This window comes from Gossypium hirsutum, chromosome D03 (assembly GCF_007990345.1).
Source record: "Gossypium hirsutum isolate 1008001.06 chromosome D03, Gossypium_hirsutum_v2.1, whole genome shotgun sequence".
In the NCBI taxonomy this organism is placed as follows: domain Eukaryota; kingdom Viridiplantae; phylum Streptophyta; class Magnoliopsida; order Malvales; family Malvaceae; genus Gossypium; species Gossypium hirsutum.
The window spans coordinates 47036084-47108172 of NC_053439.1; the positions used below are offsets into that span (position 1 = coordinate 47036084).

A 72089-nucleotide genomic window follows, 5' to 3' on the forward strand; every position below is an offset into this window, starting at 1 on the left:
CCCTGTTTCTAGACTTTGGATCATTATAACAAGGCTTAATTCCTTCAAATGCCATCAAACTATTACCTAAATACTAAATTAAACATTCTAATTCAACCCTCTTAATATCAATATTGTATCAATAAGATCTTTTTATCGTCCTAGCTGGCAATTTAAACGTTAAATGTTAGTTCAAATATAACTTTAAGCATATTTAAAACATGTTAATCATATTATAAACACATGTGTACTTACTACATAGATAATTTGAATCTGACATGTTAAAAATATATAGTGTCAATAAAATTTAGCTCGTTATTTATTTTTATTGACATGTTAAATAGATTTCAAATCCAAACTAAAGATTCGATTGATATGATAATATTTTGAGGATTCAATTTAAAAATAGTTTAAGTTTGGGATTAATTCAAAATTGGAGTTAAAATTCGAGGAGGGTTGATGGAATTAATCCTAAAACAAAACCTATCAGATTTGTCACACTAAAAAGTGTCCAAAAGCTCCGAACTTTCCATGCAAGTGAAGCTGTCTAGTCAATTCCTTGTACTAATAAGGAGGTTTTTCTTGGAATTAACCTATGCCATTGATAAACAAAAGAGTACCCTTTCTTACCCCATTGATAATTGGCTGCTCCCCCTCCAATGAGGGCCCATGTGGCGGTTTCGAAGCTAAAAGCTCCCACTTGAATAAAAGGAAGGGTCTTGGCTTGCCAATTGTCCCTCTATTCTCCAATTGCTACAATTATCCATTAAAAAAACCATTTTTTCTTTTAATTCAGATAGAAAATTTCACTTTTTAACGGTTTATTTATGTCATAGTTGAAACTTGAAAGCTACATACAAGGACGAAGCCAGCTGTTGAAGCTCAGCCACCATCATTTATAGAAAAGATCCAACGGCTCAGGAAAGATGGCGATGGAGTGCAAGGGCTAACCTTCTCTGACTTGACTAAACTGAGAGAGAGAGAGAGAGAGAGAGAGACAGACAGACAGACAGAGTTGTAGCACGGTACGCTTAAAAGGCGGGACCAGCCCGACATTTGTGCAATTCATCCCACCTTCCTTTAAAAATCTCTCTCTTTTTCTTAAATTTATAACCATCATCGCCGTTGGCTAACTATTTGCAGGTTGGCACTAGGTACTGCACAAGAAAAATTAAAGCTTTTGCTATAATAAACTGGTAAACTTCTCTTTTTTGATGCTCTTTTTTGTTGGCCGTTCCCTGCTTGGTTTACAAAGAAAAAGATGACCTTTTTATCTTCTTCTGTTTTTTTATGAAAAATGATGGCTTTGGGAAGCTTTTTCTTTTCTTTTCTTTTTTTTTTTAAATAAAACTTAGATCTGCTTCATTTCATTGTTTAATTCTGGTTTGTTATATAAACCAAAGATTCATTTTTTTCTTTGTTTTAGGATCTACGAAAGAAGAGTTGAAGATGGTGGCTTGTATTTTTCAGGTATTTGATGCAATTGGAAATTGCTTGAGTGCCGGTATTAAAGCTGAGAGCCACAGCAACACAGGTATTTCAATTATCTCACATTATGCTATAATATATCTGTTAATTGCTATGTACTTTGAAAATTTGGGGTTTTCAAGTATAATTCTTTTTCTTACTAGTTCTGGTTTATTGAGAGCTTTACCTTCATTAGTAACTTAACAAACATACATCCTAACAATTTGTGGGAGATGACCTTATTGTACTTCCAAAAATGGGTTAATTTCAATCAATGAATGCATGAGGGGTTATACATGTTTGAGACAGGGCTCAGTTCAAAGTATGATAGTGGTGATGGGAAAGATGTTAGCAGTGAAAGCAGCAACAGCAAAGTTTCATCATTTTCAGCACCTTTGACACCTCGGAGTGAGGGTGAGATTTTGCAGTCCCCCAATTTGAAAAGTTTCAGCTTTGCTGATCTCAAAATGGCCACAAGGAATTTTCGTCCCGATAGCGTGCTTGGAGAAGGCGGTTTCGGCTCCGTGTTTAAGGGGTGGGTCGATGAAAATTCCTTTACTGCTACCAAGCCTGGATCTGGCATTGTTATTGCTGTCAAAAGGCTTAACCAGGATGGGTTCCAAGGTCACAAGGAATGGTTGGTAAGTCCATTTATTAGGTGGAAAGGATTTTAATGTGTTGAGTTTGCTTGCTTAAGATGTTTATCTATGAAGCTTATCACTTTCTGTTGTTTTGAGATTGAAGTGCTTAGATTTACTTGTGTTTGATCTTGATCTTGTAGGCAGAAGTGAATTATCTGGGACAGCTTTATCATCCTAATCTTGTGAAACTGATTGGATATTGCTTGGAGGACGAGCACCGCTTGCTGGTGTACGAATTCATGCCTCGTGGCAGCTTGGAGAATCATCTATTCAGGAGTAAGTTCTTTCAGCCTGTATGTCGGTTTGGTCGAGCAAAACTTTGTTTTAGATGCCATTTTGTTTATTTTTAACACTTGAATTATATGTACCAGGAGGTTCTTATTTCCAGCCTCTTTCTTGGAGCCTACGGTTGAAAGTTGCCCTCGATGCTGCGAAGGGACTCGCCTTCCTTCACAGTGCGGAAACAAGAGTTATATATCGAGACTTCAAGACTTCCAACATCTTGCTCGATACGGTATGTGATTTGTTAAGCCAAAGCATTCTTTCCAATTCCTTTACACGGTTCTCTATGAACCTTTTTGTTCTATTGTAATTGCAGAACTACAATGCAAAGCTCTCTGATTTTGGGTTGGCCAAAGATGGGCCAACAGGTGATAAGAGCCATGTTTCTACCCGAGTTATGGGGACTTACGGATATGCTGCTCCGGAGTATCTTGCCACAGGTACTTAGCAACCTGTTTCAGTTAACCGAGTATATGTAATTTTCCACTCTTGTAAACGATGAATGATTCCGTTTTTTTCCCTCCAACTGTAGGTCATTTGTCTGCAAGGAGTGATGTGTATAGTTTTGGAGTTGTGCTGCTGGAGATGTTATCTGGCCGGAGAGTAGTTGACAAGAATCGACCATCTGGAGAACATAAACTGGTGGAATGGGCCAAACCTTACCTTGCCAACAAACGCAAAATATTTCGTGTCCTAGATAATCGCCTTGAAGGCCAGTATACAATCGAAGGAGCCTTTAAGGCTGCTACCCTTGCTTTGCGATGCCTGTCGATCGCTGCCAAGTTCAGACCAAGCATGAATGAGGTTGTAACTGCATTGGAGCAGCTCCAGGATTCTAACGACTCCAGAATTAATCACAACAATACTAACAGCGTACCTCGGAGACGTAGGCAAAGTGCAGATGATGCTACCGGTGGAAGGAGTACGACTGCGTACCCTCAGCCATCTGCTTCGCCTCTTTATTCCTGATAACAGAATCAAGGCCCTGAACCAAAGTTGCTTACCTACCAAGTATAGTGGGTGAATCGTCTCCAGAACTTGGGCATTGTGCCTTGTGGCTGTACAGTTATTATATGAAGCTAATGTACTCTAAAGTTGGAATGAATGTGCAATGCCGTATTTTGATTTTGAGATTACAAAGCGTTTGTTACACTTTGAGAGCCAACTTGGAAAAAGGGTGTAATTGCTTTCCTATGACCACAATCACTAAGGATCTTCACATTTCCAGTCGAATTGTAATCATATTATTATTTCATTTATGATTACTTTCTTTGTTGTCCTTTGAGATTGAAATCAACTTTACCGACTGAGGTTGCTTGTTCAAGACCTGACATACTTTGATGTCTTTTGTATAGCATCCTAATACTTTCAACGTACTAAAAAGCAAATAAATTGGTTCACGAGTCCATTTGATCATCTTCATCACCTATCTCTTCAATCTTCATCTCCTTCACTGCTTGTGCAGCATCACTTCTTGTTCCGTTCAGGATTCAGATCAATTCGTCTGCTTTTTGCCCAGTCTCTGCATTGACTAACCCTTCATTCTTCTCAATCTGATACACTAACTCACTTCCATTTGGAGCATCCATGTAAACTGTCGAGTTCACATCAATTTCTTCCATCACAAGCATCCTTGATAGCTTGGTCACAACTTTCTTCTCAAGCAATCTCCTAATAGGTCTTGCACCATAAACCTATATCAAAAGTTAAAAAAAAGAGACATTGTTACTATTCAACCATACCCTCAATGATATCTGAATTATGTATAAGATATAAATGTTAATACTTACTGGATCATAACTCTCAGCAAGGATATAGTCCAATGTTGAAGCTTCTACAGTCAATGCAATACCCCTTTCAGCAAGGCGGCTTGCAACATCCTTCATTCGCAATCTAGCAACTTTCCTCAATTGGTTATGTGATAGAGGGTCGAAAATGACGATCTCATTGAGCCCGTTGAGCAACTCTGATTTAAAGTGTCGCCTTACCTGTCAAACAATCAAAATCATAATGTTAATACTACTGCTTCAAAACATTATATGAGAAAGGATGTTATTTGAATATAGATTATTAGAATGAAAAAGAGCACCATATACCTTTGTCAAAGAGCACCATATCGGTGAAAAGCTATATTTTCAAAGAATGAATATAGATTCAAATTTTGAAGATGATATTATTAGAATCTAGATTCAAATTTTTGAAAATATAACTTATTCTAATAATATCATCTTCAAAATTTGAATCTATATTCATTCTTTAAAAATATAATGTGCCTTTCCATTATACTCCAAATATGAATACTCGGTGAGCAATTTTTGCTTAGCTAGATCAAACTTTAATCATTTGAACATTTTTGCTTAGTTAGAAATATTAGTATTGCATTACAATTTTTTGCATACTTTAAACTCGTAAAAGCAAATCATGCAGGAAAAAGGGTTCATACATTTGTATACTTTCATCCTTATCCTTCCCTACATAATGGAAGTGTCACAATGCAATTGCAATGCTTGAAAACAAATTTATGAAGAGATTACAATATTTGGGGGGTTGGGCAGTTTTGGAGCTCATTCATCCTGTTAGAGTTGTGTGACCCAAATTCTAAGAGATCGCTTGCAAGTCAAGTTAAACAAAAATATATTTTCTTTCTAGAAGATTTAGTATTTATTAGTATAATATATTTAGCATTTATTAGTATAGTTTATTTAACTTACTAATTTAGCCTATAAATAAGCTCTTTTACAATATTAGAAAAACACACCCATTTGATTAGAACTCATAACACATTTAGAGAATTTTGTGTTTACGTTTTGAGGGTTCCTTGTTTTTCGAGTTTTCGAGGTTTAGTTTTTATCTCCATCTTTTGTACTCTTCGTTCTTTTGTCATTATAGTAAAATTATCTTTGCCCGTGATTTTTTATCCTCTTTGGAGGGGTTTTTCCACGTTAAATTTGTGTGTTTAACTTTTCAATTTCTTCTACTATTTTTACTTGTTAACTTTTCAATTTCTTCTACTATTTTTACTTGTTCGTTGCTTAATTTGGACGATTCTAACAAGTGGTATCAAAGTTAGTTCAATTTTCATAGATCAGCCCGTTCAGAGATGCCAGCAACAAGGTTTGAAATTGAGAAGTTCGATGGTGAGACAAATTTCAATTTGTGGCAAGTTCAGATGATGGCAATTCTAGTTCAAAACGGCTTGAAAAAGGTTGTTACAGGAAAAAAGCCTGAGAATTTAAATCAAACAGAATGAGAAGAGCTTGATGAAAAGGTCTTGTCTGCAATCCAGTTGTGCCTCGCGAATACAATATTGCAGGAGGTATTGATGAAAAGTCTCTAGCTAACCGTTTAGTGTTGAAACAACATCTATTTACGTTTTGCATGAACGAAGGTGGGCGTCTTAGATATCACATTAGTCAATTCATTACTCTTTTAAATGATTTAAAGAGCGTTGCGGTTCATATTGACGATGAAGATCAAGTTATACTATTATTGTGCTCTTTACCATCTCCATACAAGTTTTTCAGGGAGACCCTGATTTATGGCAGAGACAAACTCTTGTTCGAAGATGTGAAAAGTCATTTGTTGAGTAGAGACAAATTCGATAATGAGTTTAGTTTGAATAGCAAAGCAGATAGGCAAACTTCCGTTTTGGTAGCATCAAAGAATTGAGACAAAAGGTGTCGCTATTGTAAAAAGTTAGGTCACATCAAAACAGATTGTTATAAACTGCGAAATAAAAGAGCTGTTGAGAGTAACGAGAAAGATGTAGCTGGTGCTAATTTGGTCGATGAAGGCGATGATGATTTCTTGTTAGTGTCAACGAGCGATAACTCCAAGCTTACGTCTGAGTAGATCCTAGATTCAGGATGTTCTTTCCACATGTGTCCCAATAGAGAATGATTCTCCACATACAGTTCAGTTGAAGGTGGAGTTGTGCACATGAGAAACGATTCATCTAGTAAGATAATCGGTATTGGTACTGTTAAAATTAGGATACACGATGGGACGATTAGGACACTCTCAGATGTCAGGTATGTACCTGATTTACAAAAAAATCTGATTTATAAAAGAATCTCATCCCCTTAAGTATTTTAGACTTGAAAGGATGCAGAATCAATATCGAGTCGAGCGACATTAAAGTATCTCGTAGAGCTCTCGTTTTGTTAAAAGGTAAAACAACTGGCAGTCTTTATATTCTGGAAGGTTCTATAATGACGGTGAAATCGAACGTCTCTCGTCCATTACGGAATCAAAGTCAACTTGTTTGGAGTAGAGGCAACTTGGTCATAGGAGGGAAAAAGGTATGATCGTTTCGTTGAAGAGAGGTTCTCCTTTGGATGCAGGTTTTGAAAAGTTAGGGCACTGTGTTCGTAAAAATCAGACCCGAGTTAGTTTTGATTTAGCAGTGCACAAGTCGAAGGCTAAAAGTCTTCCAGCTTCTAAGCATAGATTCGACTCAGTTAATTCACTGCAAGATAGGCCCGTGGCGAGTTTTGGGAAAGATGGCGTTGAAAGAATTCGTGTCAAGGTAGAGATTGTTAAAGTTGTGTGACCCAAATTCTAAGAAATCACTTGCAAGTCAAGTTAAACAAAAATATATTTTCTTTCTAGAAAATTTAGTATTTATTAGTATAATATATTTAGCATTTATTAGTATAGTTTATTTAACTTACTAATTTAACCTATAAATAAGCTCTTTTACAATCTTCGAAAAACACACCCATTTGATTAGAACTCATAACACATTTAGAGAATTTTGTGTTTACGTTTTGAGGGTTCTTTATTTTTCGGGTTTTCGAGGTTTAGTTTTTATCTCCATCTTTTGTACTCTTCATTCTTTTGTCATTATAGTAAAATCATATTTGCCCGTAGTTTTTATCCTCTTTGGAGAGGTTTTTCCACGTTAAATTTTTATGTTCAACTTCTCAATTTCTTCTACTATTTTTACTTGTTCGTTGCTTAATCGGAACGATCCTAACAGATCCAACCAAAACACTCAACTCCAAGAACGTAAAATACAACAGACTCAACAATCTGTTTTCATTCCTTCTTCCTAGAATCTTTGAGTTGCCCCCTCTTTCGAATGCCAAGACAAAAGCGCAAACGCCATGCATCAACCACACTCTCTGGCAGTGAATAAGCCAAGCCCCAAAGGATGGAATGGGGCCAATAGGGCGTGCAACGAGGTTCATAGCCTATCCACTGCATTGCTGCACGAGCATATCCGTCTGTTGATGGAACAAAGAAAGACGATCTTTTGATTGATGCCATTTTTGTTGCCACATATAATGGAACCTGCATTAAGAAACCCATTGATTGATCAGACAATGTTAATGAATAGAGTCTAGCTGCTCTCAATATTAAGTTACCCAGATCATTGGCCATTAAGGTACAACCTTCTGTAAGCTATAGCTTTTGTCAACCAACCTAAATACATCAAATTCATAGAGGTTCAACTTTTATCATGTGATTATACGAATGGATTGACTTCCTACCCCATTAAACAATAATCCTCCCTCCTTATTTTTGTCAATATAACACGATGTAACCTTAGTTGCCGATACTGAGGGTAAATACATCAAAGTTTCCCAAAGCTAAGTCGTAAGAATCATCGGAAATGCATACAGTTCTGGTGGCATGTTCCACTCTTGCAACTCATCTAAAAGTATAATCAGTAGAGATTAGGGCAAAACAAGAGGTAGGAAATCAGGGAAATTTGAGTGAACAAAAAAATAAAAGCGACTTGAGAACCACTCATATCGAAAGTACTATTCAAAAAAAATCCTAAGCTATAGAAAACAATATGATTCGGGGGCATGAAATGTCTTAAAACTAATGTGCAAATTGATGACCTGTAGATACAATGTTTTTATGTGATTCAGTAGCATGAGCTAAGTGTCATTCCTGGAATTAAACTAATGTCATTAAAAAGAGAAGAGAGAAAGAGAATAAAACGTTGTTGAATCAGCTTTCTTGTTCACCATCTTATACAGCAGCAAACTTGCTTAATATACTCGTAATAACATGTTATACTAAGAGAGTGAAAGTGACTGAAAGAGTTACAGGGCCCAAAACAGTAACTGTTTCTTTTCCCCCAAAAGAAATTAGCTAATATAAACAATTTAATATCCCAGGGTTCTTAAATAGCATAATTTATTGACCATAGTAAGTTCAATAAGCATATCAAAATTGTCAACATTTCAGGTGAAGTAGATAAAACAAGACGCCTTTTGAAACAAGAAAACAAGATAATTATATGTAGCTAGTTTCTGACAACTTAGCAGGACAAATGGACTACTTAAACGGCCTATACAGATTCCTTGTAGAAAACTTTGTTCCAGAATCACTATGTTAGCAAATCAGGTTGTTTGTAGGTAGAATATTGAACTGTAATTTACATATAACGGTATTTCTATAGAGTCATCGTTCAATTATTGGTTACTCAGTTTAACAAATAAGGTGGTGGAACACTTCCAGTAATCAGATTTCGAAATAGTAAAAAAAGAAGAAGCATAACCAAGCTATTTAGACAAATCCAGCAATGGCATAAGGATAAAAGATGTTCAAGTTCCATGAAAAAAAGCCTTACTCTAGCATTTAGAACTCCTGGAATTAAAGCAGTAAATCATAGGCATATATTAGGAAACATTACCTGACACTGAACATCAATCCCAATGTTCTTGTATTCAACATAAAGGCACCTAGAGAATTGATCAATATACCTGAAACAATCCGAGAGAAAGATGAACCTTAGATGCTAAAAGCTAGAAATTAAACCCCAATTAACTTTGCAAGTGTCAAAAACACTTACGCCTTAGTAGCAGCATAAACAGCATAGAGTGGATCAGAAGGGATGACAATGGCAGCACCAGACCCAATGTTCACAATTGCGCCTTTCTTTCTCTTCACCATCCCAGGCAAAACAGCTTGAGTTACCTTTGTGGTACCTTCAACATTCACCTTAATCAAATTCATCAACAGCTCCTCATCAACCTCGTGGAAGTACCTGGCATAAGGATATGAAATCCCAACATTGTTAATCAAAACCCCCACATCCAGTCCTTCAATAGTTTCTTTTATCTTCTTCACGCCTTCATCAAGATCGCCAGTGAAGTCCACAACAACTGTCTTGATCTGAATCTTGGCATACTTGGCCAAGATTGAATCGGAAACGTCTTTGAGTTTATCAGGATTACGGCCCACCAAGACAAGATTTAGCCCTTTCCTAGCCAGCTGAAAGGCAAATCCTTTGCCGATACCATCAGTTGGTCCAGTAACAAGACCCCAGGAGCCATATTTTTTGAGATTCTTACCAGGTCTAAGAAAATTGATCCAGACCCATTTCAGAAAAACAAATGAGAACTTCAAGAGTGATAAAGAACCCAAAGTGAAAAGGACAATAACCCAGAAAGGTTGAGCCTTGAGAGTGTCGAAGAAGCAGGCTTCCATGGATTACGTAGAGGAGAAACTTGAAACTTGAAACTTGTGTGAATACCAAAGAAAGAGATGTAAGGGGATATAAATAGAGCGCTCGATAACGAAAAGGGGAATCTTTTTAGCAGTTCGGTTAGGCGGAAACAGATGGGAATCAAAAAGAGAAAAAGGGAAGGATTGATTATCTATAAATGAAAAAAATAAAGTAGTGGGTGAAGTAGATGAGCTGAAAACCACCTTCATTAACTACTTAGGAGTTTGACTGTTGAGGGGCATTGGTATTTACAGGAGAATAAAATCACAGTGGAGGAGAAGAAACGTGCGAACTAGCTGATTTCATAGAAATAAGAAACCTCGAAGCTGAAAAAGCTCACAGTAATTTAAGAGGGGTTGAAATTAAACTGTGGGGTTATCGCCCATGTGTGCGAATCTGTGCGAAGAGTGGATGGAGAGCACTTTTCCCCGTAATTACTAAAATGCCATTTTATTCATTTTTTGTTTGTATAAAGACCAAAAAGTCCCCTTTGCTTTGACAAAATTGTCAATGTGCACCTGCATTTTCAATTTATCCAATGTGTTACCTGAACTTTTATTCCGTCTATCAATTTGGTATCTGACCCTAATGGTGTTAAATACCGATGCGTGGCCCAATCATGGGCTGCCATGTGGCACTGTGTCAGAGAAAAAAAAGCTAGAGACTTCCATAAAAATTGTCGGATCAAAAATATTTTAGAAAATAAATAAACTTTTCTTTATCCTAAAGTAACATAAAATTGCATAAATTAAAGACCTGAAATTAAAAAATATAAAAAAAATCATGAATTTTAAATAAAAATCTTCAAACCCTTTCTTCATCACTGTCTTCTTCATCTCCCAACACAAATCTTCAACTACTTGCTTAGAGATGTATAGTGCCAAATTATAATTCAGAAGTTCAATCCAGAACTCGTAGCCATTGAGCTATCATTTTTGGTCTCATTTTATTCAAAGCATCCTGCATTTCCTTTTCCTTCAAAATATATCATATCCAGGAGTTTCTATTATCTTCCTTCACACAATGAAAGCTCAGTTTTATCAATTTAAGCCATCAGGCATCCACATTTAACTTAATTGTGTGCTAGAAACCTTCAACTATGTATTGTTTTTTATTTCAGAGATTAGATTATATATGGAGACTGTAGGTTTAAAACCTGATTCAACCATCTCAGTCACTAAAGCCTCAGCCTCTTGCCATTTCCCATCCTTGCAAAGAACTCCAATAGTAGAGTTGTAGCTAGCTACATTAGGAACCAGCCTTTTCTCTTTCATTTCTTGAAGCAGCCTCAGGGCTCTATAGGAGCTACCTTGTTTGCAATACCCGTGAACCATCGTGTTGTATATCACATCATTAGGCTTCAACTGCATTTCATCCATTGATGTAAATAGTTTCCATGCATCCTTCATGTTTCCCTTTATGCACAACCCGTGGATCAAGACACCGTACGTTTTAAACATCCGGACCCAAACCGGCCTTCTGCATGAACAAATATAACTCAAATGCTTTCTCTGTGTTTTCTGATCTAATGAATGCATCAATTACAATTGTATACGTTACTTTAGAAGGTCTTATCCCTCTCTCCTCCATTTCCTTGACCAACTTAGCGATTGTTGTCGAGTCTTTCGCTCTAGAGAACGCCGAAATAAGAATGTTGTAAGTCACCAAAGATGGAGATTGACCCTTGGTTTTCAATTGACCAAATAAATACCTAGCCTTCTCCAACTTTCCAACATTACAAAAACCATCTATGAGCGAATTATATGTAATCAAATTCGGACTTAAACCAGTCCTCTTCATTTGATCCACTAATTTTTCAGCCTCCCTTAACCTTTTCTCTCTACACAACCCACCAATCAATATATTGTACGTAACAACATTACATGCTACTCCTCTTTCACGCATTTCATCGAACATTTCGAAAGCTTTACCTACTTTTCCTTCACTGCAGTACACTTTCATCACTGAATTGTAAGTATATAAACTAGGAATTACCCCTTTACGCTGCATCTTCTCATATAGCTCTAACCCATCATTTTCAAGTCCCCTTTTAAACAACCCATTGATTAAAACCGTATATGTATATTCATTAGGAACCAAACCAAGTTCCTCCATTTTGGCAAACAACAGCTTTGCCTGCTCCAAGTCACCATTTTTACAGCACCCATCAATCAAAGTAGTATATATAACAACATTTGGAGCCAAACCCAACTCTTCAATCTGATCTAAAAGCTCAAAACTTTTGCCTAAATCCCCTGCCTCGCAACACCCTTTGATCAGTATCCCAAAACTATAAACATCCAACTTAACCCTCCCCTTGGATTCTTGAAATAGGGTCCAAGCTTTCTCAAAACAATAAAATTTTATAAGGAAATCCATTATGCCATTGAAAGTATTGGGTCCAACCACAAAGTTTTTGTCTACCATTTGATTGAAATAATAAATGGCTTGATCAGGTAACTGGGATTGAACATGGGCGTTGATAATGGATTCATACAGACGGATTTGATTCATCGAGTTGGGACTAAAACAGTGTTGAGTTAAATAGTGGAATAGAGACGAAGGAGTGAAGAAAGGGGAGGAGATTCTACCAGAGATGATTTGGAGGAGAAGGGACTGAGAATGAAAGCGCAAGTTGGAAGAAAGAAGAATGTATAGAGTGAAGGATATGGATTCAGGGGTGTGTTGAAGACCTTGGAGGATTGAAGAGTTGAAGAGGGAGAGAGCTTTGAGAGGTGGGTTCTTCGCCAATTTGGGAATGAGAGTCAGAGATTGAAGCATCGTGGTTTAGCTTTTGGATTGTTTGGGATAAACAGGGAAATATATAATAAGGTTGTTATGTGCAAAATACTTGTTAGTTGGTACGAGGAATGGCTATTCTCGCGTCTTTTGCTGATGTTTTTCCCTTCTTTTCTGGTAATCTAAGCTCAACTTGCAGCGAGTTTTGATTTTCACCCATAGATAAATCTGAACTCAAATTTGATCCTACTTATGTTATCATAATAAGTTAGCAATCTAAATTCATTTAATTTATATTAACTTGGATTTGAAACGATTTAAGCTCGAGACAACTCATAAACAACAATAAAAACATCTCGAAATAATTAAAAAAATGTCTTATTTTGAAAAAAAGGCCTCAAACTCGATTAATTCAAATAAAAATTTGATTCTAATGAAAAACTCAAACAATCAAAATCCAAAATTAACCAACCAAAAAATTTGAAAATCCAAATAGATTCAAGCTGGATTAACATGATCCAAAATCAACCAGATTAAATCTCAAACTAAGCATCCGATTTTGTGCCTGTAGGTTTTCTTTTCATCTTAAGTTCCAAAGAAATGTTGATAATCATAAGCAACCCCATAATATGCCACCACCGTTTTGCATAGGGTCATGTCTTGAGAACAAAAAGGATATAAAGGGATTTCACCATCTGTGAATGAAACCATCTTGCATAACGAATATCTATTCAATTGTATTGAATTTCTTATGAGGAAATCAACAATAACAAATTCTATGATTTAACAACAATTCTCAACCCCAGCAACGTAATGCTTTTCATCTGAGGAAGAACCCAATTTATCCCAAAAGAAGAAAATTCTACATGATATGCAAAAACATTTTGAGCTCCAACTCATGGTCGCTTATTAGCTTTAATCTTGTGTTGCGGCCTGCGAGTTAAGCTCTGCAAACCTCAGTCCTACACGCATTGAGTGCTTCAAGAACTTCTCCGCGCATCGCATGACGCAGGTCTCCTCTTGCTTCTGCAGAGTCTTGCGAGTGAAGTTGTCCACGCAGTCATTGAAGCATCTCTCCACAAGAGAATTATACATTCTTAGACTGCACATCAAAGAACAGATAATTAGATCAATACAGACACCTCCATAGCAGTAAGGAGGTGCTTAGATTCAAAAGCACAAGCAATTAACCAGACACAGGTCCATTTTTGTTGGTTAAGTGGAATTGGCACTTTAATAAGTACATATTGAAGTTTACAAAGCCTTCAAAGCTATGGAGAAGATTGTTTATTGAAATACGGACATCGCATAAACCCTGCCAACCCCCTTTTTGTCTTAAAGGAGGCATTTGCCTTAGGGCAATAATGCCAATACGTCTATGCAAATAACAATATCGTAAGCATCAATCATTCCCCAATCCCAGGTAGGCATTATAAACAAAAAAAGTCCAGTGTGGCATTATAAGCAGTATCAGGAAAATCAACATAAACATAATTGTAACACTACATTTGATGCATGAAAAAGCTGACATTGATTTAAGGATCTAAAAATTCAGCAACCAGTGAATGACAAGGCAACTTAACACACAGAAGATGAAAGGCCAGTTCTAAACAAAAACAGGAAAGATCAATTTTGGGATAGCTATAGTCCAAGTGAAGATGTGTCAACCACCAAACTTAACTCCATTCTATGAAAACAAATACAACAAAATGCTACCAACAAACTGTTGGTTGAGACAGTAGCGGCCTCGTTCGGTAAGGTGAGATTACAAGTATGAATCCCGTGATATGCACTAGTTGCGAGGATTTTATCTAAAGAGCTCCAGACCCGATGGGCTTAATCTCAAGTCTAATGTGGCTTGGCGCAATACTAGCTAAATCATCATTAAAAAGGGTATCAGAATTCATGTTGTAGAAATGTAGTTCCCAAAACGTCCAGAGGCAACACAGAAAAAAGCTGTACTGGTTTTAAGGAGAACGTCTCTTTAGCTTCTCATTATAAACAAAGCAGCAAAACCCGGATGTAAATTTGGGACCCCTGCATTATCTACAATCTGAGAAGCTAACCACAAACCAAACCAAACCAAACATAACAATTAAAAATAAAACCCAAAAATTTTACACCCCAAATAAGAACCCATTTCCTAAAACTTCATTACATAACCAATTCAGGAAGCAAATAGGGAAGTCAATAAGCGAATTTGCAGAGGGAAAAATGGGAAGTTCGAGGGGAAAAAAGAGCGTGAAACACACCTATCACGAAGCTGAAGATGGTCGATCATGGAAGACATTCGGGCCTTATCTTCTTCAGGGAGACCCTCGAGACCTGCTAACATGTTCTTGTCCATACTGGATCCGAATGTAATTTCCTTTTAGGATTTTGCTTAGGGTTTATATTTTACTTTACAGTAAGGGCTAGTTGTTCCATTCTTTAAGAGAAACCCTAGGATTCGTGACATTAGAACGGCGTCGTTCAAAATCTTAAGGGGGCTTTGGATATATAAAATGCGAAACCAAATAACATAGAAAACTGTTGATGTATGATTGTGGATCGAAATTAAATAGTATATTTTTAAGCTAATAAAAATGTAATTTAATTAATAATTTATATTTTTATAATTTTTAAAAATAAAATTAATTTTTTTTTTATTTTTAGAGGTCAAAGCATAATTTTATTACTAATAATTTAAAATTTTATAAATAATAAAGAGGCCTAAAAGGAAATATTCCATTTTAGGGGGTCGATGACCTTGATACGTAGTTTGTCCCTTATACTTATTCAATTGTACCTAATTAGTATCTGAATATTTTTTAGGCTTAGTTAGTACCTAAACTTGTATTCTATCACTCAAGTTGGTATCTTTGCATTAACATGGTTAGTTTATATATACGTGGCACTGATAGTCAATTTGATGATGACTGTTGACACCATTCTTTTGATAAAAACGGGGTCGACTTGGGTTTTGAAAAATGAAAATGAAAATGGGAGTCGCAACCAATCTTTTTTGATAAGGTGTGATCGGGCAATCTCGAAAAATGGTTATTTTAATAAACAATTTGATTTTATCAAAACAACGATTTTGGTCCACGAAAATCAGAAAACGGGTTCGGGAGTCGGTTACGTACGAGGAAGGATTAGCACCCTCGTATCGCCCAAAATTGGTACCTAGTTGATTAATTAGTATCTTAGTGTCGAAAATCGAAAATTTGAAAAAGATTCAAAACATGATCATTTGTTGAAATGCTAAAAATTTCGAGAAAAAAAGAGTATATTTCACGTTAATCGAGAAAGAAAATTATATCCCGTAAGTTAGGACACAATGTCTCAATTTCCCGATGCGAAAATGAATACCGAAAAAGAATTGACTTATCTTGAAAGATATTTGATTGTCTCGGGTTTAGGAAAGAGATCATGTCCCGTGAGTTAGAACACGATCTTTCGTTAATTCCCGAGAGCATATAAAACTTTTGTTTGAAATGATTCACATATCTAGATTTGTCGAGAAAATTGAAACCCCGTAAGTTAAGGTACGATTTTTCGAATATCGAAATATAAAAAAAACGAGTTTTGATATATTGAATAAAGTAAAATATGATGTCGTGAAAAATGCGAAAATAAATTACATTGGATACGCATGCGAAACAATAATAAATACGATAGTGTAACGTAATACGAACGATAATGACAAAAATAAGATAAAAAAAAAGGACGAATCAATAGCAGGCCGAATAACGAGTGTATAAACAAAATAAAAGTGAAACATTTTTAAAATAATAATGAAAGCGTGAATGAATAGATAATAAATGAATTATAATTATAAAGATGCCATAGGATATATGTATATGTATATAAAGTATAAGATATAATAAGAAATATGCAAACATGTATATATATATATATGAAAATTAAAAGTGTGTATATAAAGATATATAAATGATATAAGGTATAAAAATATAATATATATATTAAAAAGGTATATAAATACGTAAATATGTACATAAGTTATAAAACAATAATAAAAGGATAAATGTATATTTATATATATATTGTAAAATATGTATATATATTAAGAAAATGTAGGCATGTACATACTTTATAATTATACATAAAAATGCATGTATATATATAGATTATAAAATATATGTATGTATATATATGTATATGTTTTAAAATATGTATGTAAAAATACACAAATATGTATATAGATTATAAAGCACCAAATATAAAAGTATGTGTATTGCATAAATATCTTATTATAACAATAATACTATAGGAATAATATTATATAATAATATTAATGTCATTAAAATGATTAATTTTCTAAGAAAATAACCTAAATAATGAAAATAAGATTAAATCAGAAACTAAATTAATTTCGGGACTGGAAATAGAAATAAAAACAACAAAAATGATTAAATTGTAATGCGCGTGAAAAGGAAAAGGACCAAAAGGGAAATATTCCCACGTTGGCTAAACTGTGCCGTTCCAGCCAAGTTTGTACACAGGGTCTATTGACCAAATCGAAATAAAAATGGAAATCTGGGGCAAAATTAAAACAAATAATAAAATGGGATAGGACCCAATTGTAAACAGCCTCAAAAGTGGAAGGACTGATAGCGAAAATAACCCCTCTGTTCCAAAAACAAGCGGATCCTAGGAGGTTCGAGTCGGGTCGGTCCGCCCCAAGTCAAAACGACGTCGTTTTGGGGCTTAAGGACGCTGGCCAAAACGGCGTCGTTTTACAAGGGTATATAAACCACTATTTTGAGAAAAAAAATCATTTGGGCATTGAGAAAGAAAAAAAAAGAAGAGGGAGGGGGAATTTTCTCTCTGGACCAGGTCCAGTTTTTGGTGAGCCGCATCGTCGCCGCGCCAGCCACCATGCAAGGTGGTCAGAAAATTTTAAAAGGTAAATTTTTTTATTTTTTTATATTTATACGAACAAATTTAAAAAATGGGTATATGAACTGCTTCGAAAGGAAGGAAAACAAATAAAAAAATAAAAGACCTTAACGCTTTTCTTTTTCGTTCACTGCTTGCAATCTTGGGTTGAATCTGTTTTTTTTTTCTTTTTGCTTTTATATTTCTCAGAACATTTGTACAAGATCTAAAAAAAAAGTCCCCCCTTTTCGTTTTTTTACAAATCGGCTTTATAGCCGAAAATAAAAATTAAATATGCTATTCTGGTCTTGTCTGCTTCTGTTTCTGCTTCTCTTGTTGCGTGTTTGCAAGTCCTGGTAAAGCAGGTGGCGGTGGGTGGTCGACGTGACAGGCGGCAGAGGTTAGGTGCAGCGGCTAGGGTTTTCTGCTGCTGAAATTTGTTTTCCATTTGGGCTAGGGTTTCTGTTATTGGGCTGATTTTGGGTTATTTTGATTTGGGCTTATTTGTTTTATTTTCTCTGGTGGGCCGGCAAATTTGGGCTTCTACAATGACAATTGGCAATCTCTTAGTACGTTCCATGGTAGATTTAAATTTTTTAAAAAAACTTTAAAAATAATAAATTAATAAATATATTTTTTTTCAAATCAAGAATAAATCTAAACAAATGATTATCCAAATTGAATATCCTCAGGATAGTCTGGTATCAGGGCTAAGGAGGAGTAGATATTTTTAAGTTTTGAAAATATTTAATTTGTTTTCAATATTTTCGAGTTCTGGTTTAACTGTCTTCATTAATGTATTATTATTTTGCCGAGAATTGATACACTGTCCAGTTAGTCATGGGTTAGGCGTGTCAAGGACAAAGTATCCCTGTAGGCAACTTTAATAATTCGAAAATCCAGATAGTAGAACCCCCTTGTAGGAAATAAGAAAACAAAGAATGTTTCCTTTCCTTAGAAGAATCAATTCTTCTGCAAGCTTTGTTTCTAATCAATCCCAAGAATCCGACCAAACCTCAAACAACATTGTTAATGAACAAGAAGAACATTATGAAAATATTCCCCAAAGATTTGATAATTGGACTCTTCCAAGAGTTCCAACAAACCAAGTCTACAAGAAAACAACTTTTGAAAATTTAAATGTTTTTTGCAGTTACGTTATAAAAACAAAATAAAGGAGTTTACCTATTCAAAAAGAATATGAAACAATCCAATTATTAGATAGAGTCGTCATTAATAAACTCAAATAACAAAGATACAAATATGTTCATTTTGGACTAGTCCAGGTTGGTGTCAAGCCTCTTAGTGTTGAAGCCACTAAAAATACCTCAATTTTAGTTGTCTTAAGAGACTAAAGACACATCATGTTTAATGACTCATTATTAGGAACTATAGAAACAAGCCTATGTACAGGCCCGATACATTTTAATTGTTATCCAAATTTTATAGTTTCTTTGACTGACAAAAATATTTTACAATCTTTGACCCTCCAAATACATACCCATAACTACAAAATGCTTCCTGGTACGGAAGTATTAACATTAGTCTATAGACTCCATTTCAAAGCTATGTATTTTGTTGTTAATACCAAGGCTTTACTCCAAAGCCCAAAAAGAGAAACCCTCTTAATAGAGACAGATACCACAATATCTCATATCACAATCCCAAGAACAATATAATGGCATGAGATAAACCTTCCTGATAAGTGGAAACTTGAGAGTGCTACAGACCCTGTGGCACCAACTCTCATAAGAAACACTTCATTAAGTGAAATCTCTCAGCACCAAGATGGCACAGTTGAATTAAAATTCAACAGGCCACAAAGAATGCCTCCAAGATATTCCTTCGAAATAGGAAGTACCAGCACAACTTTTAGAAGGTTAAATTTAGAAGAAGAGTCAAATCCAGAAACACAAACAGTAGACTTTAAGACAACCAGAGCCACTGTCTCTTCTATCCCAACAACATTTAGAACCAATTTACAAGGAATAGATAATACCTCAAATATAGTTCAACCTATCTATGCCAGACAGGAAGAAAGTCCCCAAAATTCACCTAATATGTCACCAACATATTCATCAATGACTAATAATGCAAGACAATGAGAAAATTCAGAAATATTTGTTTTAGTAAAACATAATACTAGATGACAGACTAATAAAGGAAAAGTTGAATCTCGACATCCCCCTTTAATGGAGGTTCAATATCTTCACAAAAATACTGGAATAAAAGCAAATTCTTTAAGAATGAGAGCTCCTGATGCAGGAGAACAAATATCATCAAAATATATTAAAATGATAGTAGAACAAAACAATTACAAATATCAATCTTCATACAATAGGAAAACAATTAGATTATATTGAGAATTTGGTGGAAAGCCAACCGATCAGGAAAGAACCAGTAAAAGAGATAACCAAAAAAAGTTCTAAATAACCAACATTCACACCTTATGAGATTCCAAAACCTTCCTAAAAATCCCAAAATGATTTCTTAACAGAAATCCAAAATAGACTTAATGCTTTAGAAAGTTACAAGTCTGAATTAATTGCCCCTGATACCCCAATACAAGCCCAACATTTAGTAAATAAATTACACCAATCCTCTCAATCTGACTTTAACCAGTCAGATGAACAATAAATTAACAAGATGGCTTGGAAAGAACCAAAAAGATTATATTATCCAAAAACCACTGCACCTAATCTTAACATAGAAGAATAACTTGTTTTCCAGAATAAATAAAATGCTAATACAATTTATGAATGGAATATAGATGGAATGTCTGAATACAATATTCTTAGTTTATTACAACAAATGACAATGGTTTCAAATGTTTATAAAACCCAAAATCAAAATGGATTAATCAGTGATCATGCTATAGCTAATCTTTTAGCTGTAGGATTTACTGGTCAATTAAAAGGATGGTGGGATCATGCACTCACTAAAACCCAAGAGGAAGAAATTTTAAAAGCAATAAAAAAGGATGACCAATGAAGAATTATTTTAGATGAACAAGAAAGAGAAATCCAAGATGTTGTAGCAACTTTAATTTTCTCAATCTCTAAACACTTTATAGGAGATCCTTCTCATCTTAAAGATAGAAATTCAAAATTATTATCAAATTTAAAATGCAAAAAATTAACCGATTTTAAATGGTATAAAGATGTCTTTATGACTAGAGTTATGCAAAGATCTGATAACAAACAACCATTTTGAAAAGAAAAGTTTCTAACAGGACTTCCCACTTTATTAGGAGAAAAGGTTAGAAATCAAATAAGAGAAAATTACAGAGGTATTATTTCATATGAAAAGCTTACATATGGTGAACTAATTAGTTTCACCCAAAAAGAAGGATTAAAAATTTGTCAAGATTTAAAATTACAAAAACAACTTAAGAAAGAAAGATATCAGTGTAGAAAGTAATTAGGATCATTTTGCCACCAATTTGACATTAGGAATGAACCTTCTTTTTCAAAAACATGTTGCCTTATAAAGCCGACAAATATGAAAAAGAATATTTCAGAATATTATAAAAAATCCAAATATAGAAAATACAGAAAAGGAAAAAAACAAAAAGTAGAAAACAAAATTGATAAAACAATAAAATGTTATAGATGTGGAAAACCAGGATATATCTGAAAATATTGTAAAATTAAAAAAAACAATAATTTAAATCTAGATGAAGAAATAGAACAAAAATTAAATGAGATTCTATTAGAAACAACTTCTTCTGAAAATGATACATCTACCGAAACAGATGAATTACAAATAGACTAATTACATACAACATCCAGTCTTCTGGTGATGAAAATGAACCCTCAATTAATATGTTAAGCAAAGATCAAAATTTTATTATTGAAGTTATTGATAAAATTCAAGACCCAGAACTTAAAAGAGAATGCCTTTTGAAATTAAAATCCTCATTAAAAGATAAACCAGAAAAAGAAAAAGAAATTATTTCTAGTCAATCACAAATGTATAATATACAAGATATAATATTTAATAAATATGAAAAAATAAAACCAAGACAAATTACAAATTCTGAATTACAGTTGGAAATAAAACAAATTAAATTAGAATTTTCTCAACTTAAAATAGAACAACAAGAAATGAAAGAACAAATGCAGACCTTAAAACACGAAACCTCAGAAAAAAGTTCATCAAAAACTGAACCTGAACCTAAAAAAAATACACAGGAATATATGATGGTTCTAACTGAAGTATCTATTCGAATATATTTAATAAAAATAAATATTGTCATAAACAATGAATTTCAATTAGAAACAATAGCCCTTTTTGATACAAGAGCGGACCAAAACTGCATTAGAGAAGGGATAATTCCAACAAAATATTATAACAAAACATCAGACTATCTTAAAGCTGCAAATGGTAAAAAACTAAAAATTACTTACAAAATTCCCAATGCAGAAATATCTAATAAAGGTATAAACTATCAAACATGTTTTTTAATGGTAAAAGATATTACCCAAGATGTCATATTAGGAACTCCATTCATATTCTTACTTAAACCTTATAAAGTAACAAATAATTCTATCTCCACCAAAGTTTTAAATACTAAAATAGAATTTCCTTTTGTAGAAAAACCAAAAATAAGAAATCTCAACTTATTAAAATCTTTATCCATCCATAATGGGCAAATTAATAATTTAATTAATCATAAACAGAAGCAAATCTCTTTTCTAAATGGAGAAATATGTTTTAAAAAATTGACTGAACAATTAGGAAAAAGAAAAGTACAAAAAAGGATAAATCAAATCAAAGAAGAAATAGAATCAACAATTTGTTCTGACATTCCTAATGCCTTTTGGAATAGGAAAAAACACGAAGTAACATTACCATATGAAAATAATTTTGATGAAAGACAAATACCTACAAAAGCAAGACTCATACAAATGAACAAATAAATGGAGAATTTTGTAAAAAAGAAATACAAGACCTTCTTAATAAAAATTTAATTAGGAAAAACAGTTCTCCTTGGAGTTGTTCAGCATTCTATGTAATAAAAAATACAAAACTCGAAAGAGGAACGCCAAGATTAGTAATTAATTACAAACCTCTCAATCAAGCCTTAAAATGGATTAGATACCCAATACCAAATAAGAAAGATTTGCTACAGAAACTTTGTAATACAATTATTTTCTCAAAATTTGACATGAAATTTGGATTTTGGCAAATCCAAATAAAAGAAGAAGAAAGATATAAAACGGCATTTACTATACCATTTGGACAATATGAATGGAATGTAATGCCTTTTGGGTTAAAAATGTTCCATCTGAGTTTCAAAGAATAATGAATGATATGATATTTTTTACCAATATTCTCAATCCACAATAGTATACATCGATGATGTATTAGTGTTTTCAGAAAATTTAAAAAAACACTTTAAACATTTATCGATCTTTATAAAAGTCATAAAAAATAATGGTTTAGTAGTTTCTAAATCCAAGATAAGTTTGTTCCAAACCAAAGTAAGGTTTTTAGGTCATTACATTACCCAAGGAACCATTACCCCAATAGAACGGTCTATAGAGTTTGCTAGCAAATTCCCAAACCAAATCCTTGATAAAGTCCAATTACAAAGATTCTTAAGAAGCCTCAATTATGTCATAGACTTTTATCCAGGTCTTAGCAAATTATGTAAACTGTTATATGATAGGCTCAAAAAGAATCCACAACCTTGGACAAATAACCACACCGATATTATCACCCAAATCAAAAAACAAATCACTAAGCTTCCTTGTTTATATTTAGCCGATCCAAATGCCCCAAAGATTGTAGAAACAAATGCTTCTGAAATAGGATACGGTGGGATCCTAAAACAAGTTAAAGGAGGAAAAGAGTAAATAGTCCGGTTTACTTCCAGACACTAAAATCCTACTCAGCAAAATTATAGTACTATTAAAAAAGAAAATTTATCAATTGTTTTGTGCATTACAAAATTCCAAAGTGATTTATTAAATCAAAAATTTTTTTTACGAATTGATTGCAAATCAGCAAAAGAAGTTTTACAAAAAAGATGTTCAAAATATTGCCTCAAAACAAATTTTTGCAAGATGGCAGTCAATTTTGAGCATATTTGATTTTGATATTGAATACATCAAAGGAGAAACTAATTTTTTGCCTGATTTTCTCACCAGAGAGTTTCTTCAAAAATGCCACCCAAACTCCGAGACTAAGGAAAAGGGAAAATAGGAGAGTCATCCAAAACCCAAATTTCCTCAAAACCAATTAAGTCATGGTATGAAATTTGCCATGAAGAAGAAAATGAGAAATCATCATCATCGTCAAAATCCTCCAAAAATACAATAATTCAAGATGCACAAGATCCAAATGAAATTGGTTCTCAAATCAAAAAATGGATTGAGTCCCTTTCTCAATCCCCAGAAGTAGCATTGGCCTTTTCACAAATGAAAGAGGAAACTCCTCTCAAACAAATTGCTGCTGAAGCAGCAAAGATTTCAATAAAGAGACTGTTTTACACAAACCAAAATCTCTCAAAAATATTTTAAAAGAGGCTTCTCTCCAAGATGTTTTTCCAAAAGAGATAGCAGTGTCTTCACAGACTGCTACACAAAAATCTTCACAATATTTTCCAAACAAATATTTTGAAAAAATTCTTGTTATGGAGGAAGAATTTCAAGAAAAACCTCCACATATACTTGCAAAAAAACTTTTCAATGGATGGCATTTCAAACCATTGGATTCTCAAAAACCCCAACAGTATTATGAAAACATACTGGTTCAAACTGGATCAGTATTATTCAAACATTACACAGACCTAAAAGATCCAAATTTTATTACCCATTCAACAGCCCAAATACTAAAAATTCTTCGACCAAGAGATTGGAGTGAAAACCCAAATTCTCCAAAGAAATTCCCAGCCAAATTTACCACCAAAATATACCAGTACCCATATTTTACATATTGGGATTACCAAATGGCATGGTACAATGCCTTCTTAATGAACAACCAACACATGAGACATTCTTGGCTCATATATTTCAAATACAGCACGCAATTTAAATTCCCAAACTGGTTCCAAGAATGGTGGAATTGTGCATTTCTTGGATTGTTTCATGGAATTATTCTTATGAGCAAGATCAATATATTGGAATTCCATTACTAGTTCGGAACTATAGGACTAAATGATGGGACAAATTTAATAATGAAAAATATGATTCAAAATATTTGGATAATTTTTTTAACAAGAATCCAAGATTATGTAAGTCCGCAGCCCCGGATCAAACCACAACAAAATTCCTTCAAGCAAAGTCGACAGCTAGTGCGATGTTAGCTCAAGCCAAGACCAAAAAGGAATACAAAAAACTCATGGTTGAAATGCTCAGCTCATTGGATTCTGAATCCGAAGATGAAAAATCTTCAGCATCCTCAATCAAGACAGTGGATCTTGCAGATGATACCATTTCAGTGACCAGCACCAGGACCAAGAAAAAATGATGCAAGAAAAGATGAGTGAACAGGAAATATTCTCTAATGAAAACAGTAAATATTCCCCTGCAAGAAAAGATGCATGAATAGTAAATATTCTCTGTAATTTGTATTTTTGTAATCAGAGAATATATTCTCTGAAAAGTTTTAATCAAAGTCTCAAATGTAATAATGAAAGGGAAAATTTTCCGGTTCAAATGATGTAAAGAGATAATAGCCCACTATAAAAGGCTATCAGATTCAGAATGAAAACAGGACTCGAAATACCCATTGCAAAAATCAAAACTCGTTTCTCCAAAGTTTCAAAGTTTCTCCAAATTTTTAAGTTTTCAAAATTTAATTTTTAAAATTTTTATTACAAATTTCAAATTACGATTACCTCATTCCAAACCCTATCCTCAGATCCTCGGGATAGTCTGGTGATTGTCCAAATATATTTGAATTTGGACATCCATTTGTCTATATTCATTCTAGATGTATTTTCAGTAAGTTTATATATATATTTTTAATTTTTTTACAAAATATCAAGTTATTTGTATTATTATTTTGAAATTAATATATATATAAATTAATAAAAAAATATAAAAAGTTTTTATATAAAAAATAATCCTAGATAAATGATTGTCTAGATTCAAATGCATCTAAACAACCATTTAACAGGATTTATTGTAGAAGTGCTTTTTAGTTATTTTATATATTTATATATACTTTTAGAAGTTTATAAATTTTTTTAATTTTTTTATTAATTTATATATTGTAATATTAAATGCTTTTTATAATTTTTATTTATATTTATTTTTATATTTTTATAAATTTTTATTTTATATATTGAAAATAATAATAACTTAAAAATTGATATTGTATAAAAAATTAAAATTATATAAATTTACTGAAAATAAATCTAGAATGAATCTAGACATAAGGGTGTCTAAATTCAGATGTACCCAGACAACCATTTGTCCAAGTTCATTCTAATGCGAAAAAAATTATATTTTTATTAATTTGTTCTTTTTAAAAGATTTTTTAGTTTTTAATCTATGCTCGTCATTTAGCATACTGAGAAACTACAATATGTCACCATCGAATTGGCTATCAGTGCGATGCCATCACAAACTAACGATGTGAGTGTAGAGGTATCAACTTAGGTGAAAGAATATAAATTTAGATACCAACTAGGTCCAAAAAAAAATGTTTAAGTACTAACTATGTACTTTTAGACAATAAAAAATATAATATTATAAATATATAAAAAGAATCTAATAATGTCATATCCCAAAATTATGACTAGAAGAAATAAGGGTAAAATTTAGATTTTTAATGCATAAAAAAAAAGGGTAAGTGAACTTAAATTGCCTTAAAAATTTATGTTGGTAAAAAATTAATAACAATAGCCCAGTAGGCTTATTGGCAAGATGTTAAGCAAGCTAAAGGTTCTAGGTTTAAACTCTCTTAATCACACCTTTGTTGATTTTTTTTAAATTCCCTTGATGCTTGGCCATAACTCTTAAAAACATTTTCTTGAAGATTTATGATAAAAATTAGTCTTGGTTCAATAGTTAAGACTTAACATTCTCTTAAGTCTCAAATTCAAAATTTTTTGTGCACATTTAAGTTAAAATATTTTATTTTTACCTCATAAGTATTGAATTTTCAAACTAACCCAGACCAAATTTTTTTTTTTAAAATTTAAATCAATCCTAATTCTAAATGAATATTTAAACCACAAGTTTAGTTACTAACAAAGCCTAAAAAATATTCAGATACCAATTAGGTACAATTGAATAAGTATAAAGGACAAACTATGTATCAAGGTCATCGACCCTCTAAAATGTAATATTTCTTCATAAGTATTGAATTTTCAAACTAACCCAGACCAAAAACTATTTTTTTTAATTTAAATCAATCCTAATTCTAAATGAATACTTAAACCTATTTCAAATAGGGAAAGAAAGTTTTATAAATAGTCAATCTTTTCAAAACCTAGATCTTATATTTAGAAAAAAAATTAAGAAAAACTCTCAAGAATTCTCTGTTATTTTTCATTGTCAAAACTACTTTATTCAATCAAGGATTTCAAGGTTTTCAAATTCGTCCCTCTCCTCCCAATAGATTGTCGATTTCTTCATCCAAAAAAATTTATAGTATGATAAATAAACCCGCAAACCCTATAAGAACTGTTAGGCGAACCCTCATGTTATGTAGTATGATATAGTATGCGAACCCAACCCTCATGTTATATAGTATGACATAGTATGTGAACCCCATGTTATATAATATGACATAGAATGCGAACCCCCACGTTATATAGAATGACATAGTATGCAAATCCTCATGTTCTATTGAATGACATGTATGCAAACACACATGTTATATAATATTTGATTTAATATGTGTGAGAACTATATGTGTGTGAATCGTGTATTTTATGATTTTATAAAATTTATAAGTTTTCATGATTTTTTATATATTTTTATATCAATTTTAATATTTTTAATAATTATTTTTTTATTTTAATATTTTGTATACTTTTCTACTTTTATAAGATTTTAATATTTATGGTTTTTACTTTTTATAATTTTTTAAGATTTTTATATGTTTTTAATAAAATTTTAAATATACTTTATTAATTTTATAAAAATATATATTTTAATAATATTGATAAGTTTTTATATTTTATAATTTTTTCAAGTTTATATAATTTTTTTTTATTTTTAATATTTTTATGGGAAAATATTATAGTAAACCACAAGTTGCCACGTGTCACCATCTGATTATTCTGTCAATTTATTTTAACAGTCAACATGGTCAATGATGAAAATCAGGAACTTAATTGATTTTTTTTATTAATGACAGGGACTTAATTGGGTGTGAATTTAATATTTGGGCTTAATTGATTTTTTTGCATTTTCTTATTTTTTTTTACATATAAGTGTTTTTTTATCTTAAATAATGAATTATTTATTTAAATATTTATTAAAATTATAAAATAGATTTATGGAAAATAATAATATTTTTATTATAAAAATAAAATTGTGAAATTATTTTTTATGTAATTACAAAAATTAAAAAATTTTAAATTAAGTGAAAAAATCTAAAACTACAATTTATCTTGACTTTTTTTATGAATAAGATTTCACTTTTTTTATCAATAACATTTCTTGAGTCCTTTTTTTTGAAAAAAAAACATTTTCTTGATAAAATAATTACACATAATCAACCCAAAATTATTAAAGATTTATTTAAGCTTACCCATTCTGAAAAGAACTGTTTAATCAATTCTTTCTTAAAATTAAGTTTTATTTTGTGAAAATATATTGCATGTTTACTATTACTCATTTTACCATACATTTTTTCTTATGTAAACTTAAATTACAATTTATTAATATATAAAGTCATAATGATTTATTTGTGCCCTTTAATTTTACAAAAAAAAAATTATTTTAGTCATTCATTTAAATCTTTTATCTTTTTTAGCTCCTAAATTAATGTATTTTTTAATTTTGATTATGTGGCATACATGTTAACTTATGTCAGCATTTAACTTGTTTTTTTAATTTTAAAAATTTTAAAATTTTTAAAAATTCAAAAAATTATAAAATTTATTTTTTAAAAATTAAAAAAAAAATTAAATATTAATATGTCATCTACGTGGTAATCCATGTGTATGCCATGTAGCAAAGTTAACAAAATTTAACTTTCTCATCTATTTTAGGGTGATTTGACAAAAAATGCAATGTTAACGACTAAAGAGGTGAAAATTTAAATGGAGGACCAAAAAATTTATTATGTGATATATAAATTACATAGTTTGCTAGATAATGATGGCACCCTGAAATGAAAAGGAAGCTATAAATATGAATAACATAAATAACGTAAATTGTTAATATTAATTATTTTTAACTTACATGATTTTAAAAATCATAATATACCTAACAATTTTTTTTATTTCCCCCTCTTCCTCGTCTTTTTCCTTCTCCTTTTTCTAGTATTTTCTTTTGTTAATTGCAACATACGTCCCCAAATTATAGTCCATATTCGATTTTCAGTCTGTCCTACTCATGAACATGGATTTCGTCAACAAGCCACACTTACATATAACAGAGAAAGAAAAGTGTAAGAAAATATCTATAAACAAAGCTTATATATATATTAGAAACTAAGAGGAGCTCGAATTCATATTCTCCTCAATCAGTCACAAAGAAGTTCATCTAAAAGCCCATCGAAAACCAACTCTTGAAGCTCAAGTGCCACAAAGTCATCTTCACCTTGAAGGAACATCCAAGCATCTTTCTCCATATCTCGACCCACAATATCATCCAACGACCCATCATGTTCCTGTTGAAACCCCATGTTCCCACTGACGTATCTCCACACCTCTTGAAGAAGAACAGCGTTTCCTTTAAACATTAAACCAATGCCACGGTTAAAGGGCTTGGGGAATTTATGAACACATGCTTTTTCACTCATCCCCACGAGTGCCTCATTAACTAGATCAAAAACAAGCTGGTGATCATCAATGGAGCAATGTTTAAGTTCAGGGTGCAGCAATGTCTCCAGTTGCTTGAACAGCAAAGGGTTCAATGGTTGGTGTGGTGAGTACCATGGATGGAGGCATTGGTTTTGTAGCAAACCTGATAGCTCCAGAATATCTCTAACGTAATTGTAACATAGATCAACCTCTTGTTCTCTGCTTGGATTGTCTTCACAAACACGCTCTTGTTCTTGGTGAGGACTGGTTTCCTCCATTGCTAAGTCACATGGTTTAGCAATGTTTTCATCATTTGTTTCCATTGATAAACAAGTTGAACTAAAATTATCAGGGTTATTTATTTCTCTCATGTTCTCCTGCAATTCAGCTTCTATAACAGCTTCCACTAGTTCAAACTTATCTATACCTTCACCAATACTGATTGATTTTGGTCCATTATGTGCACCATGCTTGAAAGATTCCGTGTATCGATCTAATGACTCGTTTATCAACTTCGTTCTGCTCATCCTATTGAGTCCACCATTGTTGATATCAAGATCAGTACCATCTTCATTTATAGAAGCTTGAATGGTGTGGTTAGTACCCTTTTTGCTTTCCTTGATGGCCTGCTTAATTTTCTGCTTAAAATCCTTGAGTCGATTCATAACGAAACGGTTCCGCTTTTGAGAATCAGATCCCTGGGATGATTGAGTACCAGCAACTTGTTTTTTTTCTCCTTTTCTGAATGACCAAACTTCCTTCTGCTTATGCTCGAGTGTACTAAACCGCAGATATCGAGTTCGTGGTGAATCAGACGTTTTCCCTTCTGCTGGAGACGAAGTCGAGCTCATACCAGAGGTGTCAGTTCTCATGTTGATGAGAATAATTGGATTAATCCATCCAAAACCGAAACCTGAATGTTCCAAATGATGGGTTGAATACATTTGCAGTAACTCTGGTCTTGCTGAAAACGCCTTTGTGGAGGTTTTATTTGAGCCTTTGTTGATGGATAGACTTGTTTTTCTTGTTTGCTGTGGAACCTGTAAAATCAGGTAACTCCATTGATGTTTCATTGCATGATAAAACAAAAACTATAATGTAAACTTACTTGGAAGTGGTCAACCTCAGCATGTAACAATCCTTGGGTTTCAATGACTTCACGTTCCATGGAAATAGTTCGTGGATTTGCACAGCCTGCAATCGAAATAGCCTAAATTAAACCATAGAAACCAATCATTTTGCAGCTTCAGAAGAGAATTTTCGCTCGGACTCAAGTGACAGTATCGAATATGAGGTATGCACTAAACATGAGTGCTTCGCATGAAGTCTTCTTGCTTATGAGCCAATATAAAAAGCCAAAAGGGTCGTATGGCAGTCCCTATAAATCTTTGACTACATAATTTAAGTATGAATTATATGTGATTTTGATGGTAAGAAATTGATTTATGTGTTAACATGCTAAGATGAAATTGCAAAAGGAAAATGTTGATGTAGTATCAAAAGATGAGACAAGCCTGATATTTTGCTTACATCTGACATGTCTTCCCCTGTTGTACTTTCTGTATGGGAACATCTTTTTGACATTATACCAATGATGATAATCAAATATGGCCCCCATGCAACCAGGATGGTGGTGATGATAACTCCCAAATTCAACATCATCATCATTATCAAATTCCCTTCCCATATTGAAACACGACAGCAAATGGATCCCTTAAAATGCCTTCAATCCTCTTTTAAAACCTGATATATAATAATTCAATTACTACCATGAAACAAGAGATGGAAGGGTATGGAAATTGTTTTCCATATTTATACCTGTTAAACAAAGTTGAAACATCAGATAAAAATTTATTAAAAACAACTGTTCTTTCAATGAATTTATGCATCAAAACAGCAATAACATAAATACCAGATGTAAAATAAAACGCATTAAAGCATCAAAAAGCTTAAAGAATCAATAAGCATATGAACAAAGAAGAGAAGAAGAAATAGTATATGAAGGCACACAGTTTAGCAGGCAGGACAAGATTGGTCCACTGTTTCTGGTTTTAGGCAAAGATTAGTCGAAAGTTAATATAAAAGGGTCAAACGTGTATGAAGTAAGCAATGGGATAACATTAGCTGACCAACCATTATAACAATAATATTAAAATCAAGAGTAGATAATGTTAAGTTCCCACTTTCTGCAGATTACCCACTCTTTTACCACTCAAAACGATTCGCTTAATTTTAGTTACAAAACATACAGGCATGATGTGTTTTGTTTACTTAATTTTTGTTTTATGCATGCATGATGTATTTAGTGGTTGATAGTAAGAAAAGATGAGAGGGTAGGGTCAGTAGTGAGTCATGTCAATGGAGGATATTTAATACAATTCTTCCTTTTTCTTAGAAACAGTTTGAATTAAAAATGGAAATCTAATCTAACATTCTTACTTCATTTACACACTTCATTTGGGTTAGGGTGGTTTCTAGGACTATATTTCATCACTTTCTTTGCAAACATTGAAAGAGTTATTCTCGAATCCAATTATCAATTTTTTAAATAAATTGATCCAATCCAATTCTACTACAAATTATTAAAAATACTAATTTATTTGTGTGCAACATTGGGAGATAGAGTAAATATTTTTTTTTATAGTTTCTATACATTTTATACCTTTAGAATTTAATTCCTCTACTTTTACTTTTAGGAATTTAGTCTTTCAGATTTGATTGTTATCATCATTAAATTTTTTTTTTTATAAATTCACCGGTATGTCATTTTAAAATTTAAAAAAATCACTTAATAATCATGTAACAAAAAAATAATATTGAAAATGTCAAAGTGAATTTTTTTTAAAGAAAAACCCATAATAGATGGGCCAAAACTGAAATTTGACCATTATTTTATAATTAAAAAAAAGGGCAAAACAAACCCAAAAGAAATTAGAAGTCAAGTAACATTTTATTCGAAATTTTAACTATATTAATTATGAATTAACTAATAAAAAGCAAAGGATCAAATTATATTAGAAATTAAAATATAAAAATAAATTTCAAGTTTAGGTATAACAGAAGGACCAAAAATGGAATTTAACCAAATAACATAATTAAAAGCAGGATAAATTTGATACTGTAGAAGTCCTATATTGTATGCATGACACGTCTACAAATGGCAAAAGAAATATTCTAATTGTATAAACTAGTAAGATATCCTTCCTCCCTTCAAGTTCATGATTTATTGTTTTATAATTAAATGTTTGGCTAATTTATCTGCATATGTTGACAAAAAAAAGGAAAATTTGAGAAACTGTGTTGTTTTTATTTATTTAAAATTTATCAATTTTTGTTATTTTTGGATACAGGAAGGAAAACGTGTCTTTCAAGACGCGCTTTTAGTCACATCAATTAAAAACACGTTCTATAATATGTGTTTTTATTGAAAATTGGTAAATTAGATTTTTTGATTAGATGATTAAATGTTAGTGATTTTGTCCTTGAGTCTTAGGTTCGATTCTTCATCTACTCACATTTGTATTTTTTATTTCATGTTGTTTTAAGTTTTTTTTTAATTTTTAATTAATGTTTTTCACACATTAGCTTTTTTGGTCGGATGGTTAGATAATTATGATTTCATTCTTACGTCTTAAGTTCAATTCTTTTATAAGCATTTTATAATATGTATTTCTATTTCATGCTGTTTCAAGTTTATAATTAATAAATATATTATTTTCAAGCTTTTAATTTTTAATTCATATTTTTAATTAAAACTTTTTTATTTATAAAATCAAATAAATATTGCAAATATAATTACTTTTAGTAAATATCATTTTTATATGTGTAATATTTATCTTCCAATCTATATCATGAGTGTAGTAAATTGACATATTATATGTTTTTGTAAGTGTATTTGAAATATCATACCCACAATGTAGATGAAAAAATAATGATATTTGAAATAATTATTTGATTTTATAATATTAGAAATCAACATACCCCACAATATAGGTGGAGAAAATAAATATTATATATAAATAAAAAAATATATAAAGAATTAGTTAATTTTTGAAAAAAAATTATATATTTACTACTTGATTTTATAAATAAAAGAGAGATGAATTAAAAATAAAAAACTTGAAAATAATATATTTATTAACTATAAACATTAATTAAAAATAATAATAAAAACTTTAAACAAGATGAAATAAAAAAATACATATTAAAATGCTTATAAAAGGAATCAAACTTAAGACTCAAGAATGAAATCACAATTATTTAACCATCTAGAGCTAATGTGTTAAAAATATTAATTAAAAATTAAAAAAAAAAAGAAGCTTAAAAAGAACATGAAATTAAAAATATAAATGTGAGTAGGAGGGAATTGAACCCGAGACTTAAGGACAATACCACTAACATTTAACTATATGACTAAAAGAGTTAATTTGTTAATTTTTAGTGAAAACGTGTCTAGTAAGACGCGTTTTCAACTAACGTGACTAAAAGTGCACCCTTTAGGATGCGTTTTCACTGACACCACAATAAAAACACACTTTATAAGGCGCATTTTCCTTTCTCTCTCCAAAAACAATGATTAAATTAGCACAATTTCTCAAATTTTCTTTTTTCTTTTTAGCATATACTCAAAAATTAGCCTTAAATGTTTTATACTCCTATCAATTAAATTATAAATATATTTTGAAAAATAATTGAATTACTTAGAACAAATGCTCAGTTATATGTGCCACATAGAATAATTATAAATATTTAAAAGAATTTAAAAAATAACAAAAATAATTATTGAACAACCAAACGAAGAATTTAATAATGTATTAAAGAAAAAAAAACTTAATCATAATGAAACAAATATCTTTAATCAAAATTAAAAATTTAGGTCCAATTGTTATGGTTAAAATTTTTTTGCTAAATTCGTTATAGTGATATTTTATTTTTTAAAAAAAATATAATTCACTTGATAACCATGTGATAAGAAAATAATATTGCAATGAATCATTTAATTTAATAAAAAATTTCAACAGTGATAAAAATTCATAAAATTCATGTAAACATTTTAATCTAAATAAAGTACATAGATTATCTAATGACATTATACATGTTGAGGTGTCAATTTATGTCAAATATAAAAGTATAGTGATTAAATCTTAAAATTACGTGTAGTTTAGAGATCGAAATTGAAATTCAACCTTTTGTATATAATCTAAAACAATAAAGGAATCAGAATTGAAATTTAATAATTATGTTAATAAGGTAAAAAGAAAAGAAAAAAAATTCATGACTCGTGTCAAAGAAGGCTTAGAGAATTTCGATGGTTTTAATAATTTTTAAAATTTACGTCAATATTTTAATTACAACAAAGTATTTAAATTAACTAATGATATAATAAATATTGATGTATTAAATTCTGTCAAAAAAGAGAGTATAAAGATTAAAAGTCAAATTTAAATGCAATAAATTAAAATTTGACCATTTTATATAATCTAATATAATAGAAGAATTAGAATTGAAAATTAACTATTATTTTAAAAAAAAGACCATGTGAAGTCATAAAGTATAAAAATTAAATGTCAAATTTAAATATAATATACTGATCGAAATTAAAATTTAATATTTTTATATAATTTAAAATAATAAAAAGATTAAAATTGAAAATTAACTGTTATATTAAAAAAAAGAAAGACCATTCACATGTGTTAAAAGAAGGAAGGTCTTAGGACTTCCTTTTATGTATAATAGCATATATCTTTAATGATATGTATATTTATCTAAGTGAATTTTTATTTCTTTTTTATTTTATTTTATTATTGTAACAATTTGAATAACTCTAAATTTATTTATTTAAAATATTGTAATTTAAAATAATATTGAAATAATTTATTATAATGATCAATTTGATATCGTGAGTTAAATATACATCAACTTAATCAATGAAATTATAAAAATAAAAATATTAAATAAAAATTATAAATTCTATCACACGTGTGTGTGTGGAAATCACGTATTTACAACACAAATTTAATATACACAACTAACATATAACTTATGGAAGTAATAAATTGTGTATATTAAAATAAAAATTTAGAACAAAAAAAGTTAAAATGAACCTTTAGTTGAATGGTAAATTTAAGATTTTACTAATTCAATTGATGCGGGTTCAAATTCTATTATATGTGTATTTTTGTTGGTTTTTTGTTAAAATAAAAAAGACTAAAGTACCATTAGATAATATAACTTAGTTTAATTACAAAACGGCATTTCTTTAATTTTCCTAATTAAAGTACCCTTAGATAATATACTTTAATTCAAATAGGAAAAGATATTTCTGTAATTTTCTTAATCAAATTGACGTCCGATTAGCTCATGTTAAAAAAAAAACCTATCAAACAAACAACTAGATGAAACACGTGTGAATTGAGTAAGGCCATTACATATATATATATATATATAGTTTATATAGATATGAAGCACCACGAGGAATGGATATAGAATTGATATACGGTCAATATTTGAGATTATATCTATTAATTTCACCATTGATTTTGGGCCAAGTTAATTTTGATACAGTTGGATTAATTTTTTTTGGTTATTTCAGATTTTTATCAATTCAAGTTCAAGCTATTTCATATTAACACTTTGTATTTAGATTAGCTGTGTAATATCTTGAAAATTATTACAGTAAGATAGTATCCTTGATATAGTAAAATAAGGAAATAAAGTAACAATAAGAGAAATTTTGAGTTATGTCAAACATTGGGAAGTATATTATGACATATTAATGCAATAGAGGATTAAATAGCAAAAGTGAGAAAACTTTTGTTGCCCAAGAGTAAATACTCAAAATTTGAGGGTTAAAATATAAATATGAAAAAGTTGAAGGACCAATAGTGCAAATATTTTAAGGGTGGAATGATCTAGAAACTAAGAAAAAATGGATAAATCACAATTTTACCAAATTAAGTAATGACTCAAGGATGGAATTGTAAAAGATCATAAAGGGCAAAATAGTCAATTAGAAAGAGAGAACTCTAGAAGCTAATGATGACGTTGGTGATATTTTAATTAATTAATTAGATAAATGTTATTTGAGTAATCTTTTATTAAGATTTTTAGTATTATTTTATTATTAAATGATTAATATAAAAGGGAGGAAAGATGAAGAGAATTTTTTTATCTTTTCATGCCTCCAACTTGAGAAGAAAAAGAAAGAAAGAAAATTTATTTTCTTTACAATTTGGTCATTTCACCAAAAATTCACCATTTTCACTTAGAAATCAAAAAAATTTTCCATAACCATCAAGAGAGAAAATTGATAAGGAGACAATGGGGAGCTAGAATATCAAGTTAGATTCACGAAATATAAGCTGGAGGAGAGAGAAAATCAAGTTAAAGATTGAAATCAATAGGACAATGTAAGAACATCAAGATTTCAATATATTTTTTAGTTTGATATTATTGAAAAAGTATGAAATTTATGTTAAAGTAGAGTTTATTTATATAAGGTTCTATGTTCTTGATATGTTAGTGAAGGGAAATAAGAGGAAGTGATGAGAAATATTGTAGAGAAAGGAAAGGAGGGTGTTATAAATTTGGTTATCAACATTTTACACTAAAACAGTTTTGGACAGAAGCAATAGTCTGACTTTGAAAATTCACCAAAAATTGTAGAAATTGAATTAGAGGTTGAATAAGATATAAAATTAAAGCTTATTGTGTCTAGTTTTACATAGAAGAAATGGTGTAAGCAAGAGAATTTCATATTATGAGATATTTGAATTTTTATGAGAAAATGTCAGAGTGATTTTGGAATCTCCTATTCTGAATTTGGAAAATCATTAAACATTGTATAAAAATAATTATGGGTTATATTTTATGTGTTTAAAATTATTAATGAGTCTATTTTTAATAAAAACAAACGAGAACATCATCCGAATCTCGTACGAGGAGATAATTAATTTTTAGTGAAAAAGGGTTGAAACTATCAGATAGCAGAACATGGATGATTTTAAAGAATAAACTGTACTTATTGGCTAAACCATAAATTCTAAAAATTTTATGGTAAGAAGATATGTGGGTCTAGTTTCAGAGAAATTTAGCGGATCTTAATTCAGAGTTCCGTAGCTCAAGATATAAATAATTTATTGACTATGACTCGTGTGGACAGCTTTGATATAAACATAAGTAAATAGTAGAATTATAGATAATATTACACATATGCATGTTATATACATTAAGGATGTGGAATGGAGAGAAGGGGGAAAATATATGAATATTTTGCTAGCATGAGTTTGAATTAAAAATGGTTAATTTGCATGATTTGGACTCAGGGACTAAATTGAATAAAAGTAAAATTTTAGGGGCAAATTTGTAAAAATTTCAAAATGACTAAATTGCATGAAATGAATTGTTTTATTGTTTAAATTAATAAATTTAATGAAATATTAATTTAGATCAAGATCGGGTGAAAAATCTAGGGAAATGAAAAATTACCAAAATACCCCTGTATATTGGTATTCCTGCAATTTAGCCTGGTAAGTTCATATGAACTATATTCTATATAATTTTGATTAAATTAAATGTTATTTGGTGATGAATATTATATAAATATGTGTTTTATTGTTGGAATTGAATTATTATTTGAAATATATTATCGAATTTAATACTCAGTTTGGATTGAACGAGGATTGAGTACAATCGTTCTGTGGCAAAGGATGAATTGACGGATAAGACGATAACTGGGTTATGGCACTATGAACGTAAGACCATGGTTGGACCATGGCAATGTTTATATGTAAGACCATAGCTAGGTTATGACATTCTGATGATAAGACCATAATTTGGTTATGACACTACGAATGTAAATGATGAATTGACGGCAAATTACCCAAGTAAATTGAGGTTCAGCATTTGTTGCGGACTTTCGTGTTTACTATCTGTTTAGCTCTTATGAGCTTCTGTTCAGCCTTTGGGCGTCTGAAAACGATGTGCTTATATTCGTAAGTCGTTCTTCAAAAGGTAAAATATCGGGAGTTATCTTGAATGATATATATATATATGAATATGAAGAAATGGTAAGAGAATGATATGTATTATGATATGTATTTAAATCAATATCTTGATATGTTGTGTAATGACCCAAATTTAAGATTATCGGAACAATGGTTTCGGGACCACAAATCCGATGAGGAAAATTTTATTTTTCTTATATTTTTATGTTCTAAGATTTCACAAAATGATTCATGAAAATTTCGTTCGAATATTTTGATGTTTGGGCACTCAATTTAGTCAAAAGAACTAAATTGTAAAAAGTGCAAAAGTTGAGTTCTACATGTTAGAGGTGTCCAATTGTTATGAAACTTTAAATTGGAGGTATTTATATGGTAATTAGACCATTGGTTAATTTGTTAGACAAAAATGGACATGAGATAAGTGAAATAGGAAATTTTTAAGTTAGGGGCAATTTGGTAATCTAGTAATTAAAATGAATTAAAAGGGAAAAAGATGGAAAATTATGCTCATCTTCTTCATTTGGACGAAATCAGCAAGGGGGAAGCCATAGTTAGGGTTTTCAAGCTTCCAAGCTCCATAGTAAGTGATCCCAAGCCCCGTTTTTAATGTTCTTTACGTTTTTGGAGTCCCGATAGCTTAATTTAGCTTATTCTAGCAATAATTTAACCTAGGGTTTATATTTAGAAAAATACTCATAGGTGAAAAGTGTTTATTTTGATGTTTTATGATATAATATGAAGTTATAAATTATGTTAAACAACTTTTGTTAGCCGATTTTAAGCAAAAACGAGTAAGTTGACATAATCGGTAAAAATCTCTAATGTACATAAGTAAGTGTTAGAGTGAGAATTTGATGTTGTCATAGAAGAGAAAAATGTCCAGCATGTCATAAAACATAATAATATGAGACGAAGTTTAATTTTAGGGCCTTGGGGAAAATGTAATTATGCAAAAGTTTAGGGGCAAAATTGTAATTTTGAAAAAGTTAGAGTCGAGGGCTGTTTTGATGAATGTGAGTATTAAATAAGTTAAATTTTCTATTTCAGATCAAGAAGAACGAAACTCGAGGTTAGACAAAGGAAAGAATAAAGTTGAAGACTAAGTTGGTGAATTGGGCTATATTCGGTACTGAGGTAAGTTTACGGTAAATAAATGTAATATTTCAATATTTTATTATTAATGTTTTTATTTTCCAAAAACTATGAATTTATTTCATGAATTTACTTGATGATGATCCAAGCATGAAATGATAGAGAATTAAAATTAAAAAGTCCCGTTGATACATAAGGATGGTATTGGATACGAATGTCATGACATTTGGGTAAAGAGGTCCCATGTAAGACCATGTCTGGGACATGGCATTGGCACCGAGATGAGAGGTCCCATGTAAGACCATGTTTGGGACATGGCGTTGGCACCGAGATGAGAGGTCCCTCGTAAGACCATGTCTGGGACATGACATGGGCACCGACATGAGAACATCCCATGTAAGATCATGCCTGGGACATGGCTTTGGCATGTTATTATCAGAGAGACCCGAGTATCCTTATTATTCCAATGTAGCTCAACGGGCTAGTAAACGAATCATGTTCATGAAAGTTCAGTTATGAGCATAAATGACAAGCTCAGGTAAGTTATAAGAGTTAAGAATTTATTATATTATCAAATGATACTCAACATTTCAGCAAGGGAAGAGTAAGTTATGATCACGAGTTAACTAAGTAAACAAGCAAGAGAACTAGAATGGGATTAACTAAAGAGTAAACTAGAGATATAGACACTTGAGTTTAATTATTTGTGTTTAATGTTGTTATTTATTTGCTAGTAAACTTACTAAGCTTAATGCTTACTTCTTTTATTTTTTTTCTTTCTCTTATAGTATTGCAAAGCTGCTTCAAGGATCCTAAAAGAAGTCGGAGATCGTCTACACTATCAAGAACAATTGCTCGGTATTTTATGATGAAACACGTTTGAGTTATGGCATGTATAGGGACTTCGTTATTTGGCATGTTTGTAATTATGATTTTGATAAAGAATGAGGTGTAAGTATTTGATGATGAATGGTTATTAAAATGGTTAAGTATGAAGGTGTTTGTCGTTATAAGAGTCTAAGTGATAAATTATGCATGGAAATCATGATAGGGGTAAAATTTTGCAAAGAAATAGAATTCAGGCTGCACAGTGACGTGACTTTGAAAAATCACCTAGGATAGTATATAATGAGTTAGAAGGTGAATGATATATAGATTGAAAGCTTATTAAGTCTGTTTTCATGGAAAAATAACGGTGTAGTAAAATGAATTTTATATTTTAAGGTATGTGAATTTTAGTGAGAGAGGATCAGAACTATTTTTGGAGTCCCCTCTTCTAAGTTTATAAAATCACTAAAAATGGTACAAAAATAGTTATGAGTTTTATTTTATATGTATAGAATCCTTATTGAGTCTATTTTCTGTAGAAATAAGCGGTAGCACTATATGAAAATCCCACAATGAGAAATTTTATTTTTAGTGACAAGAGGTCAGGGCAGTCGATTGGTGAAACAGAGGAGACTTTAACTAATAAACTGTACTAATTGGATAAGCCAAAAATTCTAAAAATTTTATGGTAGGAAGATATATGAGTCTAGTTTCAGATAAAATTTACGGAGTTAAATTTCAAGTTCCTTAGCTCGAGTTATAATTAATTTAGTAACTATTGCACGATTGAACAGATTGCTGTAAATAGTGAAATTAATTTTCAAAACAAGTTTTTATGCTTCGAATTAGTAAGATAAGATAAGTAATGCCTCTTGCTCGGCTCCGGCAACGGTCTCGGGTAAGGGGTGTTACATGTTGATATATGGAAATTATGTAAGTGGAGATAATAAGTAAATAACTCAAGTGTGACATGTCAAGAAAATAAGTTTATCAAAGTTGAAATTTTATGTAATATGTGCAAGTATGCTAACTAGTGTTGTTGTTTGATGCTTAGGCAAGTGCCAAGCTATTGGTTGAATGGTAATATGATTATTTATATGATGCATTGAATTGGTAAGTATTTAAGTGAAATTATGGTAGTGCTCATGAAAAAGTGGTAAGGTTTAAATTAAACAATTTCTTATGAAATGACTTATCATGTGATCAGTTCGGGAAAGACTTTGGTTAAATGCATTAGCTTGTGACCATGGTTGAATGATATGTTTATGACTTGTGTGACATGCATATGGAATAAGCATGGAAAGTAAAGAAATACAAATGAAAATAAAGAAATTATGAAGAGTTAAAATTATATAAAATCCTACTAAGCTTGGGATAATATGTTTAAGTGATACTGTGGATTTATTCACCTTGTGAGTTGATGAATATAGCTTCATGAGTATTGTGGTATAAATATTGGGTTATCCTTGATATGTATAGATTTCATATTTTAAATGAACTAATATGATTAAAGACTACACGAGCTTACCAAGTATTTATTGCTTATGTATTTGTTTTTATTTACCCTACAGATTATCGGAAGCTCGATTGGGTTAGAAGCTTGTCGGAGATATATCACATTATCCATTAGTTCTATCGGTAATTTTGGATGATTTGATTCTGGTTATAATGGCATGTATAAGTTAATTTGGTCAACATTGGCTCATTAATGTTTTAATTTTGATTGGTTTCAAATATGAATTCTAGATGAAATGAAATGTCTGATAATTAATTTGTAAACTTCGGTAATGCTCCATAACCCTGTTCCGGCGACGGATTTGAGTTAAGGGTGTTACAAGTTGTCACTATGATCCTGTCAAGTTATTCTAAGTCTTTTGGGGTTTTGTCTGGTTCTTTGTCCATTGTGTGTTGTATTAATTGATTTTACATATCATTGTAGTTAGCCAAAAATATATTTACACTTATACTTACAATTTGTACTCTATCTTGCAATTTGTACCATGTGCATAAGCCTTGTGTGGGTTTTGTCTGGTTTCTTTTTGGATTTTGCCTGATTCTTTGTCCATTGTGTGTTGTATTAATTGATTTTACATATCATTGTAGTTAGCCAAACATATATTTATACTTATACTTGCAATTTGTACTCAATCTTATAAAGATTTTGTCGGGCTTTATCCGGCTCTTTACACGTTGTGGATTGTATTGGTTAATTTTATATGCTAAATATATATTTATATTTGTACTTGCTATTTATACTTTTATCTTATACTTGTAATTATATTGTTTTGTATTAGTGAAATTAAAAAAGAGATTCAGGTAAAAATTGATGGGTCTAACTTTGATTATATATTAGCAAAATGGGCCGATCTTAAAAGTTATGTTGGATAATATAAAGCCCAATCAAATTATGTTTATCTTGTTTCCCATTGTACCATTCCCTTTACAAAAACAGCATAATTCAACTATTAAAATGGTTTGGGTAAAAATAATAATGTTGAAAAAATAAATTTTAAAAAATTAAGTTTATTTAAAATATGGATTATTGGATTGAGCTCGAACTTGAACAATTAAGATTAGAGCCCGACTTTGCCTATCTTCTAAAGATATAATGATTTTTCTTGCCCTCCTACTTTACAAATAAAAAGTCATTTTAGTCTTCTATTTATTTTTTCGCCTCTTTCAACCTTTGAACTTATATTTTTGTCAAATCACCTTAAAATAGATGAAAAAATTAGTGTTTGTTAACTTTGCTAAAGTGACATACATGTGGATTGCCATGTGTATGCCATCCATGTTAACAATTAATTATTTTTTAAAAATTTGAAGAATTCCAAATAAAATTATAAAACTATTTTTAAACATTAAAAATCATTAAAATTATTTAAAAAATTATAATTTTTTTAAAATTAAGTAATTGCTAACGTGGCATACATGTGGCAATCAATGTGTATGCCACATCAACAAATTAAGTTAACAAACTTTAATTTTTTTTATCTATTTTGGGGTGATTTGATAAACAATACAAGTTTAAAGGCTAAAAAAAGTGAAAAATTAAAATAACTTTTTATTGTAAAGTTAGAGAGCAAAAAAAAAAAAATCATTGTGCCTGTTTTAAATTTGTAATATATTATATATATATTTTATATTTTATAACACATAAAAATGAAATATATAATAATATATATTATATAATATTATAATCTAAACATTAAAAAAATTAATATAAAAATTTTTAGTTATAGAGAAATATATAAAATTATTAAATATTAAATTAAATTAAATTAATATAAATATTTTTAAAAATAAAAAAATAATATGAGTAATTTAATCATTTATAAATATCAACGAATTTAAACAAATTTTAAATTCATATTCTAAACCAAATCAAATTTAAACAATCATAAAATATATATTATATTATGCTTAAATAATTAACATCAATAAATTACTTCTTCATTCACTAAAAAGAACCCTAACTTTTCAGCTGGCAGTGATGGAGATGATTGGCATTATTATAAGATAATAGCTCCTACGTTTAAAAATAAAAAATAAAAAATATATTTTATGTGATATTTGCATGTGGATATGTTGGGGAGGACCCATATTTCTTCAAATACCAACTCTCTCAATAGTTTAGGCCATTATTATATATATCATTCCAATTTTCAATGTTTATTTAAAATTTATAATATTTTTTATTTAATTTTTAAAAACAGTGTAATATAAATAGATTTACAAGATGGAATATTGAATTTTTAACTAAAATTAATTTGAAGACTTAGAAAATTTAAAAAATTAACAATATTAACAATTAAACTTAAATTTTAAGTTAAAAAATAAGAGAAGGTAAATTGAAAATGATTAAATATTTACTCTAGAATTGAGTTAGAAAATATAGCAACATAAAATAATTTGAAAATTAAAAAGAAAAATATTGGAACTACACGTGACGTTGTGTCTTAAGTTATTACAAAGATTAACCTTTGATTAGGACATTAAACTTGTTCAGTCTATCTTTTACTTTGCATTTATTAGTTTAACTAAACTTTGTTCTTTTGGTAACGGCAAGTTTATGCACTCACATCATGCCGCGAGTGAGGAAAAAGCAAACTAAAATCAAAGTTGAGGGGAATATATTTAAGTAGGTTAAAATTTGACTATGGTCTCCGTGCTTTTTAAAATTTGAGAGTTTAGTCCCTATGTTTATACTTTTAGGAATTTAATATTTTTACTTCTTAGATTTTAAATTTTAAATCAAATTGTTAACCCTGTTAAATATTTTTACTAAAAAAAAACTACTCATTTAGTAATCATGTAATTAAAAGAAGATGTTGTAATTAACCTAAATTTAATAAAAAATTAAAAGTATTAACAGTTAGACTTGAAATTTAAAATCTGAAAAGTAGAGGAACTAGATTCCTGAAAATACAAGTACATGGGCTAAATTTATAATTTTCAAAAAGTACAAGAACTATAGGCATATTTTAACCATTTAAGTATTACCACTAAAGAAAAATACAATTTATAATAAATTCAAGGCCAACTTATAATTTGGTCCATCTACTATGTTAAAATTTAAAGTTTATTCTCTATATAATTTATTTTCATTATATCAGTAATTATCTCAGTTAAAATGCTAATGTCATTCAAAATGTAATTTTACTATTGAATTAATTTATAATTTTATAATATCTAGAGGAACTAAATAAAAATTATTATTTTAAAGATTAAAAATAAATTATAAAATCTTGAAATGTGAATATGTTATTTTATTATTGTATTAACTAATAACTTTGCAATTTCTAAAAATATTAAATACTAAAAATTTCACTATTTGGCTAACTCTGGCGTATTGACATGAATTTCTTTCATTGTTGGAATAGATTCATGTTAATATTTTAATTAAAATATTTATGTACTAACTAATAATATTATAAAATAGAAGATCAAATTGCATCAAATTAAATTTTAATAGGAATAGAATTATAATTTCACTTACATTAAAGATATTATATTATAATTAAGGGTAAACTAAGCCATTAAATAAGGGTTAAAAGTAAGATTTTGGTCATCCAAGTATTAAAATTTTGTAAAATTTTAAATTAGAACAATAAAAATTTTATTTAATCATTAAAAATATAAATAATAAAAATAATAAAGATGCATTTGAACTCTCATATGGTATGACGAAAAAAGAGGAAAACATAAAATTAAGTATAGTTTAGGAAGCATATGTATAGGTTAATGAAGAATAAATTTTGTTTAATCTTTCGGATCATCCATTTTCACACCATCCAGTCGTACTCGCGCACTCACTCGCTCATTCAAACAATCAAAAGCCTCTCTCCACACTCCATCCATTCCTTCACTCTCAAACTCTGCAAAAGACAGAGAGAGAGACCCAGCTTAAAGGCATGACAGTTTCATTCTTTATTTCCCATATTACCCCTCTCACATTCTTTTGTTTCCTCCTCCTATCCTCCTCCACCGCCGCTGATCTCAACATAACCTCCATCCTCTCCTCCTTCCAAAACCTAACCTCCTTCTCCTCCCTCCTCACCTCCTCATCAGTCGCCTCTGACCTCACGCGTCGCCAAGACCCCATCACTTTACTCGCCGTCCCCAACTCTTACCTCTCCATTCCTCCTGCTTCCGACCTCACGCGCCGCCTCCCACCGTCCTCACTCGGCGACATCCTCCGCTACCACGTCCTCCTACATTATTTCTCCTGGACCGACCTCCTCCAGATCCCGCCGTCCGGCGTCATCGTAACCACCCTCCTCCAAACAACTAGCCGGGCCCCTGCCAACTTCGGCGCCGTCAACATCACGCGCAACCCGTTAACTAACTCCATTACGATCCAATCACCGGTCACTTTCTCCCCTTCAAACGCCACCGTTTTGTCCGTGATCAAGACGCTGCCGTACAACATCACGATCCTCGCCGTTGATTCCCTCCTCGTTCCGTATGACTTCAATTTAATGACTTCAGAAACCCGCCCTCCCCTGGGCCTCAACATTACCAAAGCCTTAATCGACGGCCACAATTTCAACGTTGCCGCCGCAATGTTATCCGCCTCCGGTGTCGTCGATGAATTCGAAGCCGACGAAGGCGGCGCCGGGATCACACTCTTCGTCCCCACCGACGGCGCTTTCGGCGATCTGCCGGGAAACGTGAGATTACAGTCTCTTCCGGCGGATAAGAAATCGGTGGTTCTAAAATTCCACGTGCTTCATTCATATTATCCTTTGGGTTCGCTCGAGTCGATCGTGAACCCGGTTCAACCCACGCTGGCGACGGAGGATAACGGCGCCGGCAGCTTCACTCTCAACATTTCTCGAGTCAACGGATCCGTTGCGATCGATACGGGGATTGTTCAAGCGTCGGTTACCCAAACAGTTTTCGACCAAAACCCCGTCGCCATTTTTGGGGTTTCCAAGGTTTTATTGCCTAGAGAGGTTTTCGGGAAAGATTCAGCCGGGGCAATGGCGAAGCCGGGGAATCCTGTGGTGGGGACGAACGTTCAGCCGCCGGAAACATCCCCGTCCCCGGAGAATTCACCTTGGTTAAGCGGTCCAGCTTCATCCCCGTCGGGTTTTCACGAAGATATGAAATCTAACGGTGAGAGATTCCGATTGCAAAGCTGCATTGTTGCTCTATGTTGTATAGGATTGTATCTACTGGTATGAGCTTGAACCTTGAAGTTTATTTATTTTTTTACTGCAAATTACTTATTTTTTGTGTTTATTTTTCACAATGAATTGAATTATTGGCTACAAAAGAAGCCATTTTTTAATTTATTTTATGCAAAATTGAGAGGGAAAGTTGCTATATTTTTAATCAGTGTATGTCCTAATAATAATAATAATAATAGTAATTTATATTAAAAAATTCATCATTTTTGCTTTCCATCTTGTAGTTGTATAAAAATGTAAAGGTTTTTCTTTTTCATTAATTGGATAATTAATGGAATTTTGAAGAACATTCCTCCAGCTTATGCTGCATGGTTTTGTCTCTAAACTTCAATACTTTAATTTTTAATTAATTGGTTTTCTTAATTAGCACACTTTTAAATTTTATTTCCAAAGAGAAAATCATATGGAATTCTTTTTGAAAAACTTTTAACTGAAAATATTGTATATTTTATATATTTAAAATACTCTTCTGCCCAATCATTCAATTATATATTGGATATGCAATTAGAGCCTAGATAATATTTCAAATGAACTAAAAATATAATTTTTCAGCTTAAATTGGAATATTATATTTTAAATGCGATTACATGATATTCTCTGCAAGATTACATGTGAGATTGTACATGAGACCACATAAACACGTGTTAAATTTAAAATAGGATACATATTTACATATAAATAAACAGTAATTATATCATATAATCTAATTCAATATTATTTAATTTAAGTAACACTGAAAGAGAGAGTGGGCTGTTGGTAGATATTTTAATTAATTTAAGCAATTGCATAGGTGTAAGGGCAATTGTGACGAAAAGCTAAGAGAGATAGTGGGTGACTGAAGGCAGGATGATAGTGGGTGGTTCTGGTCTCTTCTGCTTTGGTCCCATCTTTTTCAACGGTTGTGATGCCAGTTTGAGTTTATGATAAAAGCCATGTTTGAGACACTGTAGAAGGGAATCATCATCTACACGTGATCATAAGTCGGGTCGACCTAAAATTTTAGGTCTATTTTTTAAATTTGAGTTAAATAAATTTAAAATTTTACTTTGAATAAATTCAGATTAAAAATATTAAACCTGAGTCAGACCTGGCCTACTCGTATTAAAAAAAATTTAGATTATTTTTATATAAAATAAATTTTAAAAAATAATATATAAAATGCACTAAAAATATTAAAATAAATATTTCTTAACAAATTAAAAACTCATTAAAAAAATTTTTATATTTAAATAATACTAAAATAATTGTAATTTAGTAAATAAATATATCTAAAATAATAATAAAATTAATAATAAAATAAAAACTATATAATATTCAAATAATAATAATAAAATGACAGCAAAGTTGAGCCCTACTTAAAGCTTAACCCACTCCATCTTTCTACTTTTCGTGGCTCTGACATGATCAGGTCCATAATCATGGAGTTGCCTGTTCCACCATGTAATTTGTAAATGTAAAAAAAGGACCAGACTTGTCTCATCGTGGGGTTGTACAAAATGTTGTAACAATGGAAGCCCACCAGTTTAGAAATTCATTTTTAATTTGGAAAGCTTAATAAAGCCATTACCTTTAATCATCCAAATTCTAGAATATAATGTTGAGTTTGATGAGGCTATATTTAATGAAGAGAGAAAGAACAAGAAAAGGTATTCCTAAAATGACACCAAACAAAATAATGGAAATTAAAAAGATTGCACTGTACGTTTTCTTCCTTCGCAAAGCTAATATTATACTACCAGGGTGATGCTAAAATCACTACATTATGATATCAATTACATTCATATAGGCAGTAGAGGAGGATTGATTTGATTAATTTATCATTCATTTAATATTTTTTTAAATAAATCTCGAAATATAAGTTTTAACATGATTTTAAATTTTCAGAAATCTTGAATGGTAGGAGTTAAGCAAAAGCTCTAGAGCTCTTTTAGATTGTTAATGGTAGTCGGTGGTTTTATCGTTGAGTAGTCATTCGTCACCCATATCGTTGGTTATGCTCTAGAGCTTTTCTTTTGCTAGCAATTGGCTATTGTTTTTGGCAAGACAAGACACGATCTTTTGAAATAATAAGTTTTTTGGCCTTTATTTGGCCTCACGTGATGATGACACGTGGTCTTTTCAACCCATGGCAACTCAATCTTTCAGTCCTTTGTGATGTTGCTTGAGTTCTCGGGTACTCGTTTTTCACTATCACGACGATAATGATTTGAATAAAGACTTTTTACATTTAGGTTCTGTTTACCTTGATGATTATTAGAGTCAACTATAAGTCTGACTAATTGACTTGATTTTGAAATGTAACAGCCTGTTTTCAGTGAAATTTGAACAATGATTTCGAGACTACAAATTCGAGTCTGGAAGAAAAATTATTTTAATATTATTACATGGTCTGCATAATAATAGAAATGTCGTATGGAAATTTCGTTAAGAAAATTTTACCAATTTCATGTTTAATTTGATGAAAAGGATCAAATTGCATAAAGTGCAAAAGTTGGATTCTAATAGCTAAATGGATCAAATAGCTATAGAATTCAAAATTGGAGGTCCTTATATGACAAATAGACCATTTATAGGAGTTAGTAGATAAGTATGCTTAGTCATCTATGGAAAATTAAATAAAGAAAACGACTAAATTGGAAAGAGAAAAGATAAAAGATGATAAATAATAAAATAATTGAAAATATCATCATTTTATCATCTTTCCTAAAATTAAAGACATGGAAACCCTAGTTATGGGTGGAGAGTTCAAGCAAACTATTTTGGCTTGATTAGATCTAGATAGACCAAATACAGAGTTAGAACGAGGAAAAAAAAAGTATCGGATTAGTAGATTACAAATCCACGAACACTTGTCGATGTAAGTTCGTGTAACTAAATTGTATATTTATATGTTTGAATTGAATGTTGTGTATGTGAATTTTGTAAATTGCCATGTATGAAAATTAATCACATATCTAACAATGTTCGACAAGTATAAAGTCTCGATTGTACAAATGAAAATTTGATAGATACATGGTTCCCAAATTGGTTGTGGTTCTGCATGTGTTGCAGACACACCACAGCTCAAAAAAGCGTCCCATTATTAGCTTTCATGAGCATCTCAATATTTGGCTCTCACAAGCTTCCCGTTATATGGTTCAGCGAGCTTCCCGTTAGTAGCTCTTCGGAGCATCCCGATCGGTTATGATCCTGCATATTTTGTGGACACACCGTAGCTCTTATGAGCGTCCTAATATATGGCTCTTCGGAGCTTTTCGTTTAAAGGCTCTTCATGAACATCCTGATTAATGGCTCTTAGGAGCTTCCCGATATTACTCGCTTGAACTTCCCGTTGCATGGCTCACATGAGCTTCCCGTAATATGGCTCGAAAGAGCTTTCTGTTTACATGTTTGCATGAGCATTCATGTATATGAATTGGTTATTCCCGTTTACTCTGAAGCTCGTAAAGGTTGGAAGCTAGTCGGAGCTACATCACACTATCCATCGGCCCATTTCGGTATATATCGATAACTAATTTTGGTTATAATGGCATGTATAAGTTAATTAACCAAATGTTGGCATGTAATGTTTTGGTTGTAACTAGCCATTGGAATGGCTTGTGGTGAGCATGGTTTTGATGTGTATATAAGAAGTTATATCATGCTTGATGTTGGTGTTTGGTATAGTTAATTGATAGTAATTTTATAGGTAAGTTGGTTGTTTGGATTTATGAAGTGATTATACATGCATAAGACTTGATTTTAGCTTGATTTGAATGTTTTGTATTGGCTTGTGAATGTGTAAAAGTCTTGATGTAGGTTGAAAGCAAAATGGGTGAGAAATGGGACTTGAAAAATGGTTCATTTTCATCTAGACGGGCAGAGACACGGGTGTGTGTCTCAGTCGTGTGTGACACACGGCCTAGCACATAGGCGTGTGATCTGGCCGTGTGTCCCCTGCATCTTAAAATTGAGAAACAGAATGCTCAAAATTATCCACACGAACTGGAACACGGCTGTGTCCCTATTTCTAATACCCATACGGCTTGAGACACGGGTGTGTCTCTTGATCGTGTGTGACACACGGCATGGCCACACAGGCATGTGTCCCCTGCACCTAGAAAATAAATTTTAAAATTTTACGAAAAATTCTCTGAGTACCCGGATTAGTCCTAATTTATTTCTATTGCATATTTTGGGCCTTGAGGGCCCATATAAGGGACAATATGATTGATTTCTGATATGAATGAGAAATGATATGAAATGTTTGTACTTGATCTGTAAACTTCGGTAATGCTCCGTAGCCCTGTTCCGGCGACGGTTATGGGTTATGGGTGTTACATGAAATTAGTCACGAATTGTTTTCAGTCTGTTGCCAAAGGTGGTTAGTTAGTTGACTTTGTACTCATTATTTAAGATCAATGTATCAATTTTGCAGTTTCATCATTTTTATTGTTCCTTCATTTTTTTCTTTTGTTTTTTTTCTTTAAACGCTTTCATATTTCAACCTTTAATTTTGTTTTGTAATTCATGTTATATGGCATCAGAGCTTATATTTTTATTTATTTTTTGATGTTTAATGGTGGATTTCATCAACGTTGTTGATGTAACTCAACATGGTAGACATAGAGGCTAGCAATGCTTATCAATTATGTAGTTTCATCATTTTTACAATTTCTTTATTTTCTTCTTCTTTAAACTCTTTCATATTTAAGCATTTTATCTTGATTTGTTGTTCATTTAATAATGGTTAAGTGTGCCAAAGTCCTTCTTTGCTCCAAATCATCAGTAAGAGACTTGATTTGAGCAATGGAGGCCCATTGTCCTTCAAAAAATGATAGAGGTTTTATGTGTCTTTTTGGGGCTTTGATTTGTATGGGTTCAAGGTCTTCAACTACTTTTCTCGTGCTATGTAGTTGGATATGCAACTTTAGTGGTCTTTGTTTGTATTAGATGTTGGTTATTGTTTGATGTAATACCCTCTGTATTTATGAAAAGAAACATTTGATAAAATAAAGTTTAATTTTGATTTAATCACACACATTTAAAAATAAATAAATTTAATTATTTTTACGTTTGATCAGTGAAATTGTTTGTGTATGTAATAATTAAATGTGGACTAGTTTAGTATTACTGTTGTTGTTGAAAAATGTTTTTGTAAAATTTAGTTTAGAAAAAAATGATTTTTTTTAAATTGCTGTGAAAAGTGTAGTTTTTTACTTTTTTATTTCAAATGTTGAGCTAATGTTAAAAATTACTTTTAAAAGTTTAAAAATTTATTTTAGACATGATGTTATATAGTAAATAATACGTAAATTTAATTAATATTCAATAAGTTTTAGCTTAGTTGACATTGATATTATTGCCAATGTAGGAGGATGCAAGTTTGAGCGTGTTTAAGTATGTTTTATCCTCATATGTAAGTTTTGGGAAAGAGTTATGGGTAGTTCTAGACATTGTATAGAAAAAGTAATTAAAATAATTTTTTTAAAATTTTAATTTGAATATACATACCATATTTTAGATATTAAAATCACATACAAATTGAAGCTTAAGTTGTGGCCCATTAGTCGGATGTTCACCTTCCTCAAGAATAACCTAGATTTGAATCTTTATTGTAAAAAAAATACATACAAATTATAAATCTTACAACTTCGAATATATAATGCTATATATTTAAAATAAATTTCAAAAAGAAAAAAGAATTGTACATCCAACATAAATATTACAAAAAATAAATATTTGATATTTATAATTTTAAATAAATACATTAATGTATATAAAAATAGATTAGTAAATAGAAATAATATTTGGTACAATGTTAGTGGAGTTTTAAGATTCCACAAGTAAAGTGAGGGGGTTGACAAGTGTCTTATAGGGTATAGTAAAAATATTAAAGAAAATAAATGTTTTAAAAAAGAGATACATAACAATTTTTTTAACATTGCTTGTGGAATAAAAAGATACGCTGTTAGTATAACAAATATTAATCTTAATAAATAAGTTTTTTTTTCTTTTACCATTATTCCCATTAAAATTAAGTTTTTTTAATTATAAAAGCATCGCTGTGATTAAAATTGTTTTAACCAGTCAAAAAGTGCTTTTGAATTACTAAAAATAATTTTATTAAAATCACATATTACAATTTTTTTTAAATAATTTCATTATAGATTCTGATTATATCTACTTTTTTTATCATAATGCCTAGAATTACTCATAGTTCCTCCCCAACCCATAAACAAGAGAATAATATATTTCAGCGCTTTCGAACCCACGCCCTCATACATTAACAACAATGCCCATTAAGACTCAGTCCACAATCACATATTACATTTTACATTAAATGAAAGCTGAAATTTAATTTTGAGATTTATATTTTGCAGTCAATATTTTTAATTGATCTTAAGAAACATGGATTCTCTCATTACCTCTGTAGAATCTGTATTGATGGATTAGCCAATTTCCCCCCTTTTTGAGGGTCCAACAATAATTACCCATTTTAATACAATTACAACTCAATGGGCTTTCATTTGGGTTCAATCAAAGGGGTTGTGTCAACTTTGAACATTCATTTCAAGTCAATACCATACTTTTTTCCTTCAAGAAATATAATAATAGGTCACCAAGAAAACCCTAAAACAAGGAGATAACTTGTTCCCATGGTCAATTCAATTTGAATTTATGAGTGAAATGAATTGGTCATAAGGAAAGAAAAAAATTTTGGGTCAAATTTTTTATAAAAAAAAATTCCAAGGTGATGGTATTTAACGAGTATGGCATATATACTGTTTTCTAGAATAGAATAGAAGAAAGTTGAATCAAAGTGAAACATTTGAGATAACCAAGATGTCAAAGCAATTGAGTTGTTGTTGAAATTCAGCAATGTTGACAACTTCAAAACACCCATAACATTACACTCATTGCAAAAATAGTAAGTCAAGACCTATATATGGCTTTTGGATTGAATGGCAAGTCAGATTGAATAGGTGATCCAAGTGGTTAAATTATAAATTCATTTTGATAGTCAATTTAACAGTAATTATTTTAAATAAAAATTATGAAATCAGTTTAATTGTCAATTTTTTTTAAAATTTCAATTTTTGATTTTTTAAAATTTTAAATTAGTAAATGTAAAATTGTACTTTGACTTCTTAAAATGATAAAAAAAATTAATTTAATCTTTTAAAAATTATAAATGTATAAGTTATTAAATGATAAAATTAAATTTTTTACTATTGTAAAAATTATAATTTAATTTCGATTTTTTAACTTTAACCTACATTTAGAAAGAAAAAAAAAACTTAACAAGATTCGATGTAATTTAATTTCGAATTTATTGAAAGTTTAATCAATGTGTGGAATATGGAAAGTTAAATAATAATAAGAATAATAGTGGTGAGACACATAAGACAAGATGTTACCCCATGGGCGCATGTGGTTGGAGTTTGAGAGAGCTAAGGCTAAGATTAGATTAGGCAGACACGGACAAGATGTCACTTGAGTGGTCGCGTGCTTCCCTTTCTCATCCTTTCTTTTTTACTTTTTGTAAAGATTTTTTAATCTGAATTTGAATTTTGTGTCAATTTTAAAATTGATTTTAATTCACGTTAGTTGTGACTTTAATCAGTAATTTGTACTAGGCTTTAAGAAATATAAAGGATATTGGTTGTGTCAATGGCACGTTTTGGATGCAACGTTTGTTGTGATTCCCTTTTCACTTAGGTTGCCGTCTACTTTGCGATATATGTTTCACATTCTTTTATTAATTACTTTCACAATAATTTTCAACAATTTTACAGTTTGGATTACGAAGAAAGCAAATTAAATTAAGAATCTTTTGAAGACTTTTTTCTGAAAGAAGCATGTTCACGTACAATTTTTCATATTTGATTTTTTGTGAAAAAGATTGAAGTTCACATTAACGGCAATATTTAACGAATGCTTGTTTATTTTATTATTTATATGAGATTGAAAGCATTTATTTGTTCATTGTGAAGAAAAAAAAACCTTGTCATTGAAGATCTTAATGATGAGGGTAATGCGTCATTAGTCAATTCGTAGCAAAACAGTCAAGATATACATAGATAAACGCACCGCTCATCCAAAAGAACCTTGAAAGAAGCTATTGAAGTTACTAAGCCTAATCTTAAATAGAGGACACCTCAGTTTCTTACTCACACTCATGATGAAGATTATGGATGAGAAAAGTTTTATCAATGAAAGAAATATCCAAAATGATGGGTTTATAGAGAACGGTATTCACATTTTCTGGAGCAAAACGATCTCATGCTTTCTGTATCCTATGCCAAAACTTATGTGAAGAATTTGGTACTTGAATTCTATTCAATCTTTGATATTCCATTATAGACAAGAATGGTGAAGATGAGATGATGATAAGTTTATTGCAGATCATGATCATCTGGCTTCCCAACTTACATATAAAGTCTGATCCACTTGGCCTGGTGGACAAGATTTTAAAACTTCGGAGGTTGAGCCTACCTATGTCTCATTACAAGCCATTGCCATGCAAAACTTGCTGCCATCTTTAATTTTACTTTTTTAATTGTTAAGTCAATTGCAATTCAACATGTAACTGATTAGAGGAATTTAACCAACCCAATATATATATCACATAAAAATTGGATAAAACAAAATCATAAATGATCTCAACTAGGATATCGATTCAAATCAAACTTAGAGTTTAATTCTATTATTTCATTTCAGTTTGATATTCAAATCTCAATATTTATAATCAATTTCAATCTTTTTTTTTTATTTTGTCGTTCACTATAAGTGAAGTGCTCATTTGGACAATTTGAATCAAATATATTCGAGTATCTTAATGAATTTTTTAATTGAAATTCCTATCATTAAATGAAGAAGTTGATATATATTGTAAATAGGTTTAGACAAAGAGATGGAAAGAGAGGGGATATTGAGAAAGTTTCGATTTTGAATTTATCGCTTTTTAAAATTTAAAGTCATTTTAAAATCATATTTTTTTTCATTAAAAATCATATCTAGATCGAATTTCAATTTAATCTGAAATATTAGTAATATGTGAAAGATAGTGAGAATATGTTAATTAGTGGGGATTGATGGTGGTGATCTTGATGGCTGACGACAACGACCATGGTGGCTCATGCCTCCCCCCAATTTGTCATTAATAGATTTTAATTTCCAGTCAAACTCTCTCTAGATAGTGTGTTCACTCAATGGCTAGCATTCTCTTTTTTTATTTCTTAAAACCTTCACCAAGTCCTTGTAAATTAAGTTACAACACTTACGTGGAGATAGAATGATGAAAAAAAACTCAATATTTTAAATGAACTAATTTAACAACAATTTTAGTTATCATGAACGTGTTTGAATTCCCTTTTTGCTTGTCCAGTTTGAAACCACAAGCAGAAAGCTAGAATTTTTAGAAGTCAAAAAGGGAGGGTAACATTCTTTTTTATAAACAAATTTTACCAACTTCATGTGATGATTCCATATTTCCACTGTAAACTATGCAAAGATAAAAAAAAAATGGGTTTTTAATTTGGTTGTGAAGAGTTGAAAGTTGAAGCATTGACAGGTTAAATTAGGTATTTTCAGATGTTGGTGTTAGGTATCTAACACCCAAAGAGTGCATATATTCCTTTGTTCCAAGAATTGTTTATTCCTCAATATTAAGTGTTTTTTCTTCCTAAAAAATGGGTTAATTACATCTGCTTCAATTTTTAAAATATTTTAATTAACTGTTTAGCTATTACTTTGATTTAAATATTTGTGAAACGTAAATTAAATTGTAAATATATATCTATATATGAATCACGTGAAGTTGGCATAATAAGAGACACAAAAATCTTCTAAATTTTATTAATAGTGCTCTATCTTGATTGCCAATGCAATAAGTATACATTAATTTATAATTACCTAAAAAAATTATTTCAAAATTTGGGTTTAGATAAACATAAACAACATATGAATCTCTCCAACCCTAAATAAAATTGTGGATTAGATAAATTATGCCAAATAGAAAGAAGAGAGGACAATGAAATAGACTGTTGTAGTATGAGTCAGCAACGCATCTATCAATTTGTATATTACTATTTATCTATATATAAGATACTTTTTTCTTAAAGTATTTATAACCCCTCATTTTTAATTAAATGAAAAAAAATACTACATCACTTAAACTAGACCTAATTATGGGTCGGGCCTGCCCGAAAAATAGGAGGGTTTGAGAAAAATATAAGCTCAAAAAATGGGTTTGGATAAAAAAAACCTATTTTTCAAACGGGCTTGGCCTTGGGTACGATTTTTAGCTCGGGCCCAACCTAGCCCAAATCTGATTAAATTTTTTCCCCTGCTGCTTTTTTGCTACCGTTTTGTTGTTGTTTTGCTGTCATTTTACTATTATGTTACTACTATTTTGTTGTTATTTTTTAGATATTGTATAACTTTTATTTTATTGTTAATTTTGTTATTATTTTAGAGGCATTTGTTTGTCAAGTTGCAATTCTTAGTGTTATTTAAGTATAAATATATTTTTTAATGTATTCTCCATTTGTTGGGAAACATTTATTTGAATGTTTTTAGTGTATTTGATGTATGATATTTTTTAAATTTATTTTTATATAAAAAATAGTATAAAAAATTAATACGAGCGGGCCGGGTCAGGTTCGAATTTAACATTTTTTATTTAAGTCGGACTTGTGCAAAATTTTAAGCTCATTTTTCGGGTTGGACTGAACCTAAAATCTACAAAACAAGCCTAAATTTTAGTATCGGCCTGACCCGACTCTACCCATGATCAATTCTACTTTAAAACCTATAATTTAAAAAATAAAAAAAATAAAATAGCAATGTGTTAATTGAGTTAATAGAGAGATGAAACTTATATTATTGTGTCAAAGATATTTAAGTAAATCATGATTGTTGTTTCGTGTTTACTTATATAAAATGATGAGTGTTTTAAAACAAAGTCGACGATGGTAATAAAAGAAAGACCCACTCATGACAAAGCTCCAATACGAGATTGAATTGAAAATGATGCTTCCTTCTTAATACCCTAATTTATTAATTATATAGACTTAAAAGTCAAAATTTTAGGCACCCCAAACTACACATATATAAAAATAATATATTTGTGTAATCTCCAGCTTGATGAATCAATGAATCAGGCCACTATATTTCTTCTAGAACTGTTTAAAGTTTTCATAAAAAAATGCAGATTTAATGAATTAGTCATTATTCATGATAGAAGTTTCTTGGGAATTATTAATTATTTTCAATGTAGATGATGATGATCAAGGAAGGGTTTTAGTCCAAGATTTAGATTCCTTCTCCACCTTTTCAAGTCAATATCCAACCTATTTTAGTGTTTAATTACTTATTCTCACTTCTATTGGTTGATGTGTGAATCCTTTTCTTCTTCTTTCTTTTTTTTATCAAATAATTTGTTTTTCATCTTTTAGGTTAAAAGAATACTTGTAAGTTTCTTCATCTCAAAGCATTAGAAAAGAAAAATATGATTATGAGGGTGAAATATGTTGTTGATATATAGTATTAACGGAGATTAAGATGGAGAAAGAATTGGCATCTTGATCAAAAAGCGGAGAGGAAGAAGATCATAAAAGAAATGGAGTGTTTTCAATATCGTCCCTCAATCATAAAGATAGGCTCCTTTTTAGTACTTGGATTATGGGTATATCTGGTCGGATCCCGGGTCAGATTATTTTTATTATAACTATATATAACAATAATCCGACCTAGGATCTGACCTGATATACCCATGATCCAAATACTAAAAAGGAGCCCATCTTCATGACTGGGGGACGGAATTGAAAACACCCTATTTTTTTATTATATTCTTCCTCTCTGTTCCTTCACCGGGACACCATTTTCCTCTCCTCTTGATTTCTGTTGATATTGTGTATCAACCAAAGTAATATTTTTTAAAATAATAAAACTTTAAACCACCGTCTCTAAATTTTAATCAATTATTTATTTTAATAATATATGATGGTGGCGATGTCTATAATTGCAAAAAAAAAAAAGTAATTACAAAAATTGAAGTCAAACCCATAAGAAAATACTTATATTTTTATTAATCAAATAGAGTCTAAAGTTTATATACAAATTAAGAGCAAGGTTCCAATATGGATTAAGTTCATGTTCTTGGGAGAGGGTAAAGAAAAGAGGCAAAGTTTGTGTTAATTGTGGAATTAGATTAATTAGTGTTCAACATCATGATAATGGAAGGCAGTAAGTTGGTTTAAAACAACCTAATATAACAGTAAGTACTAAAAGAGTGAAAGCTACGCCGAAAGTTGATTCATCCAGATATTTATATAATGGGATTTTATTTTGGATAATTATTTATAAGTGAAGTTTAAAAGTTGTCAATGTCTTCTTTATTTTATTTTATTTCTTAAAAATATAGTTTAAATGAAACTTGGTAGTAATTTTTTAGTTTTGCATTAAAAAAATTCAATATTTGATGTATTATTAGTGGAGTTTTTATACCCTTAAAGTTAGGACACGTGTCAACACAATGAAACACTAGAATCAATCTCTCCACCCTCCACCATCAGATCCCCTCTACTCAAACATATTCCTTGAAGGTGACCTCGATCGCTTGCTCTCATGACAAGACCACTTGCTCATCAGGCACCCGCTTTTCAAGGTGTTAAGGCTTCTCTAAATGTGAATACACCTCTAATGATGAATGGGTCTCACTAAAAAATAACAACAACCTCGTATTACTTGGGACCACTTCGTCTACACCTCATGTACACTGTCAGCACGTTCGCCTTAATTACCTACCATGTCATACTACAGGATAAGAAAACCTCGCTTATAACTACCTTCCCAATGATGAAAAACGATTGACTATTGAACCCTTGAAGTTACTCTGCACAATCATTCTCTCTCCAAGCAATCATCATGTCCTGTTGTATGTGTTCGGTTCTCCGTCGCTTTAGGTGAAACGACCTCCTTAATACCACCACTTACTCTACTCCTTATTGTATACTGTATCAACATAAAAAAATATTAAATATTAAAAAATTAGGATATGTGGCTTTATTTGAAACTAGCTTATGAAGTAAAAAAAAATTCAATTAACAAAATAAAAATTATCATCTATAATTTATAAAGCAAGGACCTTGACTTTAGAAAAAACAAAGATATTAATCTTTTATGAATATTATAAAAGCCATTAATTTGATAAAAATAATACTTTTTTTTGAGGGAAGAGGGTTGAGAAGAATAAGATAGAAATTAAGTAAGTTTGTTTTTTTCTCATTCAAAAAAAAATTATAGATATAAAATGCAAGGCATGAATTGAAAATATATAGCCACCTTAATTTTATAGTAAAAATATAAGAAACAGCTAGAAAATAAATAAATTAATGGTACAAACTTGGTCAAATTAAAGAGTTGGGAGATTTGGTGGATTAAAATAAGATAATTACTTAATTAATTAATATGAAATAGAAAAGAAAATTGAAGCGTATATTTGACTAGACAATGTTTTGAATTGTTTGGTTATATATGTTCTAGAAATATTCAATAAAGATGGCAAAAAAAAGGCTAATATAATAACTATTTTCCTTGCAAATTAAATACATTTACAATATTTTATTTAACAAATTTTTAATGTTACATGCATTTTATATAAGAGGAGGGTAAAACTCTAATAACAATGCGACCAGCGCGATTCGAACCCAAATCATACTCAAAACGATGAACATTCTATGTAAGTTTAAGCGTTTAACTTTTTACTCCTTTAATAATGTTTTTGTTTTATATAATTAATGTAAAGTGGTGTTATTTGAATTATTAAATGTAATTAAAATATATTAACTATTTTAAAAGTGTAACACTAAAAAAACTATAACTAATTCTAGTGAAAATAGTAATGAAATTTTGTATGATTTTTTTTTTTGGTAAAAGAAAACATAAGTCGAACCTAGTTACAAGAAAATATGCTAATTACTAATTGACTCCTCAAGAATACTCGAACGTGTATTCTTATCTAAAAAGGTATTGATTTCATGCGACAACTCCTCAAGAACCACAAAATGCTCAAAATCACTACTAGTCATCTTGGTTAAATGATCCGCTACTTTATTATTTGTTCTTCGGATACTTCTGAATTTTACTCTCCAGTCTTTGAGACACAAGTCATGAATCAGTTAAACTTCAACAACACTACTCACCAATGCAAGACTCATTTGAAGAATTTCAATAAGCAAAGCATTATCACTCTCCAATTCCACTTGCCTAAACCCTTTTTATTCCAAACTAGTCTCAAGCATTCGAGAACAACTTTAGCTTTAATCTGGAAAATATTTGTGATACTTACTGACATCTTGAAACCAAACAACCAGTCACTCCTTGGTCGTCGAACCACTCCGCCAATTGCTGCTCTTGAACCGTATCTTGATAAGGAACCATCAACATTAATTTTGGTCCATCGAATAGATGGTTTTTGCCAACCGTTTAACGACATAGTAGTGCATGCCCATCATCCAATTGCACCTCCAATTTGCAAGGACTTAGTCCAAGCGACAACGGAAAAAATAATACCTATGGTATTCCCGTTCGCCCTGTTAAAAATGGCATCATTCCTACTTTTCCAAATAAACCAACAAGTAGTCCATAAAAAACCTCCCATTGGCTAAATTAAAAGCATAATCACCCTCGTTCTTTAAGTTCCACGTGATCCACTATTCAAGGGGAAAGCTGAAAAAAACATCTCCAAAATTTCATAAGGAGAACTGCTTTCCAAACTGATTGAGTAGATGAACAGTCCCTAACAACATGTAAAGTAGATTCCAATATAGCACCGCAATGTTCACAACAAGGAAAATGACTCATACCTCTTCTAGTACGTTCCTCGTTTATCAATAGACGACTTCTAATAAGCAACCAAAAAAATATTCTGACTCGTTGAGGTGCTACAAGTTTCCATATTATATTGTCATTTCTAAAAGATTCTGAATTAGACTTGACAAAAAAATGCTTGTAAGTTTCCGCGATAGAAAACTGTTGGAACATTTTCAAATATTTATAGTATCCCAATAACTATAAATGAATGGGTGTAATTAATCAAAAGATAAATCTTTTGGTCATTGGTCAAAAAGTTATATCATTTGATTTTTTAAAAAAGAATTATAATTATTCAAAAAATATTATTTGAATAGTTACAAAATTAAATGAATAATTATTATTATTTATTTATTCATAAAGAAACCTATTGAAAGATGTCTCTATGAAGAGACAAGAAAATTCCTATAAATAGGAATGGGTTTTCATTTGGAAAGATATCAACAAAATTCTAATATTATTTCTTCTCTTCCTTCATTTTCTAATATTATTAGATTATTCTATAAAGTATTACTGCAGAAATCCTTTGTAGAAATTGAGTTTTTGTTATACATTACTTAGTGCATAGTGGACTATTCTCGTCAGTGCAAAACGCAAATAGTCATTGGTTTCATTGTATCCTCGAGGTTAATTTGCTTGGAACTCATTTGCACAGTGAAGATAAATGGGGGCGAATATAACCTTAAAGATAGTGCCTTGATACACGCCTTGGAGCCTTGTCCTATTTCTTCTTTTCTTTTCGAGTTCTAATCGTGTGTTCGAGATTTTCCTTACCGGAGTTTTTTACTAACAATTTTAATGTTATATTACATGATGACTACCACAGCACATGAAAGTGGAACTCTAAGGGAGTTGACTTCCAACTTTGTTAAACTTGATCGGTTTGATGGTGGTAATTTTTCGACGATGGCAGAAAAAGATGCGCTTCTTATTATCTTCTTTGAAGATTGCTTATGTTTTGGATACTCCAAGACCTGAAGAGAATGAAAACGAATCTGTTGCTGCAACCCGAGAAAGACAAAAATGGGACAATGCTGACTACATGTGCATAAGCCATATATTGAATGGTTTATCTGATGGTTTCTTCGACACCTACCAAAACGAGGTCACTGCTAAAGAATTATGGGATAAATTGGAGGCAAGATACATGGTCGAAGATGTTACAAGTAAGAAATTTCTTATCAGTCATTTTAATAATTATCAAATGGTTGATGGTCGTTCTGTTATGGAACAATTTCGTGATATTGAAAAGATGCTGAATCAATTTAAGCAATATGATATGAAAATGGATGAAATGATTGTGGTATCCTCCATAATAGACAAACTTCCTCCATCTTGGAAAGACTTTAAAGAAGTCTAAAACATAAGAAAGAGGAAATATCTCTTGAGGCTTTGGCAAATCATCTTCGTATTGAAGAAGAGTATAGAAAACAAGATCAGAACCTAAATTCTGAAAATGCCAAAGTACATGTTACGGAGGAAGTACAGACTACTAAACCATTCAAGAGAAAGTTCAAACAGACTGATAGAGCACCTAAGTTCAAAAAGAAACAAAAGGGCTCATGCTATCATTATGGAAAGCCGGGACATTTCAAGAATGAATGTCGATTTTTAAAGAAGAAATCATCTTCTAAGGCTGATAATAACGAAAAGTTCGTTGCAATGATATCTGAAATTAATATGGCACAAGATGATAATACATGGTGGATTGATACAAGAACAACCAAACATGTGTGCAAAGACAAAAGCATGTTCACAAAGTTCACACAATGTGAAAATGACAATGTCTTGTACATGGGAAATTCTTCCACCGCAGCAATTAAAGGCAAAGGGTTTGTTGAAATACAATTCACTTTTGGAAAGGTTTTAACCTTAAATGATGTATATTATGTACTAGAAGTTAGGAAGAATTTAGTGTCTGAAAGTCTGTTGAATAAGTTTGGTTTCAAACTTGTTTTTGAGGCAGATAAGTTTATTTTGTCTAAGGGAGGAATTTTTGTGGGGAAAGGGTATATGTATGAGAGCATGTTTAAACTCAATATTATTAATAAGAATAAAAATACTATTTCTGCTTATATGGTTGAATCTTTTTGTTTGTGGCATTATAGATTAGGTCATTTGAATTATAGAAAATTGAATGACATGTATAAATTAGATTTAATTCTTGTTTTTAATAATAATATTGAAAAATGCAATACCGGTATGTTGACTAAAATTACAAGAAATCATTTCCCTAAGGTTAAAAGAAAAACAAAATTGCTTGATTTGATACATAGTGATTTATGTGACTTGCATAATACTCCTACATTAGGTGGAAAGAAATATTTTGTTACTTTTATTGATGATTGTTCTAGATATTGTTATGTATATTTATTGCATTCAAAAGATGAAGCGCTTGATAAATTTAAAGTTTATAAATCTGAAGTTGAACTTCAGTGTGAATCATTTATCAAGTGCTTAAGATCGGATAGAGGTGGAGAATACTATAATCCAAGTTATTTTGAACTCACTGGAATTGCCCTTCAAGTTTCAGCCCCTTACACACTACAACAAAATGGTGTAGCTGAAAGAAAAAATAGAGTCTTGACTGAAATGGTAAATTCAATGTTATCATACTCAGGTCTTGGACAAGGTTTTTGGGGAGAAGCTGTTCTAACAGCTTGTCATATATTGAATAGAGTTCCTAATAAGGAAACTAAAACAATCCCCTATGAACAATGGAAGACAAGGAAACCAAACCTTAATTATTTGAAGGTTTGGGGTTGTAGAGCTATTGTAAAAGTTCCAACACATAAACGTAAAAAGTTAGGTGAAAGAGGAATTGAATGCATATTTATAGGTTATGCACATAATAGCAAGGCATATAGGTTCATGGTAATTGAACCAAATGATTCAATTTCAATTAATATTGTTATTGAATCAAGAGATGCTATTTTTGATGAAAATATATTTAATTATATATCAAGACAATTACAACCACAACAATTGATTCATTCTTCAAATGAGAATGAGATTCCATTGAAACAAATTGATAATAATGATGAATCTTTTCAAGAATTAAGAACAAGTAAGAGGATTAAAAAGGTCAAAGATTTTGGACCAGATTTCATTATGTTTCTTATAGAAGGAAAAGGTGAAAGTATATGCAATAAGATACCTTATTGTTATAATACCGAATCTGATCCTATTACATTTGAAGAGGCAGTGAAATCTCAAGACTCTGCTTTTTGGAAAGAAGCAATAAATGATGAGATGGATTCAATAATGGGAAATCAAACTTGGATCTTAGTTGATCTTCCACCAGGTTCCAAACCAATAGGTTGTAAATGGATCTTCAAAAAGAAAATGAAGGTCGATGGAACCATTGATAAATTTAAAGCAAGGTTGGTAGCAAAAGGTTTTACACAAAGACAAGGTATTGATTACTTTGATACCTATGCTCCAGTAGCAAGAATTGCTACAATTAGACTATTAATATCACTTACCTCTATATATAATTTGGTTGTTCACCAAATGGATGTTAAAACTGCATTTTTAAATGGTGAATTGGAAAAGAAAGTGTACATGGAGCAACCGGAAGGATTTGTTGTTCCAGGACAAGAGCATAAGGTATGTAAGCTTGTTAAATCTTTATATGGGCTTAAACAAACACCAAAACAATGGCACCAAAAGTTTGACAAGGTTGTTTTAGCTGATGGCTATAAAATAAATGAATCCGATAAGTGCATATATAGCAAATTTGATAATGGAAAAGGTGTCATAATTTGCTTATATGTAGATGACATGCTCATTTTTTGCACGGATTTGGAACAAATAGAAAACACAAAGAAATTCTTGTCAAACAACTTTGCTATGAAGGATATGGGTGTATCAGATGTTATTCTTGGGATTAAAATAACCCGAGATGAAAGCACTATAGCTTTATCACAATCACATTACATTGAAAATGTGCTTAAAAAGTTTGATCTTTTCAACTGTATACCAACATCTACACCCATGGATCCTCAATTAAAATTAGTATCTAATGCTGGTAGGAAAATTGATCAATTGAAATATGCAAGTCTAATTGGTTGTCTTATGTATATAATGACTTGTACAAGACCAGATATTGCATATGCTGTTGGAAAATTGAGTAGGTACACAAGTAATCCAAGTAGTTTGCATTGGCAAGCTTTGAATAGAGTACTTAGGTACTTAAAGAAAATATTAACTATGGATTGTGTTATAATGGATATCCTCCAGTTTTAGAAGGGTATTCGGATGCTAGTCGGATTACAAGTTTGGAAGATCATGCATCTACTAGTGGATGGATCTTCGTTCTTGGTGGATGAGTCATTTCTTGGGGTTCCAAGAAACAAACATGTATTACTGATTCCACCATGGCAGCATAATTTATTGCATTAGCCGCTGCATCTAAAGAAGCAGAATGGTTAAGAAATTTGCTTTATGATGTACCTTTATGGCCTAAGCCAATTTCACCTATTTCTATCCGTTGTGATAGTGAGGCTACTCTAGCAAAGGCATATAGCCAAGTATATAATGGAAAGTCTAGACACATTGGATTAAGACATAGTTATGACCGACAATTAATCTCTGATGGAGTGATCACTATTAATTATGTGAGGTCAAGTGAAAATTTGGCAGATCCTTTGACAAAAAGTCTTGCTAGAGATGCAGTAAAAAGGACCTCAAAAGGGATGGGACTCAAGCCTATTAATTAGAGTCACCCATGATGGAAACTCGACTCAACGCTTGGTATAACGTCAAGTCTTGAGTTCAATGAGACAAAGTACATCATTAGTATGTGACTGTTAGCACTATAAATAAATTCATCCTAAGATTAAAGTGCTAGGTACCCGTAATGATAAGGGAAGGATGAGTAATATACTCTTAATGGACCCATAACATAAATATGTTAGAGTGTTATAATTACGGAAACACTTTTGATGGGATCTACCTATGTGAGTGGAAGTGTGGCCGCTTCTAGGAGCTTAAGGGCTTGGCTCTGACCGCACTCATGAAAAGAGGACATAGACACATGGCCATAATAGTGTCCCTAGATACTATGCATTGACTGATGTTAAAATCATTGTGTGAGATGTGTTCAGTTAATCAAATGGAATAGTTGGTTCAAAGCTTAGTCTACCATGCAATTTCGATTAACTTTAACATGTTTTTCACTAAGTGAAGGTTCAATCGTAAGACACCTTTATTTATGCAAATTGATTTCCAAGAATATCAAAATCTAAATATTTTGAAAATGGGGAGAGATTGTTGGAACATTTTCAAATATTTATAGTATCCCAATAACTATAAATGAATGAGTGTAATTAATCAAAAGATAAATCTTTTGGTCATTGGTCAAAAGTTATATCATTTGATTTTTTAAAAAAGAATTATAATTATTCAAAAAATATTATTTGAATAGTTACAAAATTAAATGAATAATTATTATTATTTATTTATTCATAAAGACATCTATTGAAAGATGTCTCTATGAAGAGACAAGAAAATTCCTATAAATAGGAATGGGTTTTCATTTGGAAAGATATCAACAAAATCCTAATATTATTTCTTCTCTTCCTTCATTTTCTAATATTAATAGATTATTCTATAAAGTATTACTGCAGAAATCCTTTGTAGAAATTGAGTTTTTGTTATACATTACTCAGTGCATAGTGGACTATTCTCGTCAGTGCAAAACGCAAATAGTCATTGGCTTCATTGTATCCTCGAGGTTAATTTGCTTGGAACTCATTTGCACACTGAAGATAAGTGGAGGCGAATATAACCTTAAAGATAGTGCCTTGATACACGCCTTGGAGCCTTGTCCTATTTCTTATTTTCTTTTCGAGTTCTGATCATGTGTTCGAGATTTTCCTTACCGGAGTTTTTTACTAACAAAAACTTCCCTGTTGATGTCCATTTCCAAGAAATAAAATCCGATCCAGCAATATTAGAAGGTGTTTTATGGTTAATAATATGTGTTACAACTTCACGGGGTTAATCTGAAGATAACCCTTGCATGTTTCAAATTCCATCCTAAAGTGTCACATCGTATACTAGGATGGATTCATCTGGTTTTCCAAGGTAGATTTGTCTAAGAGGACCAATTTCTCGTACCCATTCATCGTTCCAAAAATCTACAAGATGACCATCCTAGATAATCCAAATTATGCCTTCCTTGACCTTATCCCAAATGTGCATTAAGGATCTCCATAAGTAAGACGGATTACTATGTCAAATATCATCATGTATCAAACTTATGACATTATATTTGTTCCTTAGAATTTTGAACCAAAACGCATTTGTATTAGCAATATGATTAAATCCAATCTTTATAAGGAACAACTTATTTCGGACTTGCAAGCTTCTTAGCCCTAGACCACCATTATCTTTGGCTTTACAACAGGCATTCCTGCTTACTAGTGATGGCTTACGATTAGAGGTAGAAGACCCTCGCAAAAAAGTGCGAGCCAATCTTTCAATTTCATTACAAATCGTGATAAGAATTCTTGCAATTGACATGAAATAATTGGGAATGGACAACAACACAGATTTTACCAATGTGAGACATTGTATGAGACTTGGGATGATGTGAAAGGAGGAAGTTTCTGGAAATTTGATTATCTGCATTATCTGGTGGTTTAATCACGTTTCTATTCTGGCAGCTTGGTTGCAATATAGTGGTTTGACCACATGTATCTAATCTGGCAGTTTTAACTGCAAAATTTTGGTGGCATTGCCCACAGTTATTTGTTGGTGTGATTTGGCTGGACGAGTTTTGGGAGGACTCTATTTTGGTGTGTAGCAGAGTTAGGTAGGATGTTTTTTGATAAATATGCATTCCGATCTGCTTTTAAAAATACCGCATCTGTATAAACATCATTCCCTGTGTAGCTTTGTTTAGTCCTGCTCTGTTCTGTTCTGTTCTGTCATGTTTTGCTTTGCCCTATTCTAGTGGGTTTGTGTTGTTCTATTATATTATCATGATGGCAACCTCCGTAAAACTCTAGTCTGTTCTGTTCTAGTTTTATACTCGCTATTAAGTTCTCTGTATTACTCTGATTTGTATACTATGTTTTGTTAATTGTACTTGATGTTGGTTATACACTGGACTTTATAGCTCACCTTTTGGTTTTGTATTTGTGTGTCCAGGTAAGTCTCTGACTTAGGACTGGACGGCGTGTGGGAGCTCGAACTTTTTTTCAAAAATGTAAAAATTCTTTTGATCTTTTGGGTTTATAGTGTGTTTCTGAGCTCGTCTTGGTTTTTGCTAAATTCACCAATATCTGTTAATTTTTAACGCGAAACTACAAAACCCCTTAAGTCGACAAAACAGATTTCGATTTTCAACGTTAAACTCCAAAAATATTTTTCGTCACGAATCAAATAAAATTTTGGATGTTTTCTGGATAATTTCTAAAATCAATTTTCAATACGCTAGTGTAACTCGTCCAGATTCAGTTTAAACTTCTAGGTCAGGTTTGGGGTGTTACACAAAACAATAATTGATTAACATAATTAACTCTAATATATTAATTAAGTGATAATTATTATGCTTAGAATTCTATTCAAGTAAGAACTCTATTTTTACATCAATAAAATTAGAAGAATTTTTTTTAAAATAAAATTAGTTTACATAAAAATTTCTTAAAATTTGAATTATAATTATCACAAGTTTTTGTTATATCTTCTCCGTAGAGTTCTATTCAAGTAAAAACTTTATTTTAAAATTAACACAACATTTTTTAAGTAAGAATTGTAAATTAAATTAGAATATTTTTAATGTGTAATAGTTATCACAATTTTTATTAAATTATAATTAATTTTAAATGTACAATTATCACAGCTTCTATTTCACTTTTTTCGAGCTGTTGCTAAATCCATGGGTAGACAAGAGACAACCTGGCGAACTGAAACATCTTAGTAGTCAGAGGAAAAGAAAGCAAAAGTGATTCTCGCAATAGCGGTGAGTGAAATGGGAGCAACCTAAATTGTGAAAACGGGGTTGTGGGAGAGCAATAAAAGCGTCGTGCTGCTAGGTGAAACGGTGAAGTGTTGAACCCTATATGGCGATAGTCCAGTAGCCAAAAGCATTACTAGCTTACGCTCTAACCCGAGTAGCATGGGGCACGCGGAATCCAGTGTGAATCAGCAAGGACCACCTTGCACATGTGAATCACGTGTAACTTTTTTTATTTAAAATGTGAATTTAGTAATATTATGGAAAATAAAGGGCATTCTCGTCAGTTTAAAAGTTTTTCCAAACTCGTGCTTTTATATATACAAATTTTTAATGTTACAAGCGTTGCATGTGATTTTACACGTTTAATTTTTAATTAGTTTTTAAATAATATATTTTTAATTATTGTAATTAATTTTTAATTCATTATTCAAATGGTTAAATATAACTACCTTATTTACCCGATTGAGTCTTAACTCGATTGACACTGATATTGTTGCCAGTGCAGATGAATGTGGGTTCGAGTGCGCTTCAGCACACACTATCCTCCTATTTAAGGAAGGGGGTATGGGTAGGTCTAGATATTGTATAAAAAAGAACAAATATGATAAGAACATATAATAAGATTAATGTTAAAAAAACTTATTTATTAATTTAAATATAATAAAAATAAATTTTCAAATACTATATCAAAATATTGATATTTTGTAGATCACTTTTTTAATATTTAAAAAATTTAAAAACATAATTAACACATATGTACTATTTTCAACATACAATATACTTTACTTCAAGTAATTTTTATTTAAAATAATTACTAATAAACGTTATAAAAATATATTAGTTATTTTTATAATTCAAATATAGTATGAACTAAAAGTTTCTATTATTAAAGTATTTGTACAAATTATAAAAAATTAATATATTGTAAAATAAACTCTTCATTATTCAATTTTTATTTTCTTAATAGTTAATAAAATGACTATAATAACTTTTAAATAATATATAATTAATATGTAATAAAAAATAATATAAATGTAAAAATAAAAATATTTGTTTCAAAAAAACATTTTTTAAATGATGGTAAAAATTGTAATTTTTTACATAAACTTTTACTTCAATTATAATTATTTTTAAATGTATAATTATCACAAATTTTATTTTATGTCAAATTTTTTAAATTATTAATTCTAAATTAAATATTATAATTACTTTTAAATGTGAATTTAGTAATATGGTAGAAAATAAAGGGTATTTTTGTCAATTCAATTTTTTTTTCCAAATTCATGCTTATATATATTTATATATATTAGTGCGGAACTTTGGTGAGGAAAATCTTGAACACATGAACGGAACTCGAACATAACTTGAACAGAAAAATGAATCAATAGGACAATGTTTCAAGGCGTGTATCAACCACTATCTTTAAGGTTCTATTTGTCTCCACCTAGCAAATGAGCTTCAAGCAAATGAATTTCGAGGACACAATGAAATCCAGTGGCTATTTGTGTTTTGCACTGATGAAAATAGTTCACTAAGTATTGAACAGAGTATAACAAGAAAATCAATTTCTATAAAGAATTGCTACAATAATTTTTTATATAACAATCTAAGAATAATAGAAGATGGAGGAAGAACATAAAGAACTTTTTAGGTATAGTATCCAAATGAAATCTCACTCCTATTTATAAGAATTCTCATGTCTCTTCATAGAGACATATCTTTTCAATAGGTGTCTTTTCTAAATAATCATATATCTTAATCAGACAAGATTATTCAAGTAACATCTCATGAACAAATATAAAACTTGAATAGTTATATTTCTTTGTTAAAAAAATCAAGTGATACGAGTCTTCATATTTAAGAGACATTGAAACACGTTAAACCCGATCCTTTAGAAAGATCCAAGTATGACGTGTCACTACTTAATAATCGATTTAAGTCTAAAACTAGTTCTGACATAAACTTTGCATAACTTCAATATTTAAATAAAACATTTAACAAATAAAAAATAACAATGTATAAGCCATGTTGCATATAAGTTTTAGTATGATATTTCCAAGAAGCAAAGTATAGTTCTTTGAAACCAAACCATAAAACTTTAAAGAGAATTCATTAAAAACACAATTTAACAAATAATTGTTCTTTTATAAATTCTTCTCAAAATACATATAGATTTCACCCTTACATATCATGCACAGCACAAATGAAACAAATATCTCACAGTGGCAATAACGCTCTGGCGTAGTCTT

General features: G+C 30.8%; 6 protein-coding genes across 13 annotated transcripts; 2 read left to right on the forward strand and 4 right to left on the reverse strand.

Moving 5' to 3' along the window:
* Nucleotides 1–700: 700 nt before the first annotated feature.
* LOC107950160 (probable serine/threonine-protein kinase PBL10) lies at nucleotides 701–3628 on the forward strand. 3 transcript variants are annotated; one of them, XM_041090299.1, is made up of 8 exons: nucleotides 701–1004; nucleotides 1123–1175; nucleotides 1406–1513; nucleotides 1756–2087; nucleotides 2228–2363; nucleotides 2459–2601; nucleotides 2686–2809; nucleotides 2902–3628. In XM_041090299.1, the coding sequence occupies exons 3-8, from the start codon at nucleotides 1429–1431 to the stop codon at nucleotides 3336–3338; spliced, it is 1257 nt and encodes a 418-aa protein (XP_040946233.1). In that variant the 5' UTR covers nucleotides 701–1004; nucleotides 1123–1175; nucleotides 1406–1428; the 3' UTR covers nucleotides 3339–3628. The 3 variants fall into 3 exon arrangements, with proteins under 3 accessions (XP_040946233.1, XP_016740430.1, XP_016740432.1); XM_016884941.2 differs by having other exon boundaries at nucleotides 973–1175; XM_016884943.2 differs by lacking the exon at nucleotides 701–1004 and having other exon boundaries at nucleotides 1047–1175; nucleotides 1450–1513.
* Nucleotides 3629–7291: 3663 nt separating this feature from the next.
* On the reverse strand, nucleotides 7292–10255 carry LOC107950163 (very-long-chain 3-oxoacyl-CoA reductase 1). The gene is made up of 3 exons (XM_016884945.2): nucleotides 9181–10255; nucleotides 9022–9091; nucleotides 7292–7664 (listed from the first exon to the last, which is right to left on the reverse strand). The coding sequence occupies exons 1-3, from the start codon at nucleotides 9816–9818 to the stop codon at nucleotides 7410–7412; spliced, it is 963 nt and encodes a 320-aa protein (XP_016740434.2). The 5' UTR covers nucleotides 9819–10255; the 3' UTR covers nucleotides 7292–7409.
* A 247-nt stretch (nucleotides 10256–10502) lies between these two features.
* On the reverse strand, nucleotides 10503–12795 carry LOC107950162 (pentatricopeptide repeat-containing protein At4g11690-like). The gene is given in 2 exon segments (XM_016884944.2): nucleotides 10503–11291; nucleotides 11293–12795. Coding segments are annotated over 2 exon segments (1683 nt in total). The 5' UTR covers nucleotides 12619–12795; the 3' UTR covers nucleotides 10503–10934.
* Nucleotides 12796–13293: 498 nt separating this feature from the next.
* On the reverse strand, nucleotides 13294–15094 carry LOC107950164 (mitochondrial import inner membrane translocase subunit TIM9). Its single transcript, XM_016884946.2, has 2 exons — nucleotides 14829–15094; nucleotides 13294–13678 (listed from the first exon to the last, which is right to left on the reverse strand). Exons 1-2 carry the CDS (start codon nucleotides 14921–14923, stop codon nucleotides 13492–13494), a joined length of 282 nt encoding a protein of 93 aa, XP_016740435.1. The 5' UTR covers nucleotides 14924–15094; the 3' UTR covers nucleotides 13294–13491.
* A 13689-nt stretch (nucleotides 15095–28783) lies between these two features.
* Nucleotides 28784–31511, reverse strand: LOC107950165 (protein TRM32). Of its 6 annotated transcripts, none has more exons than XM_016884949.2 (4): nucleotides 31403–31511; nucleotides 30923–31135; nucleotides 30501–30586; nucleotides 28784–30432 (listed from the first exon to the last, which is right to left on the reverse strand). In XM_016884949.2, exons 2-4 carry the CDS (start codon nucleotides 31077–31079, stop codon nucleotides 29113–29115), a joined length of 1563 nt encoding a protein of 520 aa, XP_016740438.1. In that variant the 5' UTR covers nucleotides 31080–31135; nucleotides 31403–31511; the 3' UTR covers nucleotides 28784–29112. The 6 variants fall into 6 exon arrangements, with proteins under 6 accessions (XP_016740438.1, XP_016740437.1, XP_016740436.1 ...); XM_016884948.2 differs by having other exon boundaries at nucleotides 30923–31210; nucleotides 31403–31495; XM_016884947.2 differs by having other exon boundaries at nucleotides 30923–31210; nucleotides 31305–31442.
* A 14136-nt stretch (nucleotides 31512–45647) lies between these two features.
* LOC107950167 (fasciclin-like arabinogalactan protein 4) lies at nucleotides 45648–47147 on the forward strand. Its single transcript, NM_001327566.2, has one exon. The coding sequence runs from the start codon at nucleotides 45732–45734 to the stop codon at nucleotides 47004–47006; it is 1275 nt and encodes a 424-aa protein (NP_001314495.2). The 5' UTR covers nucleotides 45648–45731; the 3' UTR covers nucleotides 47007–47147.
* Nucleotides 47148–72089: the final 24942 nt, after the last annotated feature.

Bases quoted from the DNA above. Each gene is read 5' to 3' on its own strand.
- LOC107950163 (XM_016884945.2), bottom strand. From the start codon at position 9,818: ATGGAAGCCTGCTTCTTCGACACTCTCAAGGCTCAACCTTTCTGGGTT. The intron at 9,092-9,180 runs GTAAGTGTTTTT...GGATTGTTTCAG, and splicing joins GTTTATGCTGCTACTAAGGC to GTATATTGATCAATTCTCTA. The intron at 7,665-9,021 runs GTAATGTTTCCT...TTCTTAATGCAG, and splicing joins GGATTGATGTTCAGTGTCAG to GTTCCATTATATGTGGCAAC.
- LOC107950167 (NM_001327566.2), top strand. From the start codon at position 45,732: ATGACAGTTTCATTCTTTATTTCCCATATTACCCCTCTCACATTCTTT.
- LOC107950165 (XM_016884949.2), bottom strand. From the start codon at position 31,079: ATGGGAAGGGAATTTGATAATGATGATGATGTTGAATTTGGGAGTTAT. The intron at 30,587-30,922 runs GTAAGCAAAATA...TTTCGATTGCAG, and splicing joins CAGGGGAAGACATGTCAGAT to GCTGTGCAAATCCACGAACT. The intron at 30,433-30,500 runs GTAAGTTTACAT...CTGATTTTACAG, and splicing joins CTGAGGTTGACCACTTCCAA to GTTCCACAGCAAACAAGAAA.
- LOC107950160 (XM_041090299.1), top strand. From the start codon at position 1,429: ATGGTGGCTTGTATTTTTCAGGTATTTGATGCAATTGGAAATTGCTTG. The intron at 1,514-1,755 runs GTATTTCAATTA...TGTTTGAGACAG, and splicing joins TGAGAGCCACAGCAACACAG to GGCTCAGTTCAAAGTATGAT. The intron at 2,810-2,901 runs GTACTTAGCAAC...CTCCAACTGTAG, and splicing joins TCCGGAGTATCTTGCCACAG to GTCATTTGTCTGCAAGGAGT.
- LOC107950164 (XM_016884946.2), bottom strand. From the start codon at position 14,923: ATGGACAAGAACATGTTAGCAGGTCTCGAGGGTCTCCCTGAAGAAGAT. The intron at 13,679-14,828 runs GTGTGTTTCACG...TTTGATGTGCAG, and splicing joins CATCTTCAGCTTCGTGATAG to TCTAAGAATGTATAATTCTC.